A 69,643-nucleotide genomic window follows, 5' to 3' on the forward strand; every position below is an offset into this window, starting at 1 on the left:
GATTATGCATTAAAATGTACAACACTTACAGACTGAAGTCAGTGAGGAGCAACAGAATATAAGAAATAAAGGGGTGAGACTAAAAATGGTGCACGTAAAGAACATAAAGAAGTATCTAATAATGTAATATGAACTGTGTTGTGTACTTGAAACTTTGAGAAATTTGGAAAGTGTACATCTGAATGAGACAAACCACATTGGGCCCATGTTTTACAGTATTTTTATTTTGTTGGAATGAGAGCTTCTGTTATGTACAATAGTGGACAGAAACAAATGTTACAGACATTATAAATATATTCTCGCTCCAAACTGGTTGTTTTCTGCACCAGCTGTACTGTGTCCAATAGATGATTATTTAATATTCAAGTCCGCCCTGTCTCCCCTCCCCTCTCCAGAACAGTACCAGGTGAAGAGGACCTCTGTAGTACAATCAAGAGGTAACTGATACATAATTACAACACTCACAATGTGCAGACTTGCTGCCCCTCTTGGTGTAAAACAGAGTGATCAGTGAGTGAATAAGAGAGAGGCAGGGAGAGGAGAGAGGGTGGATGGCTGCCTGCGTTGTCAAGCCACAGGTGGTCAACGCTCAGGTGTTCACTCTCGCAGTGATGACGAGAAGAAAGCTGTGAGGCTGATGAAGATGAGGAGCAAACATAGGACACTCGGAGCAATAGAACAACTTATCTTAAAACCTCAGCCAGTACATGGCACTGCGCATTCTGTTGTAGTCTGGTAGCTGCTCAATAGGACCTGGTGGACAGAAGCAGGAGGGACAGATTAGAGGACATTTTCACAGCGTGAGCCCTGATGTTTCCGCAAAAGGACAGACAAAGAACTCACCGACAGCTGCCACAGCAGGACACTTATCATAGATGTATTTGGAGCAGATGTCACGCACCATCCTGGGGGTCACGGCCTGAGAGGGAAGTCAGAACTCTTATCATGGAGACAGACGAAGGCCTTGACCACAGGTGCAGATGGACATTTTTAAATTCACCCTTAGTTTTAGGGGGAAAATTTTGGGTATGCCTACTGAGCTTATTTTCCTTTGACAGTAGTAACTTAAAAATACAAACAATAATAACTAATTATTTACTTATTTGTAGCTATTGCACACCTTTCTGGCAGAGAGCGTGGCAGTGCTAACCAAACATAACCTAACCAGTAGTCTGCTATTGTTTCAGATGCATGCTCATTACACAAAGCAATAATATGCATGCATGAACTGAGATGACCATTTCCCAAAAGTTCCATTTTACACGTACACACAGGTACACAGAAACCAGACATCTGCACTTCATTAGCCATTTAAAAAACCTCTGTGTGTGAATGGAACGGCCTAGAACGCTGAACTAGTTTAGTGAATACTGAAGAAGTAGAATTTTGTCTTTCAATAGTACAAATAGTGCAGGGCAGAAGTCCAGTTTAAAGTGTCAACTCACGTCGATCCGAGCGTCCCACTCTGCCAGAGGAATACGCCGCCCGTAGCTCAGGATGTGTCTGCCAATGTCGTCACAAATTGGTGTTGTTCCTAAAAGAAAAACATACATGTTGACTGGTGATTCTGAGGAGTTTCTGCATGTGTGTTTGTGGAAATGCATGACAGGCAAGTTATGTACCATTGAGCTGTCCAATCAGGCTGGCCTTCAGAGCGTTCTTGCCCCTGGCTACATCACTTTCTGTCACTGTGGTACACAGGTTCATCCTGCCAGGAGCACAAAGTGAAGGAAATATGATGAAATATGTGCATCGTGGCGTAGTTAAAAATGACACGCTGCAGTTATGGTGTGTGTGTGTGTTCTGGAGTCAATACTGACCAAGCATTCTGGGACCAGTGCATCATGTCTTCGATGTAGTGCTTGTCAGCCACAAAGTGGATTCCCAGCAGGCCGGTGTCACTGTAGGAGGAGTGGAAGGCCTGGAAGCTGTGACACAGGTTTTCCTCCACTGCCAGGCGAGCCAGACGACTGCTCAGATGCTAAAGGTGAGAAGAAGAAACAGATGTTGATGTTCACAGTCACACCAGCACCAGGTATTTGGTTTAATATCAGCAAGAGTTTTAACAGAAAAATATGAATATGATTAAATAAAAACTGATTTTTACTAGGGCTGTCAGTTTAATGCGTTAATTAGATTAATTAATTACGCTGCAAATTAACACGCTATAAAAATTAACGCAATTAATCATGAGTGGCAAGTCAATGCGCAAGCATTTTAAATTTGGCCCTTTGAGTGACCCGTAGGCTGCAGTGGCAGGTCGCATATTACCTGCGCCACTAGTCAAAAGCAGGGTGACAACAGACATGGATGCGACACCGGAGAGCGAGGCAAGCCTACTTGGACCTTTGAACGGCAAGTTTATTTATAAAAAGAACAAAGACGGGACTATTAACAAGAACGCAGTGATTTGTACCTTGTGTAAAAAAGAATTTTCCTATCACCGTAGCAGCTCCAGCCTGAATTACCATTTAAACGTTAACATGTAGTTGCTGCTAGTGCCGCTAGTGCTACCGTGAGCTCACTCCGCCAACACACACTTGCTGAGTTAGGAAAACGAATGAGCAAAGCCACGACAGAAAAACTGACAAACTCAATCGCAAAGTGGGTTGCTGCTGATTGCAGGCCGATTTCAATCGTGGAAGACGAGGGCCTAAAAGAGGCGTTTCAGATAGCGTCATCTGACTCTAATTTCCAGCTACCGTCGAGAACTACAGTGATGAAAAGAATTCACCAGCTGTAATGTGAATGTCAGTGAATTGTAATGTCCTAGAATTCAAATTCTTTATTTGGGGACCTTTAGCAGATATGAGATTAAAATGCGATTAATTAGATAAATTAATTACAAATCCTGTAATTAATTAGATTAATTTTTTTAATCGCCTGACAGCACTAATTTTTACAGTTCTGTGTATTTTCCAGTAAATTAAACTGAAAAATATCTAAAATTGTCATTTTATCCAGGGATGGGCAACACATGACAAAATCAATTTCTTAGCATCTGCAATTAATTTCAGGTCTTGATTCTCCCAACAGGTCCAGAGGCAGGGGTGAGACCCCTGATCCAGGTTTTCAGAGAGGATCATAGTCTACCCCTCAATAATGGCCACTCAAGACATTAACAACCTCAAGTGGGCAAGGCTTAAAGGGGACACTGCTGAGCCAATAAGATGAATTCACAGCTCATTTCACATACCTTTCCACCACCATAGGTGAGGTCAAAGCTGCCGATGATAGAGTTGGCCACCATGAGTGGCACAATGTCTGGGCTGGTAGCACTGGCCCCCTCCACGGCAATGGCAATGTGTGCCAGAGGATAACCATCATCACGCATACGGACCTGAGGAGAGGCAGGAAGTAGGAACAGATCAACAAAACAATTCACCTTGACAGTGGAAATAACATCCCTGCTCAAGCTCTCTGCTCCGTCACACGCCAGAACCACATGGAATGCATCAATCTCAAATAGAAGTGAATTAACTTGAAAAGAGTCTGTAACTGCTGCACTCCTCTGTTATAGATGCAAGGTCAAATTCAGTGAATTTCTGCAACTTGTCTTGATAATGTATTAAAAAACTAATGGTTATGCAGAGGAATAAAACAAAACAAAGAAGAATACTCATGCAAAACACTCTAAACAAATCTCACTTCACTGCCTGTAAATCTGCAGGGTGCCAACACGGGGATGGCATCTTCCTCATATTCAAAAGGTACACCGCTGAAGTGAGATTTGGCCAAACCGACCAGCTCCTCGTGGTTCACACCTGTAGAGGAAACACATCAAATGAACACAGTCATTCCAGGAAAAGCAGAAATTCACAGGCGGCCAGCGAAACTCCTCAGAGTGTGTGTTCAGAAGAAGAGGACATACCTCCAGCAGCAGCCAGCACCATGCGAGGGGCTTTGTAGTGGCTGTTGACATAATCCACCAGGTCCTGGCGGGTCAGAATCCTGGAGGAATTGAACAGAATATTAATGGTGACTTAACGGTGCAAATTTTATATAGTATGCTAGAGACATACCAAAGTGCAAAATGTTACATAATGACAATTTAAGTCATAATCAGTGCATCACTACTTTTGATGCCATAATTAACATCCTAATTAAACATCCTTCCAACACTACATTGTTTAACTTTGAGCTCTGAGATCTGAAATCTGAGACTGTGACTAATATAAAAGGATGTGAGTGATGTGTGTTCTGCCTGCCTGGCATTGCTGGAGGGTCCCAGCACACTCTGTGCTAGAGGTGTGCCCTGGAAGGCTGTGGCATGCAGCAGGTCCAGGCAGACATCTTGGAGGTTACTCTCGACTTCCTCTAGCTCACGCAGCACCACACCCCTCTGCTGCTCGATGTCTGCCTCATTCAGTGAGCAGCTCTGCACCACCTCTGACAGCAGCTCCACGGCTGGGAAAACACAGAGAAACAATGACTGTTCACAACTGAGACAGGATATGTTCACACTTACTCTTCATGTCTTGATCTTGCAAATAAGAATGGGTGATATTCTAATACAATGTTCTGAAATCAGAAACTTTATTCTCTACTTATAAGCAGGTCATCTTACCTTTGGGCAGGTCTTTGGCCAGGGTCTTCATGTAGTATGCAGTGTGCTCCCTGGAGGTGTAGGCGCTCAGGTGAGCTCCCATAGACTCCACCTGCTGCTCTAGGGCTGTCTGAGGGTGCTTCTTGGTTCCCTGGGAAGCGAAAACCAAGGTGAATGGAGGGAACTGTGTAATGGCATTGTGTTGGCTAACAGGTAGATATAAAAGTTCCAAATGAGACTTAAAGGTTCCCTGCAGAGTGGAAAACTGGAAAACTCCACAGGGCACCTTCAAGGTCATAAAGACTGCTAAAGTCTACCTTGAAAGCCATGTGCTCCAGGTAGAAGCCCGCCCCATTGCTCTTCTCACTCTCATAGCGACTGCCAGCACTGATCCACAATCCAACCTATGACAGGGAAGAAACATGTTAAGGAATGGAAAAAAAGTTAAACTACACCTCTCATTTATCACACACAATTTGATGGCAGTGAAAGGATGAGTCTATAAAGCGCTATGAAGACCTGCTACATGGTTATAAATAGACTCCCTGTTATTGAGTTCTTACAGTGCATGTGGCATGTCCAGTCTCCTCAGACGCAACCCTGAAACCATTGTCCAGAGTAGTTAGGCGAGTTTCTGGGGCTCCCACCAGGCTCTGGGCATAGCTAACTGAGGCTTGTCCACGCCTCAGAGACAGCAGGATGGGCTAGACAGGTAGAGACACAAGGAGTCATTTAAAAATTCTGATAGACTTTCTGTTCCCATGAAGCACACTGGAAACCACTTCAACATATTTCCATCCTCCGTATTATGAAAGCTTAAGAGATGTTTTTGGGAAATATCTTGCACATTACAAATTACCTCCATTGTGCACATTTGAAAGTATTCTAACATTAGTTGTGATGTGCTGCCTGGTTCAGTTGCTTGCTATTATTCTTATGTAGCAAAGCACACTATATTTCAGGTCCCATTTGTTTGTTTGTTGGCAGAATATCTCAAAATACTACAAAACAGTACACTTTCGAAAGTCTTGCCATTTTGTACTGCACATATTCGGCTGCACATAATATGGCATATGCCTTGACTGCTTAATACTATTAAATACATGTGAACTACTGAACATCTGCAGCCATCTCATGCTGATCTATTTACATGCAAAGCAAAAGCAGAAATGTTTGGCGTAGGACAACATCTAAACTTAAGCCTGGCAGCTGACATTGACACCACTACCACATTCTGCAAACCACCAACTAAATGACTAAAAATAGACACAACCAGAAGACAATATCAGTATATATTAAGTCAATTGTCTACTTAACATATCCATTACACTGCACTGTAAGGTTATAGTTGGGGTGGATGGTACAGGTGCCAATGCTCTGCCACGACATGGATTTTTGCAATACTGTCACACCATGATAAAAGTTTTAGCATACTGAAATGCACGTATTTGTAGGACTTGAGTCACATCCACTCACGACCATTTTCCTAGGCAACGCAGAGGTAACACTAAGATGTGAAAGGTAACATTATGAGCAATGCATGCTAATTTCTCTGTTGTCTGTTGCAAGAACCAACACAAAAGTTTTCATCTACTCCCAATATCCAAAGAAGTGAAGAGACATTTGTTGTTGAAAATGTCCCAACAACAATGGGAAAACTCTGGCATCAGTGGGGGCTCTAATCAATTTACTTCGTACAGCTTTGAGGGCCAATAACAAAGCAAAAGTTTATTATAGTGAAACTTTTATTATGGCAATGACAGTATTGCAAAATCCATGTTGTAGCAGAGTGTGACACGACTGAGTCTATTAAGTCTACTACTTAGCCTACCTAAAAAGGTATCTTCAATAGTTTTAAGTTATTTCTGAGATCAACCGCAAATGACAATGTTTATTATAAATGTATACAGAAACGGCTGTGCAATGATTCGGATTTACTACAAAAACTAGAAACACAGCTAAAGGTAATGTGAAAGTAGACACTGCTCACCGCTATTTCAAATAATCTAACCGTGTCACGATGCAGTTTACACGTCATTGTTCGACAGGGTACAAACACACACACACACACACACACACACACACACACACACACACACACACACAGATATATATATATATATAGAAATAACGATGAAATGTTTTGAAGATGGTCAAAGGTTAAGGATTGCCACTACCAGCATTTCCCTTTCCAAAGTCACCGTGCTAACGATGCTAGCGGAGAACCTTAGTTGCGATATGAGGGCAAGTGAGGGCAAGTGATAACTTTACAGCTGCTGACCTTGTGAGCGGCCAAAGACGACTGAAAGGATGACCAGCTAATCTAAATAACGCGCATGTAAAGTGGACGTTACATGCTAAGTGGTTGTTACAAGACGTACTTCTTCATTTGACAGGTGACCTTGTATTCACTGCTAGCTCTCTTATGCTAACCGGTTAGCTAAATCCCCCCGTCTCTGTACAGCGGCCAGCCCGGTTAGCCAGTTAGCATGTTAATTTAGCAAGCAGGCTAACCCCTTCGATTACTTCCAGCGTTACACCAGAACAAGAAACGAGCCCATAATGATATCCCACTTATTACAATCAGCATATCTGTTTGGCCTACAAATCTGTACTTACACTGCGGTTTTTGGCAAGGGCTCGACCCACGGTGCTCCCGACTCGGCACACGGACGCCGCCATTTCTGAGGACGGTTACAGAAGGTAGGAGTTTCGGCTGTTGTCGTGAATCGCTTCTTCTTCGCCGTCACATGAACATGCGTATTACCCCTGCAAGTGGGTACTACCGCCACCAGCTGCTGGTTTTGTGGTGTTGAGGGTAAGGTCAGTGGGTGAGAGTTCCTATTTCCATTCTGTTATATGTGGATTTTTTTTTGTGTCATTTTGGCAATACATTCTTTCCTGCAGGTGTGAAAGATTCATGCTTCATCAACTTTAATTCCTCTCAACTCCAGCATCAGCTGTGACCTATAATAAACAATCAGTTCCAATACTCTTCTTGTGGAATACAAAAGCAACTTGTCGTAATTTTATCCAAACTTATCATGCCACATCATCACCTGCTGGTCTAAGATGTGTGTTTCTGTTTTTCCTGCTATATTAAAGAAAAATCTCTGTGTCCCTTAGGTGTGGGATATTTGCTTTGAGCACTGTCATTTAGTCAGTGCAAATTCTTGCATTCTTTGCCTGATATAGCCTTGCTCATCATTTCTCCTTGTGCATTTACTACCGAGTATAATTATTAAAAAGTAGAGTTCTGCTGTATTTAAATAAAATGTTGACTATTTCCCTTTTTCTTAGCACAAGATGTAAAATCATGAGTTCAGCATCATGGGTGCATTCAGCAATTTACTGTAATGAAGAGTTGGTCCATCCAATCACAATATGGTATCAAGGTGAGGGGGCGCTGTGGTGTTAAATCAAATTATTCAATCAAAATCATTTAAAAGAACTTATTGAATTACAGACAAGACATTGGAATCTATTAAATTCTGAGTTTATTATGAGGTAGGCCAAAAAACCCTGAAAAAAAAGAGTTCAAACTGAAGAAGCCTGTGAGTAATTTGGTCAGCATACCTTCTTTTAAAAAGTCTTTTAGGACCTGGTGCTGGTGGCTGCTGGTTTGGACTGTTTTGGATCAGTATTCTCCAGAGGAAAAGGAGGACTTTGTTGCTTCTCTTTGTTACATGGTTGAACTTTCTCTGAGCAGACTTCTGATATTTCTCTCCTCTTTCACAAAAACAGAGAGTGAGACTTTGCACTGAAGGGCAGGTGGATGGACTTCACGGTTCTTGGCAGATGAAGAGTGAAGGTTTCAGTCGGGACCGGCACAGGTGGCTGAGGAGGAAGAGGAGGAGTGGGCAGAACCCCTCTGCTGGCATTTATCAGCTGCATCTCTGCACTCTTCAACAACAGCTTCGGCAGAGGTTTTACTTTATCTGCAGCGGGTTCCTTCTTCTTGATGTAGCCCCGGTGTTTTGGTGCTGAATGGTTGTAGGCCCTCAGTGGAGGAAGTGGGCAGGGGCATTTGATCATGAAGCCCTCAACAAGCAGGTGGACTCCTACATACTGTGGCACCTCTACTGCTGTCTAGAGACCAAAGGTAACATTGAAAGCACTGTATATCACCCTCACAAATTGGGTCACTTAGATGCACAGTATAACCCAAAGAGGAGACAAAAAAACTTGTCCTTACCTGCCTATATATGAGCTTAAAGTCTCCAGTGTTCGCAGTGCGGTCTGCTTTACGGTCCAGGACAACTCGTAATGTGTCTTCCTGCACAGCAGTGCAGAGGCGGGCTGTCACAGGGGTGGAGGGAGCCATAGTGGGACTGGCATTGATTTCTATCAGCCATGGACGCAGGTTACAACCTAAAAAACACAAAAGAACATAACAAAGTGGTGGTGAACTTCCTTTTGCTGTCATAGTAAAGGTACATAGACATGTTAAATTAAACACAGAGAAAAGGAAGGAATAACAACCAATGTGATTTTACAGCTCCTGAAAAAGCTGTTTTAAAATATAAGATGATGTGTATTGACACAGGCAATTGAACATATCCCATGAACTTTAGAGAGATCAAATCCTACCTAACATGAAGTCGGCACCATAGAGCTCAAATGTGTTTTTGCGTGACTCCATCAGATCTTGAGTTGTCTGTAATGCGTGGATCACAGCCTTCTTCATCCCCGGGACCACCACAGTCTGCCACTGAGCTTCCCGGCCCTGCTTGGACAGAAAGGTCTTGAACTGGTCATCAGACCACATGTTGTCTGCTGGGATATCTCGATGACGTTGTTGGGAGGGCCTCAAGTGCTTCTGGATGGAGTTATTGCACAGATGTACAGAGCTGAAAGGATGGGGAGGCCAAGATGAGAAGGAGAAATGAGTGACAGGGAACAGAAGCATAATGAGACACAATGAGAGAAATGACACAACTCGGTCGCTACTTTTACTCCCCAGTTTGCCTTTAAATGACTTCTAAACTATCTTCTCTTTGGCTATGGTAATAATTAGCATTTGAACATACCAAAGCATGTGTAGTTCCAAGGATGATAAGAAATTAACTGGAAGAAAGCATGGAGCTGAGTGGATTGTTTATAGAGAGTATTAATGTTATTCTTACAGTATTTGTTTGGCATATTTCTCATTTGTTGCTTAAAGCACTCTTGGATAAACTGTAAGTGTACAGGTGTTGTAGAGGCAGTTTGGGGGTAGATTTGAATATTACTAATGTCAAGAACAGCAAATACACGTAAATTTGAATATACCCTGATGCCATACACTGATGCAAAATCAAATCTCCCACCAAAACAACAAGCATAACCATTCCTTACTTTGTATCTCTCTCTCACTTCCTCTTTTTCAAATTTAACGTTCATCAGGTTTCACATCTGCTTCTGTGTATAATTTTTCTCCTATCTCTTTATCAGTATCACTCTCTTACCTGTCCAGTGTATCTAGTGAGTAGGGCTGCGTAGAAAAGCGCAAGTAGCACTTCTTATAGAACCACACAGTCAAGGGGTTCCAGTCAGTGACCAGGAACCACTGGCGGACATCAAACTTGGTGCCATGGACCAGCAAGGGTCGCTCAAGGTATTTCTGCACCACCCACTTGCTCTCCTTGATCAGAGCTGGATCACGGTCCACAAGCCTGAGGATCTGATCCAGACGCTTGGCACATTTGATACCTAGAAGGCAGATGTAGCAGGTCAGCCAGGACTATGGCAGACATTATGTGAACTGTCTGACAGTGTCTGACTCCTCACCTCTGCCCCTGGACATAGCTCCAGGTTTGATGATCCAGATGTTGTGTATACCATCTATGTCCAGCTGTGGACTGATCTCCTCTAGTCTCTGTAGCATGGCTTCACAGCAGGTCACAAAGTGATCACAGTTCTCAATCTCTGCTCCGCCACTGAGCGAGGAAACAGAGGGAGGGAGGGGCCATAGTGAGACACTGAAGGATGCTTTGGTTTACCAGTTCACCAGTTTACCTCTCACACGCACACACACCCTGTACTCACTGAACAACAAGGTAATAACTGTCAATGAATTCCACCCATTCCTCCTTTGTGAGTGTTTGTGGTGTTTCCAAGCTTATGTCTATGTCACGATGCTCTCGACTCTCCAGGAACTCCCGGCATACTTTGAGTGCGTTGTCAATCATTTGGGAACGGACCACTGGGCTCGATCGCTGTTTGCTTCCTCTCATCCTCTGATCTGACGGTGGAGCAAGAAAGTGATGTCTCTTTATTTAGCTACACTGGGTAAGTACACAGTGATGTGAGAGATGCTCATACTCTGAATGCCGTGGCCCATTGCCTGTCCCTGAACGCCCCGCTCCCTCTCCACAATGTACTTCAGAAGACTGGCGCAGGCTGTCCTCCTGTAGTCCTCTACACAAAGCAGAGACAGAGTGATGTGAACTTACTTTAGTAATTACTGGATACAATTTTAATCCAACCTGATGGGCCATAAAACCAGATCTGACCAATGAAAGCATGCTTCTCATCCTGTGCTCCTAGTCTGTAACAGCGGGGGAAGAAGGTATCTGGGTCAGCTGAATCAAACCAGTGCAGGTTCCTCAGGTTCACACACAACCCCACCTGACAAACAGAGAAACACTGACAGTGGGTGTGACAGGAGACCACAGTAACCGTAGAAGAATGATAGAAGCAAATATGTGTACCTTGGTAGTGAAGCTGCCCGCTTTGGCGAAATGATTGGTAATTTGTTCTTTTTGCAAGCTGTTGGTGTTGATGGCATCTCTACGATTCGTCCAGTAGAAATAAACCATTTCATTTCGCACTAGGCGAGACTGTAAGAGCGGGGGGAAGGAAGAGAGCTGAATCCGGGAATCTGTTGAGTTTTGCCATTACAAACCTCACATTTCCAGAATGGTTGTTGAGGTAAGCAACAGTCTTTCACTTGCTGTACACCTTAGCCTCATGTTAGTCCACAACATTAAATGTCATCTTTACCATGAGATCATGCAGTCCATCTGGGTCCCGCTCTTTTCTGACATTGTCTGAGAAGAACGAGCAATGTTACAGACAGAATCCACAGCCAGTGTAATATCAAATGATATCTGAACAGTCACACTTTCATCTAACTCACCATCATCGTCATCACTGTCATCAGCATCATTGGAGCTGGTTCTGCCCTCGTCGCTCTGACACCTGTGAGCATGGTGGTTTGGGCGGTGCACACGCTGCTCAACCCAGCCTCTGGCCCTCAATGCTGTCCTGATGACAGGGTAAGGGCCCTGGACAGAGAATATCTTATGCATCTGTGAAGACAGACAGGAGACACAGAAATGATGGACAACTTCTTGGACCAATAAGAAATGAATGTAACCATGGACATACATGTTAACACACGAAACTCACCTTGACAGCTTGGTCTGCCAATGCTTTGGCTGTCCTGAGTCTCTCTGGGTTAAGAACAGGTAGGCTGACAAGACTGCGGTGAACTTTGCCCTCAGGAGGTGTAGCTGATGTACACATACGCACACACACACACACTTACAAACTGCTGCTGTAAGAGTTAATGTTGCAAGAGTATCAGTTGTTTACTTGCAGGGTATACCTACTTGCTTGTGGGCTTTTGCCTAGGTTGCATTGCTGGACCACAGGTGTGACCTTCTGATCCTTAGACCGGCCCTCTGTTTCTCCTGCTGTAACATCACGAGCATTGTGTCAAACATCTTATGTCAGTACAATGGGCCATTCCACATCCAAAAAGTTCCTAACCTACCAAAAGCATGTTTACACCCAATGGAAGAAAGAACATGTCACACGTAAACTTGGCATATCATAAATGGCCCAGCCTTCTTCAGTGGCACAACATGCCAACACAGGGCATTTCATTTCATGAAGAACAAGAGGCAGGAGAATATTCATGAATGCATGGATACAGCCTCTTGCAATGTGCAACAAAGCATTTACAACTATCATATATATAAAATAAAAAATGTCCGCACATTGGCTGATGAAAAAGATACGCACCTAAATGCACAAGACATAAATGAATTATGACTGATATTATATATGCACATATATGTAAGAATTATACAAGGTAGGTATACCACTGCAAAGGCAAAGACAAGGTAACCAAAGCTTAAGGCATGGCATCTTCAGCTTGGACATAAAAAGAGCAATGTCATGAAACTTTAATACATGGAGTTGAAACATTTGGCCATCTGTCCTGACTGTGACCTCATGATTAATTCAGCTTTCCTGATCTATAAGCCAACTCTATGACTGCAAAGTCTAAGTCCTCCGGAGGTGTGAAGTGATACAGTAGGAAACTTTCATATTTCAGTGTAGACATGGGTCCCTCAGCAGCAAGTTATAACCTATTAAAGGCCCAATCTGTACTTTTTGACAACGTGAAGTCATAAAATGACAAACAAATAAGTAACAATGAGAAATAAGCATTTGGTGTGTTTCTCATCTGGTTAAAATGCAAATATAGTCACATGTTATTGATACAAGAATTGTCAACCAATTTGGGGTCAGTACACGTTTCCAGTCCTGGTGGGCCACCCTTCGACTGACACTTAAAGAAAATACACCCTTGTGAATTCCAGTGTTATTTCTCTGGTCTTTGGGATGCTCAGATAGGGACAGTGTTTCCTGTGTTGCTTCCTGTCTCTCACCACTGTCTGGGCATGGTGCACAGCCTCTACCAGTAGCCTGGTGTCCCTCCTGGTCCAGATGGACAGACAGTCTGGACCTGGTTGCCTCCATACCAACAACAGGTCTCATTCTTCAGGGGAACCTTTTCTCTTGCTCCGCTTCATGGCTCGGTCAGGCACAGACTTCTGCAGAGGACAGTCTAACTTTTATGGGACAACAATCAGAAATGTATGCACAAATGTCACACAACTAATGTGTACATATACAAAGGTTACAACTCTGTAAATAACTGCAGGTGTTATACATCTCTGGAGACTTGTAGATCAGGCTACCTCTGAGAGCAGTGGACTATGAAGTGGGTCAAATTGCTGTGCAGAAGACAGCTTGGCTACACCTGTCAGGTTTGTACACCAGGCAGGGTGTGATACTCAGTCTGATTTCCTTCAGTCACCTGTTGGACAGAAGCCCAAAACTGGACACATGTCCCAACAACAGTAATGCTCATTCAAATCCTATTAACTTTATACACTGAAATCACATCAGCCACAAAATATTTCTAAATATTTGCTGTAAAGCCACCACAGGTTACAAGACTTTTTATTTTTTGATAGTTTAACTAACATCACACACTTTGTGAAATGAACCACAGCTTTCTCTTGCTAAACTCACTGGCAGCTAACTTCAGGTTAAAACCTAATTCTGCTCTGCTGGAATAAGCTGCTGTATGTTACAGTACGTCTGTCCTGTTGTAAGCACACCTTCCCCCTCTTGGTTTAGTGTTTGTTCCTCTTACCTGCTGAGGTCTACAGGTGTATTGGCTCTGCTGTCCGCTGAGTTTCACTGGAAGACCTCAAGGTGCGCCCGACTCTCGACCTGTTGATTGTTACCATGGCTACGTCAGGATAGCGCCTGATGCTAACCGGATGGTGAGTCTTCTGTAGACGCCAAGGTCACAAAACTTTAAAACACACTCACAACCATGGCGTTGTGTCTTTTGACGTGTTAATACCGCATCACACAGTGTCAATAGACGACATTCCGTTTGTTTATCCTGCACGTCAGTGAAAATATTCGACTCTCTATTATCGAGATCAAGCTAACATTAATTAAGGCGGTGGAACTCATTAACCTATAAATTCTGCTTTTTAACTTTTGACACTTGCTGTTTAATTTTTGAATACGGGGATTTAATTGCACATGGTAGTACTGCTACTTTCACGGGTGTATGCAATTTCGAAGTAACCACTTCTCATTAACTGAACTCTTATAATACATTTGAGTATGTTCTTTTAGGTAGTATTTCGAATATTTCTCTTCGTTTCGTCGCCATCTTGGATCTGGCAAACGGGGGAGGAGGCCAGCAGTGCTGTACGTCAAGTGTCACGTGCGCGCTCGCGCCTCAGTCTTTGCCCAGACAAATCCCCGGTCTGCATTCAGACCAGCACAGCTGCACGGAAACACACATTCATTACATAACACACACACACCGAGTGCAACGGCACATTACACATAGCTATATCGTTACAGTCGAAGACAGGTAAGCCGTGTTTTCAGCCAGTATAAAAGCAAAGTTTTGTTTCCTGAAGTTAACGTAAGTTAGCATGCTAACATGGAAGAAGTATTTACGTAACGTTACTTAGCTTAACGTTGACCTGCTTTTAAATTGTGTCTCAGGTGTCTGAAAAGTTTCACTTGAGCCATAAAATGTGTGGAAGAACTGCGTGTACTCTTGCTCCGGACGAGCTGAGGCGAGCCTGCACCTACAGAACACGAGGAGGGCGGCGGAGACAGCCCGGCTGGAGGGATGGAGACGCGGACAAATACCGACCCTCGTACAACAAGAGCCCCCAGTCTATGAGTCCCGTCCTGCTGTCCCAGAGGCATTTTGATAAGGTTCGAACAACTCTATCTGTACAGCTGTGTTTGCATAGTACGATTCAGTGCAACACCACAACCCGAGCGCCACAGGAATGATCCACACGTCTGTCACTCTCTCAACATTATGGACGTCTCGTTAAGGTTGTCCTGCAAGGTTATTGCGTTGGACAGCACTACATGGTGTAGGTGCTCATGTTTTTATGTTCACTTCTTGTACATCTACAGAATGCTCCTGTGGATGAACGTGTGCTGGCATCCATGCGTTGGGGCCTAGTACCTTCCTGGTTCAAGCAGAGTAGCCCAAGCAAGATGCATTACAGCACCAGCAACTGTCGCAGTGAGAATATGCTGGAGAAGAAATCTTACAAGGTGCGTATATTTTTAGGAACTTCTGATCTTTCCTGTGTCTTATGTCTTGGTCTGGGTGCTGGGTGTATGCACACAGTGTCTGATTACTTATTGTCTATCCAAAGGATGCCTTTCTTAAAGGACAGCGCTGTGTCATCCTGGCTGATGGTTTCTATGAGTGGAAGAAGCAGGAAACAAACAAGCAACCTTTCTTCATATACTTCCCTCAAACACTGAGACCCAGCCAGAAAACAGAGCATCAGGATGACCCAGTGACCTTAGCTTGCGGGACCTCCCCCGGCTGCACAGAGGTTCGTTTTGAATTTTCAATAGCAATATAAGCACCACAAACATGCGCTTTCATCCAAGACAGAAGCAGAGAGAGTGCAGCTGTGGCGGAAATTACCGCTGCAGAGAATATCCTGTGTGGGAGGAGTGTGCATGTGTCCACCAGGTGGTTCTAGAGCACTCAAAATTTCATGCTGCATACAAACTTGCTTTATGCTTTGATGTTAGTGCCAGGCTAGGCAGTGTAAAAAGTTATATCTGTACCAACAAAATCTGTCACATTTTTTCATAACATCTGCCAATATTAACTATTTAAAAATGCCGCTCTGCTCTGTGCTGTGTGTTGGCCAGAAAGGAGAAACCTCAGGTGAGTGGACTGGATGGAAGCTGCTGACTATGGCTGGATTGTTTGACTGCTGGACACCACCAGGTGGTGGAGAACCCCTTTACACATACAGTGTAATCACTGTGAATGCTTCCCCTAACCTGCAAAGCATCCATGAGAGGTAAGGATAGTTAACTGAAAAACATGCTCCTTTTTTATTCGTGTGAAATCCTAAATTATTGTGTGGTTGTGTTTAAGGATGCCAGCAATCCTGGATGGAGAGGAAGAAGTGAGAAGATGGCTTGATTTCGGAGAGGTGAAGCATCTAGATGCCATGAAACTGCTCCAGTCTAAAGACATTTTGACTTTCCATCCAGTCTCTTCACTTGTTAACAACTCACGCAACAACTCTCCAGAGTGCCTTCAGCCAGTGGATCTGAACAGGAAAAAGGTAACCAATATACTGTGCTAATATACTCACTGTGGATGGAAATTTTTAGTGGTACAGCTTCAGTTGTTGGGCAAGTAGAGATGCTTAAGATGACAAATCTGACACTTCACCCATAGGAGCCCAAGCCCACAGCCAGCAGTAAGAGGATGATGAGCTGGCTGACGAGCAGTACGCCATCCAAGAGAAAGAAGCCCAACACATGTGAGAGTAAGGAAGATCAAGAGAGCAAGGCGCAGTGCAAGTCTCCTGGAGCACTTCCCCTGTGGCTTCAGGGAGCCAGTAAGAAACCAAGAACCAACTGAAGATATGAACTAGGACTGAAAAGTTTGCTGTGTTCAAAAGACCGTTTAGGTCTACTTTATTGCACTTGATTATTTGGACAGTTATGAGAAAGATTCATGTTTAGGGTTTCTCTTGTATTAATAACAGTTTTTTTGTTGTAATAAAATATGTAACACAGATACTATTTCATTTCTCAATGTTATCAATAAATGTCAGAAATAAACACAGAATGATTTATTCAAGATTTTTATTACCCTTATTACTTGAAACGCAAAGACATTTTGAAACAATGTAGATGCTATGCATTTATCATATTAATAATATAATAATGATGAATGCCAATACTTCCCCCCACATTTTTTTCTTCTTTTAAAGTTACAGTATGTATGCTATCTTGTAATCTATAATGCATTTCAGAGTTTTAACAGAGTACGAACAGACAGTTAAAGATCTGATCGGTTAAAAGAAATGTCAAGCACTTAAATTGTTTGCCAACACGAGCAACTGGCAGAGTCAGATATGGAGATATACAACACAACTTTTTGCCTTCCTCCCAATGACTGTGAGGTTTGCAAATATACAAAGTCTTGCAATAATTGACAGTAAAAAGAAATGTACTAGCTAATAGTACACAGTTATGAATGATATTTATACTTGAGAAAAGTCTCCTCTGCAGGACTATCAGGTAGAATGACATGCTGTCTTGATTTGGTTCATTCCCACGTCAAATGTTGTACCAAGAATAACTGATTACTACAAGACAAACCTTGTTTTCCCCGATAGAGGAACAGCAAATACATCAAGGAGCCGAGTCTGGATTCACACGATGTCATCAACCTGAGCTACAATTGCATTTATTGTGGCTCCAAAATGAGATGTCTGAACAAGTGTTTCATTATTGTGGATGACAGAAAAAAAAAAAAAAAAAAATCTGTACACATTAGCCTGACAGGCTTGTCATCAAACTGGATTTTCGATTCGGCACCAATTAGCGAGAATCAGCATATGATTCAGCATATTAACGTGATCCACACATGCACCTTCACACACTCTGATCCTTCACTTCTGACCCCGTCTTAGCATCACACTTTTTTTAAGGTTGCATGAGGTAAAGTGAAACCATGGTAACAAGTGTTTTCGAGAGTGAAACAAAATTAAGCCACAAAACAAATGAGTAAAATGGGGGGAGCAGTGTTTCCTCTATTCATGCAGCAGTGGCGGGCCATTAGAGTAAGAAAACAACCACCACTGCTAAAGAAACTGATTTAAAAAAAAGCAAACAAACAAAAAACTTCTAACTTTACTCATTAACAAAAACAAGTATAGAGATGATGATAAAGATAATACTTCAATTTACCACTTAAAGTATCCAAATAAAAGCAGTTAGAACCAAAACTGGATATGAAAGGAACAATATACATGGAACCAAAACTGAGATCACCACCGCCATGAAACAGCACATGGGGAAACACTGGGAAGTAATAAGCATCATACATGTAAATTCCAGAATGTTTCCTTAAGGTGTTCTTTGGGCTAGGAGACTCATTTTATAGAAAATGTGTTTTGTATACATAAGGAGGTGAGTGCAGCATGTTTGTGTGTCGTAGTATACTCTATGAGTGGGATGCTGCTCGTATGTTGGGCATTGGGGATTAACACAGTGGGCCATGGGAAAGGGGATATATCGACAAGGCAAGACAGGGTAGTGAGGGCGACGGCAACCCCCCGAAGGTCTTCAGCGTCCTCAGCAGCTGCAGGTCTCCGCTGACGGCTTGGCTCGCTCGTTCCTGTCCAGCTTTATCGGCTCAGGGAACTCATTGTACAACTCCACTTCGGTCTCCTGAAATCAGACGACATAAACGAGTGAGAGCTCGGCTCTGTGACTGTCTGCTTTACAGAAACAGATGTTCAAAAATTACCTGTTTTAGGGCGTTGCGTGCAATAGTCTGGAAGGCCTGCTCCACGTTGATTGCCTCCTTGGCGCTGGTTTCAAAATACGGGATGTTGTTCTTGCTCTGACACCAAGCCTGTGCTCGCTTGGTTGTTACCTGAAAGACAAAGGAGCTGATGTTATATTTGGAAACATCAGATAGAAGAGAACGACTGTTTAATCGCAGCTATTTTTGAAAATGCTCCATTACTCTGAAGTTTAAACAAAACATTTAGACCCCAAAAACGAATGACCCACAGCTGTACTGTTGCACTTAATATAGTGTGATCATCTGGACTCACCTGTCTGTTCTCCAAGTCGATCTTGTTGCCCAGCACCACAAAGGGGAAATTCTCTGGGTCTCGAGGACTGGCCTGGATCAAGAACTCGTCCCTCCAGCTGTCTAGAGTCTTGAAGGTGTTGGGTGCTGTCACGTCAAACACCAGGACGCAGCAGTCTGCTCCGCGGTAGAACGCTACGCCTAAGGACTGGAACCTTTCTTGACCTGCTGTGTCCCAAATCTGAGACGCAGAACACAGAACACACAGTGTGTTTACACGCACATGGCTGTGGTGATGAAGATAACGTCATTTAACACAGCACTATGTCGATGTTATTTCACATTACAACATCACAAACCCCCCGTTTGCACCACTGCCTTATTTATGTCTGATATTTGCTAATATCCATTACATCCATGCAAATATCTTGTGCGATATTACAGATTTTCTTTTACTGTGCTTTTTCATTTTTTCCCCCATCGGCTTTTTAATTATGTGATTGATTTAGATGTGTTCAATGAGAAATAAGTCAGTGTGACATTCTTGTAAGTCTTCTGTCCTCCGTACCTGCATTGTGACAAGTCTGTCATCCACCATGACTTCTTTCGTCAGGAAATCAGCACCTATTGTTGCTTTGTACTGGTTACTGAACTTCTTATTCACATACTGGTTCATCAGTGAGGTCTTGCCAACTCTAGAGAAAAAAAAGGACAACATTCAGAGTTACGATGGGCAGAAACAAGTGAAACACAAAGTCACTGTGACGATTTGATTGGTGAAACACAAAAAGGTCCCTTGCTTGCTACATTACAATGAGTGTATTATCATCAGACTGGATTCAATACCCTAGTTAAGTGTTTTCTTTTCAATAAAACATCAGCATCGCTCCTACAGCTCAACATCACTCACCCGGAGTCTCCGAGAATGATGACTTTGAGTAGCACTTTCTTCCTTGACGTCATTGTCCCACAACTGTGAATACAGCACATTAGAGGGGAGAAGAAAAGAAGCACATTAACACTGAAATTGCTCTAACAAGATGGATTCAGCCATGCCTGAGTGACGACCTGTTTGATATGGGCCAAACGATGATCGAGTCTGTGTGTGTCTTGAAATACACACTCCAAAGAAATGGACCCGATCTAGAAATGACACCAAGTGCAATGTCTCTGATATTTGAGCTTACTTTACTTTCCAAACAAAGAAAAGCAATAGTTGTAAAACAATGTGCTGCACCGCACCGTACCATGAAGCCCTAAATACAATTCATGAAACAAACAATTGACTATGGTTTTGTTATTTTTCCAAAATATGTTGAACAATGCAGTGCTGGGGTTGTTGAGCTGAGATGACATTTGCTATTTTTGTCACCACAGCTGCCTGTTTTTATTTCACTGTAAAGTGGTGATTTTGTGATATTTATGCTGCTCACAAAGCATTCAATAGAAAAAAAACATCATTGTTTCAGTCCCAACATTACAATAAGCTGAAAACAATAATGGAAGACGCCCAGTTACTCCAAAACAGAGAGAATGAAAGCATGAATCGTATCAATCATTACATTACATGCATGATCATTTTCACTGGCGGTTAATCTGTTAATAATTTTCTAAATTAGCTGATTAGCTGTTTGGTCTATAAAATGTCAGAAAATGGTGTTTCCCAAAGCCAAAGATAATGTCCTCAGATGTCTTGTTTTGTCCACAACCCAAAGATATTCAGTTTACTGTCTCGGATGAGCGAAGAAACCAGAAAATATTCACTTTTAAGAAGCTGGAATCAGAGAAATTTGATTTCGTTTTTAAATAGCTGGCTTTGCATTTAATGGCTGACAACTAATCACTAAACCGTTGCTGCTCTATTATACTGTAGTGCATCATGATAACTTCCCAACTGAAAACTGAGTGAGACTGAAAGCATATTTCGGTTAGATTCATTCATTCTCATCTTTGTGCCTGCTCAAGACACCACCACGCATTTCTGACCTTGGCTGAGTCTGCTTTGTAATAGTAAACCACCTCATTCAAGTGTAATGACCAAAGTCCAAAGTCCATTTACGATGGGCTTTAAATCCATCTTTCCATTCGAGTCAGACCTTGATCGGAGCATTATGACAAAAAGAGATTAGTCCCAGGTTTTATCCACACATCATTTCACTTTTACAGCCCCTTAAGTGACTGAAAAGCTATGACTTGAATCCATATCAGCTCTACTCTGAGGCAAAACTAGCGTAGGGCTCATAATCTGCACCCCATGACACTGTGTCAGGGACTGATCACATGGTTTGAAACACAGGACTAACGGAACCATGACTTGGCAAGCATGATTAGCACAGCGAATGCGGTAGCTGGATTCAGTACACATACCGGTATAATCCATAGTTATGATCATCCCGTCGACCTATGTTGGTGTGAATATTTCCACTTTACAAACTGTAGCTGAGAGTGCTTTCCCAACACTTTACCTCACGACTGTACAGACATCAAACACACTTGAAAAGGATTAGCAAGGTAGAATAAACATAACATTAGGTGATTTAATGAAACAGAGCGAGGTAAGCAAATGCAAGAAAGCGGTGTAAGATGGCCTGGGGAACAGTATCATCTTCAAATAGTGAACCTTTTCAAAACAAGTAAAGCCAGACGTTTTACGTACCGTGTCGACTTAGAAATATAACAGTGACACTTGTAATTTTAAGCTAACGTTTAGTTAGCTGAGCAAGGTCTATTATGTAAAACTTAGTAAACGACAGCTATATCTTTCACATATATCGGTGGCAAAAACAGTAACTAAAATCAACACAAACCAACCTGAGCGCTGATGATGCGGTAAAAAAGATCAAAAGTGGACTTTTCCTCCGCCTCGGTTGGAAGCGTTAGCTAACGCGTAGGCTAGCTAACGGGCTAACAGCTCCTATAAATGTCTGCCGTAAGAAAACAACACGTTTAGAGCGTCGACAGCTAAACAATCTCCGATAGCTAGCCTCGCAGCTAACGCTACTTATCAAATTCAGAACTGCCACCGCCGACGTATATCTCTCTTCGTGTAACAGCAGCGATTTGGTACAATGGTCTGTTTCGTCCCGTTCCCGTTGACGCTTGCTTTTCCTGTCAAGCTAACGTGCTAACTGCTAACCGTGGCGAGCTCACTTCCTCCAAAACAAGCTCTGTCGTTGAGGGCTGACGTCACGCGCTGGTCACACCTTGTTCCACTGGACCCGAGAAGTCACACGAACACAAATGTCAGAAATTTTAATTTAGATTTGATAACATCCATCTGACAGATTATGTACATGTTCATACAGCTTTTAGTGCGTAATCCATACATAACAATCCCGACGGCTGAATGAGTCATGGTCTCAAATTAACAATAATACTGCGACAAGTTCCAAATAAAAAGCTGGAAATGTAATCTAATAACTCAAGACCCAGTTCCTTTGCAGTCACTGTACAGTATCAGGGTGCTGGACATATGAGTGTAATAATGAGTTTCGCCAGCAAGTCCATCAGCCGCTTCCATGTCCTCTGTTGGACAGCTTAATATACCATCTGAGTATTTGATGATGACGTTGTTTTGTTAACATTTTCTTTACATTTAACTGACACTAGACTATTTTTCTTATTTTATGTAAGTAATTTCATGCCTTTCACACCTTCTTGCTAAGGTTTCTATGGAACTCAATTCCCAGTTACATTTAAGGTTTTTAAGGCAAACTTCTTCTTTATAGCTACATTACCTAGCCAATTATGTTTGTCTCCTGTGTCTAGATTGTGCTGTAATACTGAGTTTTTAAATCAACTTTCAATTACACCTTTTATTATGATTATTTCTGTTTTATACTCCCTTTTACATAAATTGTCATTACCACTCATTATTTCAGTGGTGATGTGATGTGATGCCAGCTGCTCCGTTCAAGATCACTATGTCTGACTAATACCTTAAACACCTACGTGCTATTTCATATGGGACTGAAGATTAACTTCGTTATCTATCAAAACCATTATTTGTTTAGGAAGGTTACATATAATTGATATATTCACAATATATATTGACAGACTCAAAACAGAGGTCACACCCGACTGCCGAAACCCGGGATCGAACCAGGGACCTTTAGATCTTCAGTCTAACGCTCTCCCAACTGAGCTATTTCGGCGTGATTTTCAAAAACAAAAAAACGAATACCACGTGTGTATAGTAGGCCTACATCGTATGGCCTTCACGGTGAGTCTTGATTAAGGTATTAAACAGAGACTGGGACCAGGGACCTTTAGATCTTCAACTAACCTCAAAGTGACACGGGTGCAATCAGCAAGGCAGAAAAGGTCACAGACATTTCATAGTCAGACAGTCTCACAAGGCCCTAAATTCAGCGGTAAAACGTTTCACCGTTTGAAAACCACCATACATGATTGTTTTTCTGTGTCAGATTTCAGTCACATACGACGCACAGCGCGTTGTAAAAAGCGCGCCGTGACGTCATGACGTCGGACTGAATGAAGCGTCATCCTTTCTGATGTAGAGCGGCACGGCGGCCTTTCTTTGCTGCTCTACATTTCCCCCAAATCTTTCATCTATTATCCCGGTATTAGTGTTCTTTAATTAATTTAGCCATGACTCTGAAGTCGCCACTGCTGGCCGCTTGCTTGCTGCTTTGGGTTGCTCTGAGCTCAAAGGTTTCAGCGGACGGTTTAGTAAACGAGGAGGTGAAGAGGACAGTGGACTTGAGCACTCATTTAGCCAAGATCACCGCGGAGATCGTGCTATCCAACCAGGGACACTCTGCCGTCCAGAGCTTCATGTTAGCGGTAGAGGCTGACCTGGCCCCGCACCTGGCGTACATCGGAGCTTCGGTGAGACGAACTTGAGTGAATGAAACAACGCCTGCACCTCTGCATGGAACCGGCTCGCTAGCTTTAGCTTGTTAGCTACTGGATAGTAAACTTAGGCGACACATACGTCGGCTGTGCGTGGATGTGTGCTGCTTTCAAATGTTGCATTTTTCTGTGAAATTGACGGGGGTAATAGTGCACGGGTTGATAGCATGCTACTATACAATTCTACAGTGTGTTCATTGAATGCATGGGCTGACAGCTATTAGCTAGGGTTACGTGATATCGTTCAGTGTGGTCCTGCGGGGAGTAAGCTCTGCAAGCTCCAAAGTCAAACAGCCACAGATAACCAAGAGTAGCTACTATTTCAGGATGTACATTGCTCAGTGCAAGGTGTTGGTCTCAGCTGAGACGCCGTGAGCTGAAATGTACCGAACAGTTCGACCACGGTTAGATAAATTCTTTTGGAATTGCTAAGGATGTCGGTAACAGGACGTTAACTTCCGCAGCGGCGCACGCTCTGTCAGTGGCTGAATGACACGTATGCGCTGGGCAGCTCACTTCCGCGTGTGACTGCGCAGGCCTGCCCCTTCTACTGCCAATGAGCCGGGTTCAGTAGTCTGTTTATGGACTGTAACAAGTTGAACATAGTTACTTCAAGGAACTATTATCCATTGCATTCTAAACCCTCCACTCAGCCAGCTGTTTGCTTGCAAGCATGTTAATGCTTAAACGAGAGAGAGAGAGAGAGAGAGAGAGAGAGAGAGAGAGAGAGAGAAAATGCCTAAACCACCGTGTTTCCTCAGGTGAAAGGTGATGAAGAGGAAGATGGCACACTTGAACTCCAACAGACATTGATTCCAGGCCAAAGGTGAGAGATCAGATTCTAACACTGTCATCTAACAGGATTCTCACGCCTGTATTAACAGCTAAACTGATGGAAACCCACCGCATAATTGTTGCATTTGAACAATTACTTGTGTCTGAGTTGCATTCATGATTGGACTTTTAAAATTAGTTTTACCTTAAGCACAGGACACACAAGATCAGGGCTGTTGTCCCACAGCAGCAGCATTAACATCATCATGCAAATGTGTCTTACCCATGCCCCCCTCTGTCATGTCTCCTCTGTTCCCATACAGTGGTCAGTTTTACAAAGTGCAGCTGCCCTCAGGTCTGGCAGCTGGTGCTCAGCTGAAAGCGAAGGTGGAGATGACATTTAGCCACGTGCTGAAGCCTTTCCCCACGCATGTCACCCAGGCCGAGCGCCAGCTGGTGGTCTTTCAGGGGAACCACTACCTGTACTCCCCTTACCCCACCCGCAGCCAGACTACACGTGTCCGTCTGGCCTCCAAGACTGTGGAGAGCTACACCAAGCTGGGCAACCCCAGCAAGAATGATGAGATCATCGAGTACGGACCCTTCCGTGACGTGGCTCCGTTCAGTGAGGTACAGCCCTGACCTGATCTGAACAGCTTTGATCGAAGCTGCTAGAAAGTTGCTAAAGCATCCTGTGTTTTGCTTGTTCTCTGCTGTCCAGGATACGATGAAGATCCATTATGAAAACAACACACCCTTCCTCACCATCAGCAGCATCACTCGCACCATTGAAGTCTCTCACTGGGGTAACATTGCTGTGGAAGAAACCATCGACTTGAGGCACACAGGAGCCGTCCTGAAGGGGCCTTTTTCACGTTACGATTATCAGCGTCAGTCAGACAGCGGCATCTCATCTGTCAAATCCTTCAAGGTGTTGCTTCGTACACAAACCAGTGTTGCCTGACTTGTTTTTTCTTTTAAGGTGATGGTGATGATAATGACTACATATGCCTTCTCCTCAACAGACTATCCTTCCTGCCTCGGCCCAGGATGTCTACTACAGAGATGAGATCGGCAACATCTCCACCTCCCATCTGCAGGTTCTGGATGACTCCGTGGAGGTGGAGATCAGGCCTCGCTTCCCCTTGTTCGGAGGATGGAAGACGCACTACATCATTGGCTACAATCTGCCCAGCTATGAGTATCTTTATACCCTGGGTGAGTTGATTTCTGATAACACTAAAGCTTCCTTCCCATCAAGCTGTCCAGTTCAGTTTGTTGCATCCAGTTTTTTCATTATCCCTCTGCTGAGGTTCCAAGCGAGCTGAGATGATACTAAATGGCAGAGTTAAAACACTGCTCTGATTGGTCAGAGTCCATGCTTGTGTTTTTTTTTGCATGCAGACATTTCTTAAACAAAGCTTGTCTCCCTGTTGTAGTAAACAACCACATATCGAGAAGAGAGAACATTAGATGCTCTCCATTGTGCTCTTTTTATACGAGTAGTGTAGCTCAGTGTCTAATGTGTGTGCATAGCAAGTGTGTGAGTGAGTAGCAGCTAAACTCACGCAAACACTGGAGAAAACTTGGATTCCTACCCATGTTCTGACAGACCACTCCAAGCTGAGAGGAAGGGGAAAGGCAAATAACTGAGAACAAACCAGTGTGTTGTTCAGGGCGTCATGATGTGAACCCAGGCTTCTCATTTAGACACATCCTTCCTAATCACTGAGTCCTATTATGTGTTGCTAACATGTCACATGTTTTTATCGTCTAGGTGACCAGTATGCACTGAAAATGAGACTAGTTGACCATGTGTATGACGACCAGGTCATTGACTCACTCACTGTGAAAATCATCCTGCCAGAGGGAGCCAGGTCAGTGTTTGCAAGGAAATCTATACTTTGTTGTGATGAGAAGAGATTTTTGCAGTGCTTGATGCTGATTTCTCATATTTTCCCTGTCATGTCCCATCAGAAACATCCACGTGGACACGCCATACAAAATTGATCGCATGCCAAACCAGCTGCACTACACATATCTGGATACATTTGGCCGACCAGTGCTGGTTGCCACCAAGAGCAACCTGGTGGAGCATCACATTCAGGATGTTGTGGTAAGTTTTTTTTTCCCCTCGCTTTCACAAATGTGACAAACAAACTGTTCTAAGAAGCAGCTTTACTGAGTTCTCTGGAGTCTGCTGAATAAAAGCATGAATATATATATATTTTTTAACATTAGTTCTTATTCCAGACTTGAGGTTTTTCAGCAAAGATATTTAAATAAATTGGTAAACTTGCTTTGTGGAACAAGGCTCAGGAAAGCCTCATTGTAGCTAAATTACCAGTATGTGTACATTTGTGGGATATTGTGAATATAACGGTGCTGTTAATGTTATGTATACATGGCTATACTTACTTAAGATTCAAAGAAAAACATGCAATATCTTTATCTGAGAAGCTTTAAGGTTTTGTGTTTTTTCTTCATAATTTATTAATATTTAGTCTTGAAACTTACTAATGAATCCAGTAATTGCTTCAGCATCAGAAATGGGGTTATTTAGCTCTCTGAAGGTCATGTTTCAGTTTAGAGACAGAGCATCTCTTCCAGGGCGCCCCCATGGCTTATAGGTTAAGACACAGACCAGTGACCCCCGCATTCCTGACTCTAGCATGGCTGGGGACCTTTGTTCTGTCTCGTTCACCATTTCTCTCCCCTCATTTCCTCTCATCTCTCTGCCATAAAGGCATAAAATACCAAAGGAAAGAAAACATTGAAAAAAGCCTTTCAGTCAGATACGTGCTTTTGCGCCGACCTTTTATGTTTATATTCAAACACGCCGCCGACATCTCCGGGCCCGAGCTCATCTGAGATGGACTAACACAAAGTGGAAAAGTGGTCTGTGGTCTGACAAGTCCACATTTGAAGCTGTTTGGAAATCATGGGCGTCGTGTCCTCCGGGCTAAAGATGAAAAGGACCGTCCAGATTGTTACCAGCACCGAGTTGAAAAGCCAGCATCTGTAATTGTATGGGGGGGGTGTTAGTGCCCATGGTTGGGTAACTTGCATGTCTGTGGAGGGACCATTAGTGCTGGAAGGTACATACAGATTTTGGAACAACATATGCTGCTATCCAAATGACGTCTTTTTCAGGGACGTCCCTGCTTGTTTCAAGGCAATGTCAAGCCACACTGTGCATGTGTTACAGCAGTGTGCAGGTACTGTGCATTAAAAGTGATCTGAGTGTTGGTAAAAGAAAAGGTGATGCAACACAGTTAGAATGAGAGTATATTTACAAAACAAGGCTTCAAAACATCTTGCCTTTGTACTGTTTTCAACTGAATGTAGATGGAAGAGGATGGGCTGAGATGGGGGAAAGACTTCAGCCTCACTAGATTTACCTCACAGTTGTGTGAATTTGAGCTGTACTGTCTTCAGATCTGAACTGATAAACCTCTTTGTGATTACCAGGTTCATTATAACTTCAATAAGATCCTGATGCTGCAGGAGCCTCTCTTGGTCGTAGGAGCCTTCTACATCCTCTTCTTCACTGTCATCATCTATGTCCGCCTGGACTTTGCTATCACAAAGGTATGACAGCATTCATGTTTCTATAAAGGGAGCCTGGTTCCTGTTTGCCTCATTTGCCCTTCCTTCCTTCCTTTGGCAGACATTCTGCATACTTCTCTCTTTTTTCAGGTCTTGCCACTTCATGTGTGTTTTAAATCAGTTTTCATGTTGTTCTTCTTCAGGATCCCGCGGCTGAGGTGCGTATGAAGGTGGCCTCCATCACGGAGCAGGTGCTGACTCTGGTCAACAAGCGTCTGGGTCTGTACCGACACATGGACGAGGTGGTCAACCGCTACAAGCAGTCCCGCGACACCGGGGCGCTCAACAGTGGGCGAAAGACTCTGGAGGCCGACCACCGCGCTCTCACCAACGAGATCAGCTCGCTGCAGGCTCGCCTCAAAGCCGAGGGCTCCGACTTGGCCGATAAGGTGAGTTACGCGTGATTGAATTGTCACCGATTAACCTGCACGCGCAGGTGAGGCTCACTCCCCTCTCTGCGCTCTCAGGTCGGGGAGGTGCAGAAGCTGGACGGCCAGGTGAAGGAGCTGGTGTGCCGCTCCTGCCAGGAGGCGGAGCGGCTGGTGGCGGGCAAGGTCAAGAAGGAGGCTTACATCGAGAGCGAGAAGACTCTGACCAGCAAGAGACAGGAGCTCGTCAGCCGCATCGACAGTCTGCTGGATGCCCTCTAAACTACTCCTGCCACACGAGCACACAGACACAGACGCACCCCCCCCCCCCCCCCGCAGCCGACTATTTGTATGTATGAGAATGACATAAAATGTGACTCAGATGCTTCCACTTTTTTTTTTTTTTAACCATCCCTGAACCCAGACATGGACTGTTTGCGTCTCATCTTATGCTAGTGATGGGTTCATCTCGTGCCTCTGTGCCTTGGGATGAACTCGAGGTCACTGTGCTCAGCTCTCATGACTTTTGGCTTTTTTTGTTGGTCTGTTTTTGAGTTTGTTGAGCTCCATTCAAACTTTGTCACACCTTGTGCAGACTTGACACTTAATTCTCATTTTCACATCTGGACTTTGTATCCCCCTCCCTTTGAGTATGTATGGTTGTGGGATTTTTTTTTTTAAACGAGTAGCTGAAGGGCCCAAGTGTTTTCGGTCTCATGTCTTTACTCACATACGCCATGTTCTAAGGTTGAATCTTCTCATTCTGAAGTACGAAGTCTTTTCCAATCTGATCTCTTTTGCACTTGCAACTTTTTTCTACTCACCCCTCACTTACATTTATGTTTGAATGAATTTGAAGCTCTGATTCTGTGTCATCCCAAATGCTTGTTTTTGATGTTCATCAGTCATATTTTCTACATTTTGTATGATTTTTTTTTTGATTTTTTTTTTTTTTAAGTGGTGTTTTTTGACCATGAGATTAGTGAATACATGAGATTAGATTGTATGTGAGAAAAGACGGGAGATGGGACACGGATGTTTGTGAAATGGGCAATGATACGAAAAGCTGTCAAATTTGAAATAAAGTTTTGAGAAACTGATCATTTAGTATGTTTTTTTTTTTTTAGATGATGAAGATGGATCATATGAGTATTTCTGACTGGTGTATTAATTCATTAGGGGAAGCAGTTCCCATAGTTCGGCAAAAGAGGGTGCAATTTTGTCAAGAATCACCACTTCACCATATTGGAGGGTTTTTTTTTCCTCTTTAGCGAACCTCACTGCATTTTGACCCAGTCAGCGCCATCATACTGACATACAGATAAAATTATGGCATCCAAACATCCCAAAATAAAAATCAGCTACATTTGCACTGTGACTGGTGCCTCTTGTAAAAACTGGCACCTCAGAGGGACTTTCCAGCACATTGTTGCATTCCTTGTTTCACAGTAACCCCACCTATCACCCTCTCCTCCCCAGTCGGCAGAGCAGCCGACCTGCCTCCATCACAGTCGGAGCCCAGGACAAACACAAGGGTCAGACTGAGGTCATCGCTTTCCCTCTGAGGTCACCAGGGGTCCTGGCAGGTCATTTCCTGCTCCATAATAACAGGCCCCGCTGCCCTCACAATGATAATGTTAACATATTGTATGTGCCATACAATAATCATTCTGAAAATACACAGCAGGGGGAAAGCAAAGACAATGTCTGTTAGCGCTGATGCTCGGTCCTGGTGAAAGGCCACACAATGGCAGTTTTGTTAGAGTGTTTGGGCTTGAGTGGAGATTTGGAGCAGCGAGAGTTCGGAGAGCCGCCGAGTCTCATTGTCACAGCAGAGCACAGCAGGCGGACTGCTGCCGCTCACACACGTCCACCTCGACACCAAACCACTGAGCTCACGTCTGCTTGCCACTCTGTAACGATGCTATCAGCTCAGTCTGTGAGTTTGAATGTTGGACTGACGTGACTGAGGGATTCCTCTGGGGACTGAAAACTCATTTAAAATTTGTGGATTTGGGAGATTTTCTAGAATGAATCATTGGCCTTGAGCATATGTTCTTTAAAATAATAGAGAAGCTACATTAATCAGTACTCTTAAGCTCTCTGGCCTGTTCCCCATCCTGAGATCAACTCTGTGATGGAGAGTCAAAGTGACACTGCAGCAGTCGGAACATGAATGTCACCAGGATTTCTGGAACAGGTCTGACTGTATCAAATGACTAAAAATGAAATTTCCGACTTCTGTGAAAGATAACGTAAAATTTATGTCCCTAATCACAGTCTAGACACATTAAGTTTGTATTTAAGCCATTTTTCAAATGTCTTTTGAAATGAAACTTAAGAGAGCATCCTAAGTGTTGAGTTGGTTGAGAGTGGGTGGCTGCTTTCCAGAAACGGAGCTGAGCATACGGCCTCTGAGACATGCTTTGGACTGACTGTACAATATAACACTGGTCATGATGACCAATATGTAATCTGAAGCAATATGCAAAATTAAGAACAGGTTAGGAGAGCTACACCTTTTGCATGCTAAGCCACCACCTCTACCAGCAGCATCCCCCCTTGTGTTAATTGTCACTGGAGATATTAAGCAACAATATCACGCAGATAAAATTACTTTAAAATATTCAATTACTAAGATCTTGGAGCATCAAAACTGATTACTGACTGATATATTTAATCACAGGTTATCTTCAGCTCAGGCTGTCTGAGCAGCTCGCCTCGACTCGCTGCAGTGCACTCAAAATGATTTGATTGTTTTTTCCTCTCTTCTTACAAAATCTGCACGCTTGTTTTTTAAACTCCACACTTCTCTGGCATGAGGATTTATTGTTTCTGACGGCATAATTTGTGGTAAAACAGATGTCAAAAAGCTTGATTCTGGTTTTAAATTTAACTGAATATGTTTGGCTTTTCATTCTCAGAGCACTCATGATAAATCATGTGATGATCATCGGTGGATAAGCAGCAGTGGAGTACATCACTTCATTCCTTCAGTGAAGACTTTTTCCTCCCCTTAGGGTAGCCTATTCTTAAGGTAAAGAGGCTGAGGAGGATTTAAAGTCATAACTTCCAAAAAAAAAAAAAAAAATCCAAAATAGGCTACATTTGAGCCCTTCGGTTTCATGAAGCCTTTGGAAAGTCTTTGAATTCATTGTTAGAGCGACGCTGTTCAGGGGCATCACACTGCTGGACCTCCAGCACTGAACATGGCTGGACCTGAAGGCTGATGTCATCACGCATCGGTTTGTTGATGCATTTGCTTCCCCAGTTGGCTGTTATGTCACTGACAGGGCATCGCCTTGTGTGGCACTGGGGTTTGCTTGACTGGCCCTACAGTCTTTTCAGTTCGAGACCTGTCCCCTGGCCCAGGATGTGATTACTGGTCGCAGAAGAACTGCGGTTTATCTGTTGGCGTAAGCCGAGCAGAATACTGTTAAACCGGAATTCATGTGCAGCACTGTATCCTGATGTGGCAAACCGTGTGTGTGAGTTTGTGAGTGTGTGTGTTTGAGGTGGATGAGGGGGGTTTGTGCAGGGTGCTGGACTGGTTGGGCCATGTGGTTGAGCTGTCATGGTCCCCCCTCAGGCATGAAGTTGATTATTATCTTCCTTTCCTGAAGTATAGTAAAGATACAGAGTGTGTTCTTTCTTTATCTGCCAGAAAAAAAATGAATATGTAGGAAAAAAAAGTGCAGTCAAACTAGGTATCAGTTGAATCCACAAGCCCTGGGTCTTGTGACGTGGTGGTGATTGATTACATTGAGGGCTCACCTGCAGTACTCTCCCTCTTAATCTTTCTCGCTCTAAAATACACACACACACACACACACTCGCAGAGGCAGAAGTCACCAGTCAGGGAACAATATCCTGCTCAGAAGACCCTTCACAGCACACTCTCATAAATCACTGAGACAGAGCCACCACCCTCACTGTCAGCATGTTATTATGCACGCACACGCACTCAGGTCCACGTTCTTCTCAACAGACGTTCACTCAATTCGGTCAATCCTGCTAGCCGGCCATAAAAGGATGTCATTGAAAAGAAGAAATATGACTCGAATCTAAACTCAGAGCTTGCCCTCAAACACACCTCACCTGCGCTGATTCCCTCTGGCTCTGCTTAAAACACACATCCTCACAACAGCCGCTCTGTGTCTCGCTCTGCCCTGGCCCTCTGCACCGGCCATTCCTCAGTGACAGGCTGCCGGGATGAGAGGCTCTGAAGGGCGAGGTGAGGGATGGATGAAAGCCCCCGCGGCTAAGGTCCCGGGGCCCTGCGTCCTGTGCAGGTGGCAGGTGTGATCTGGCCGGGTGCAGAAGCGTGAGGGTGAGGAAGAGGAGGACAATGAAGGCGTCTGTGGCCCTCGATGCAGCTGCAGGAGGCGGGGAGGAGCGGGCTGACAGATGAGACGGTCTGACAGACGGAGGAAGCGAAGGACAGCATAGGTAGCGCAAAAGACGGAGATGGGACTTCAAACAGAGGATTGGGCCCCGGGTGCAGAGAGACACATTCTTGTCTGGCATGGAGGAGGTGGGGACAGAGGAAGAGCAGGAAAGATGGATGGCACAGAAAAGGCGAGCATCAAAGTCCTCGGTCGGGCTCCTCTCATGCAGATGTTTACATCACGTGCACTTTCGCTCAAAGCCTCTGCGCTCTGCTTATATCTGTGTGCATATTGATGTCAGCCTCCCTCTCTGTATGGATTTGTATCGATGAGACAGTAATCCTCTTCCCTTGCCGCCCTTGTGTGCAACTGTCCACAGCTCCCACTAAGACCCAGTGATCTCTGCCACATGGCGCTCCATCAAAGCACTGATGGTCACGCCTCTCAGGGCAAGTTTTGCCAAAATATGCGCCCACATGGCTCATATATGTCCCTCAGTACAGAGGATAAGCGGCAGATGAAGGTCTAACGCCACTTCAGACTTTGTATCATCTTGGATCACATGAAGGCGAGTGAAACAAAGCTGCGTTTTGTTAAAAAGCACTCCCGTCTGAGCGTGTGCACGGACACACACACACATTTCCTACTTTCTCTATCGGACCTGATTAGAGTGACAGGGGCACTTCCCATTGGCTGTGAGAGTGGCCCTCTCCTTCCCAGGGCAGCCAATTTCCCCTACTCCAGAGCTGATAGGAAACTTTGATTGTCCACTGAGCTCAGGAGAGACAAAGAGATTTTTCCTCTTGCAATCCACATATCGCTCCATCACATCTCCACCTACAATCTCCCTAGCCACTTGCTCTCTCCTCCTCTCCTCTGCCATCTCTCCCTCTTGAATTTTTTTCCCTTATTTCCACTTGTGTGTTGTGGGCTGCTGAAAGTGAGTCCATTAAACTGGCACTGACTGCTTTGATGGGCAGGAAGTCTCACTTCATGTGGTGACATCTGCATCCTGTGACACAATCCTAGCCTGCACGCAGGATCTACTGTCTCTGCTTACGACTGTCCTCTAATAGTATTCCTAGAATTAACACTACTCGCACAAACAGATGCTGCTAAAAGCATTTGCATAATGGTATGTGCTCATGTTGAGTGTGAAGTGAAGTGTGTGTGTGTGTGTGGGGGGGGGGGCAACAGAATAAGCGAGGCGTCTAAACATTTGGAGGGAGCCAACAGGAAACATCACCCTCTTTCTCTCTCCACCCGATGCCGGCCCTCCCTGAGAACACGCTTCCTGTCAGAGCTCCTCTAACTTCCTGTCCAGCCACCGGGAATCCCAGCTGGAACATTCCAGCTGTGCAACATTCTCCCTCCCTCTCTGGCCTGCTAGATTATGACAATCTCTTACTTGCTCAATCCCTCAGAGTCACTCATGCAAATGTATGTGGCACACTCACAGAGGACTGCTCTTCTGGTGCTACTGCAGCCTCTCCTCGCCAGGGGTCGCTATATAACAGCGCATTTCCTCCAGCGCGACTTGGCTGCGTCTGTCCTGCAGTGTGAAGCCTCTGTGCTGAGGACGCTGGGCTCTTCCATCTCCTCAGCAGGCTCTCATTGATATTACTAGTTTTCCTTAGCGCAGGGAAATGCGCAGTGCCATTAGTATAATGGCACCAAATGAAATCGCGCATGCATGTTTATGAGTGCACCTTGACGCGGGGGCCACACGGGCTGGAAAAAAGCAGGTTTGGTGACTTTGTGTATGACCTTTTCGGAAAGAGAGCTAATCCCGAGCTATAATAGACTCCGGGACCGATATGGAAAACTGCTGCACCGTTATCTCGGTTGTCTAGGAGACCATCAGAGCACCGGGGCCGGTGGAGATGCCGCGGTATTAAAAGGGGAGTGTGTGTGTCTGTTGTGTGTATTGGAAAATGTTCTCTTTTTTGTCACAAGTGTCACTCATAAATACTGCATTATGGACATACTGCCATTTTTTTTTCACACTTTTGACCTACAGCATTATTTTTTCCAGCGCGTTGAAATTACTGATTCAATTTTAGAGACATAAGGAAAAAGGTCAGTCATGCAAGTGAATGAGGGGGGGTGGGTGTGGGGGCATGCTCGGCTCGTTATTCGTTCAATTAAACCGCTCTCGCCGGACATCAATTAAAAAATGTGGGTCTTCTGTGTCCTAAATTAGAGCAAACACACTGTTAAGCAGTTGCCACAGCAATTTCTTTAGCTGTGATAACACAGGCCTAATGTGAGGCCCGCGTGCTCTGGAGAGGAGTGGGCCCACTGACCAGACAAAAGCGAATCAGAGAAAACTTGCGGGGCGTGTTAAGCGGCTTAGCCTGTTGTGAAACTGAAGATAATGCTTATCATGTTTAGATGTGTTTATTAGGAGGGAATCATTCTCACAAGTACAATTATAGCTGGAAACCGAGCTTATCGCGTTATCTGTATTTTCTGTTGTTATCCAGGCGAGGGATAGCCTAAAAATATAAAAATCAGAGGCTACTTAAAAATGTTTGTCTTCACCTGCTGCACGTTTTTAGTGTGTGGCAGCGTTGTCGTATTTTGTAAAAACTCAAAATGAGCTGCATCACTCAATATATGGGATTTTCCAAAGGGTGGTGTAAATTTAGCTTAAAAGAGGCTATACATCCTGGAACAGCAATGGGACTAATCACCTCAGTGATGTAGCCTACGTTTAATATTGCTGGTATTGATATGTAAAGTGTGTGCACCAATAGTCTGGCCAATAAACTCCCTCCATGGCCAAACAGAGCTCATATTGGCAGAAGCGCTGCAGCGCGTAAAACGTGTAAATATTTCTCATTCCCTGCGCCTATCTGTCTCTATCAACCTGCGGGATCCCCCCTCCCTCCCTAAATGATGCATTAGATGCATTGAATGTATTTGTTGTGCAAGTTTGAAAAGGCGGCGATAATCTGGGAGTGAGAGATAAGGAACACCAATTTATTCAGCAGCACTTTGGACCCCGCTTCCAGCCTCGGTCGGTGCTGACACCCCCAGCAGTTTGCTGATAACGATTAGGCCATTTATTATCTTCACAGAGAACAAAGATTGCGTGGTGCCGATGAAATATTACCCCTGGTAATAATCAGAAGGAGAAGGGCCCTGGCATCTAATGCAGTGTGCATTTAATATCGTTCCTGACGAAATCTGTGCACGGACGCACGCACGCGCGCGCGCGGAGTCTCGTGCAGAACATGCAGAAAATTGATTAACAACACAAGTGCAAGTACAAACAAATATAAAATTCGGCTATAATGTTGTGAATTTGATTTATTGATAGAGATTATCTGTCTCTGTAATAATAATAATAATAATAATAATAATAATAATAATAATAATACATTTGTGGTTGTCAGTTCAACAAATTGTTTCCTGACAGTGAAATTGTAATTGTAACATTTGTAAACTTTTTTTTTTTGGGGTTAAGTTACTGGACCTTCTGCTTTCAACCTGACTGATAGCTGGCGAATCTGGGTCCCACAGGATCACACAGACCCCAGTCATAATTCTCAACTAATAATATTCTAAGGAACAACTAATTTCAAAAGTCATAGATGTTGAGTGAAATGTATTGTTTGCATACCTTAATTATTTTAAGAGTGAGTAGAAAGTAGCCGACATGTTTCAGCTAAAATATAAACCTCATATGAATCGACCAGATAATCAAGTCAAACTAATAATGCTGCTTGTCAAAGAACCAGACGATAACTGTGCTGAGCAAACTTTAAAAAGCGAGATTTGTCGTTCTACTTGCAGGCTTCATGAGTCAAATATCTTGAGGTTATTCGTTATTCATACTGAACCAAGTTGTTATTTCCGTGGACGTCCATTCGGTACCAAACGTGAATATTTCGAGCCCTCACATCTTTGCTCTGCTGATTTTAAACACTGAAACAAATGTTATTAATTCAGTCAGACTGCGACTTCACATTTCGGCTTTTTTCCTTTTTTTTTTTCTTTCTTTTTTTTTTTCCTTTCTCTTCTTTTTGTGTGCGTGTGCACTCTAGGGAGCACGAGCCCCGAGTTGCAGAGGTCCTCGCGCCCCTTGCACCTGCCTGGCTCCAGCGCCGCGCACGAGCCCAGGTCGCGTGCAGGAGATTTTAGGGGCTTTGCATGTTTTACAAAGTTCTTGTTATTGTGTGAGATATAAAGCACAGAAAAGGAGGGAGGGGACGGGGGGGACGGGGGGGACGGGGGGGACGGGGGGGGGGGCACGGCGCGGGGAGGTAAGAGGGAGTCATCAAGTGAAATCTCCGTAAGTCAATTAGGACCGAGGCTGACAGTCTTACACACAATTTTAGTGAAAACAAAAATGAGTCACAGATAAACAAGGTGTCGCCTGGTGTGTCGACTGACTGACAGCCTCGGTTTGCTTTCTGCTGCCTACAAGCTGCACAATGCAGTTCCAACTACATCCAAACTACAAACAATGATTGTGCATGCGTTATTTTGCGCATGGGACAAGTGTGGACCAGGGGCATCCTCTGCCTCTTGAAAGACCCCAGGGAGTCCTCAACCAAATGCACATATTTAGTTGCTTTGCTATTTTGTTACTGACAATTTCTAAAGACGTGAAAGACATTCGTTAAAATGTCCTGATGTCACCAGCTTTAACTTGCAGGTCTGCACATTTCTGCTTTCACTTGCAGCCCAAACCAAAAGCTCTGAAGGCTTTTCCAGCTGAGTGTACACCTGGGGTCCTAACACGATCGGAGCCTCTATAAGGGCCACGCTATTGATCACCTGTTAGGAACAGGTATTGCTGCCAGTTTCTGTCCATTTAACCGGGACCCGGAAGACGGGCTGCTGGCTGACGTGCCATTACGTTGCTGCAGCCTCTCCTATGGCCGCTGAAGTTTTAGCTCATATTCAGAGAGCGAGAGAGGAAGGAGACACTGAGAGCGCACACACACGCAAACACACACACTCTGCTCTCTGCCGGTCGATGAGACAGAGACCACCGGTTGTTCGTGTTTTCTCGACGGCATCTTTAAAGCAGGGCTGGCCCGGACACCTTCCCCGCATCGGTCGTTTGTTTTGCGCCGATATTTTGCAGAGAGGAGCCGGAGCGGTGAATCCGATGGAGCCGCTTTCTCTGGCTTGACTCGGAGAGCGCAGTCACTCTGCTCGAGGCTACAGCAGGTAGGTAAATTATTATTATTATTCTTATTTTTGACTATCTGCCTTTTTAAATCTTCTGTGAAACGTTTTAAAATTCAAATAACGCGCATCCAAACCTACGCCCTTGGCTATGAAACTTGGTTTTTAAAAATCTGCTCATCAGTCGTCATTAATATTATTGTAGCAAAAAAATAAAAGCTTATTTTTCTGCAACAATGCTTGAGCTATATCGACCAACTGTTCAGAGAAGATGTTTACTGATTTTAGGCTTTCTTCATAATTACAGCTCGTATTTACCTTCATATTCAGCCTCAGTTTGACACGGCTATTCGATGGTAACTGTCCACACCTCGATAACACCTGACAAGCGGCACAATATTCATTTAAACGTCTTATATATTATAAAGATGCACTATTAGCTATTTTCTTATATTCACTAGTATATTCTGCTTTTCTCTTTTCCCTTCTTAGACCAGGCTAACCTAGGCTGTTCTTTCTCTAAATGAGCGAACAATAAATATTCGTCCAAAATGAACAATCAGCGCACCGTTATAACACCGCGCCTGGCGATTTCAAAGAATTCAAGAGGTCACGAAAATGTTGTCAGTAATCAGCATGAATGTAGTCCACTTCATGCTGCCGTGGGCACGGAAAAAAAGACTCGATCATGAAATGGATTAGTGTATCATCAGCATGGTAGAGACGACAGGGGTTTTCAATTGTCACGCTTTAAAATGCATAAAGACATAAACAGAAAAAAAGATCAGTCGTATCAGCAGAGGAAGAGACAGGGGTGGGCTGGGGTCTCCGCAGGCATGCAGGAGCTGGGGGGGGGGGGCACACCTTTTACACCAACCTCTCTCTTACCTGTGCTGTTGTGCAGGATGGTCTGTTTGTGCGTGGTTCAAATAACATGAGGTGACTGTGGAGCTCTGTGTGTGTGTGTGTGTGTGTGTGTGTGTGTGTGTGTGTGTGTGAGAGAGAGAGAGAGAGAGAGAGAGAGAGAGAGCTACATTTATATCTTAAGGAGAGTAAGAGAGAAACCTGAAGTTATTTTTAATGAGCAGTGCCTGAATGAATGAACAGATTTCAACGCTGCTGTAGAGGAGCTGCCTCTCTGACACTTTTCTCCATGTAGAACAAACAACATTGTTCTAGAGAGAACTTTTCCAAAATGGTTCTGTATCTATAGCGAATGGGTTTTTTTTGGCTGCAAACCTAAGACTCGTCTTCTGCTCCATGATCCCTTTTGTTCAGTGTGCAGTTTGGGTGTTATGTCCAGCCCTATTCTGAAATGTCATTATTCTGAGCTCAAACTGCATAAATGGGAGTGAGTGCTGCTCTCATAGCAGCGTCCAGGCCCCTCTCCCAGCAGTTATATGGTCTTGTGTCTGGGTGCTTGTGTCTATAAAGCCCCCCAGTGCCCTGGCTCGATCTAATTAGCCGTGAGTAAAGGGGACAATAATGCTTCAGCTGGTTTGTGTCATTCTCTTCTCTCTGGCTCTGCTTATCTTCACAAGCCCCACTGTGGCTCTTCAGCCCCCAGTACTCCCCCCAACACACACACACACACATTCGCACAGTCACACACCTCCACTCTGGATAATGATGGATGACCGTGCCCAATGGGAACAAACAGGTAGATAAAGCCAATCCCATTTAATAACAGCGTGGATCGGAATGATAATCTTGTTGTTCATTAGCCGCTGTGGCTCCGCGGCGATACAGTTGTTGCACACAGTTCTCACCCAGCACAGGAGGTGTTGTGAGAGGGGTAGTGTTCTCCAGTCATCCCCGGGTGAAACAATACTGCTGTGTCCTTGAGAAAGACACAGGGAAAGAAAAGCACCCACCCTCTCCACTAACCCTCCGTCACCCTCTCCCATCTTTTGTTCCAGCGCAGATACAAATGGGATTAATGAAGGTATAAATTACAGAGGGCTAAATCCTGCTGAGTAATCCATTTGGCAAACATGCAAACAACAATGGGCATGCTGCAGCAGCCAGCCCGGGCCTGACCCACTCTCCAAGGCCCAGTGGTTAGCACAGACCGAATGCAGCACAGAGACACGGGCTGACCACTGCAGGCTATAGAGACATGTTACACTGGGCAGACAAAAAAAAAAGTCCTTGCTGCTCAGCTCAAGAACAAGAGCATCACTGGTCATCCATTCATGCTCGAACAGAGGGAGTCGTTGTTTTAGGTTCAAGCAGTGCAATTATTCTGTGGCATAAAACAGCCTCTTTTTATTAGACGCATCACTGGTGAGTTGTTGATGATTGGTCCATCGTGCATTATAATACAATATTTATAAAAGGCCACGGGCGGCCATATTTAGGTAAGAGCTCACTTCACCTGCCAAGCTGTGGTGCTTCTTTTCACTGGAATGTCAGTTATTCAGGTGGCTGGTCCTCTACTGCCCCGCATGCACTAATTTGTTGATTTTAGGAGTTGACAAGCTCAAAGGGCTGAGCTCATCAACTCACTGCCCCTGGCAATGTGCCAGTGATTTAATGACTGATGACTGACACACACACACACACACACACACACATACACACACACACACACACACACACAGTTACACACTTACACAGTAGGTATAACATCAGATCAGAGTATTGTCGCCCTATTGTCGCCCTAATGACCTGCATTTTGGATACCAGGTCATCAGAGTTATGAGGGATCTTTACCTGACAGAAATTTATTCAGGTATGAGAAGTTTCGCGTGACACGCCCGTAAACTGCCCCCACTCCCCGTGAGATTCTGTGACGTCAGGTCCAGGCGTCAGCGTGGCGGCCAGTCTAGGGCTCTGAGCGACCCTCCAATTATTCCCTGTCAATCGCGCACGCACGCACGCGCACACACACACACACACACACACACACACACACACACACCAACGATGCACGTATGGCCATAGACATGGATTGTTGCGCACAGGCTAATCATATTACGCGCACACTGCTGCTAATTCCGCAATTATATATAGAACAAAATATAATAAAAATTGTGTTCACTATCTAATAAACTTTTTTTCTTCATCCACACTGCAGAAATATGCTTCATGCATCAGTCAAGGCAGCAAATAATATCATTGCTAACAACAACAACAATAATAATAATAAAATCAACACTACATATAATAATAATAAAAATAATATAGTACAGTATATTATTATATTAGATCAATACGCCTTTGTTTGGGGTTTGATTTGTATTGTCAGATGTGAATGAGGCGTTGAGAGACACTCTGATGATCACCAAATGGTTTTCATAGGTGAGGCCTTGCGCCCATCCCTGGTGCCACCAAGTGAGAAAGAGGCGCCATTTGCATGCAAACTGTGTTTGATTGCTCTGTCCGCGAGACAAACCCACTGTTTTCACAAGAAGAATGTCCTGCTACTAATTAAAGACAATTAGGCGGTCCCAACAATGGGGCCAATTTCGGGGTTATAAATCGACTCCTCCTCTGTTGGTTTTATAGGGGCTGGAAAGGCTGTTTATTTACATAACAGCAGTATGCGAAAAACAACACGATTATTATTAGTAATGTATAAAGCTGCAGCGGCGGCTTTAGCTGCCCAAAAAACATTTTGCAACTGGGTGCGACATTTACGCATCACTCAAAAGTCTTGAACGTGCTCAGTTAATTCATATTATTGAAATATTTTGCAGATGGGTTCAGAAAGGTTAAGGCGACTTACCATGCACTACTCTTTCCAAATCATTCTAATAGTAAGCCGTGCATTGTGCACAGTGAATTCCCCTTCATGTAAGATGTCTGTCTTTAGGCTTATAACCGCCGCTAAAAAAGCAGATTATCAAGGGCCGATTGCTCATTCAGTGCGAGCTTCATGGGAGAGAAAGACCCCCGAGAAATTACACTGCTGATTGATAAGTCTTTTAGTTTTTCGGTACGGAGAAATGGAAATTGAAAGAAGGAGAGCAGGGATGCAGCGAGCCAATTGTGGCAGGGCTGGCTGTGATTGGCTCAGGCCGAGGCCCCGCCCCACGTGGCTTGATATGGGAATTTACTGGCGCCAGGCACATCAGTCTGCGCCACATCTCATTAATGAGCCTGAGCACTGCATGGATCAGGAGGTTTACACATCCGAGCAGTGTCTGCCGTCAGCTGATCGAAACTGCAACAGGTATCCAGAGGGGACGTTTGTGTTTTTTTCTTTAGGCGGAGCAGGGACGCATTGCTTCGACACTGAAACAGCTGAGCGTGACTTTGTTATCGGCCTTTAATCATTAGGACTCTAAAGTGCGCGAAGTTTATTTCAACTGCTATGATTAGATAAAAAGCATGTACAGGATGCCTCTTCTTTGCATGGAGGGAGAGCTGGAGCGGCCACGGTGGTGATGAATTAACATTGTGTTTTCGTCTCATTGCAGGTAACTGAGGAGACAAGAGGAGACCGGCTTGTTTAAGGATTCTATTTCTGAAGTAAATAAACCCAGCCGAGACTTTCACAGCTCAGGAACTATACTGTAAGGAGGATTTAACTCCCTTTACCTTGGAGGTAACCGTAGCCTCGAAGTAGCCCAACACACAGAGCCGCCTTCAGGGGAAAGGAGACGACCGGCTCAGCCATGGAGGTCGCAGCAGCCGATCAGTCTCGGTGGATGGCGCACCATCACGCAGTGCTGAACGGCCAGCACCCGGACTCTCACCACCACAGTCTGAGCCACAACTACATGGAGCCGATGGCGCCTTTGCTGCCCCAGGATGAAGTTGACATGTTTCTGAACCACTTGGACTCTCAAGGGAACCCCTACTACACCAACTCCCGGGCAAGGGTCACATACAGCCAAGCACACGGTAAGATGCGCGCAGTACAGTCAGAGAGGTGTGATGACAAATGAGGAACTCTGTTAAAAATATTTTTTTATTAAGACCTTATTCATGTTTTTATATAATTCATCAACGACCAGTTAGAGCACGCATCGTGTGTTGAATTACGTAGAGACACTTTAAGCAGTGTGCAGCGGCCAAATCTGGACTTTTCTGGGACAATTCAGCAACATACAAGGAATTTCTAGCAAATGACAGCAAGAGGAAAGGGAAGTATGTCATTTAACCCCTCTGTGCTGGGGCAGGGGTTTCTGGAGGGAGAGAGAGAGAGAGAGAGAGAGAGAGAGGCACTTCCCGGATATAAAATAAAAACCGCAAATTTACTAATAACAATCTTTAGTCCGAGAGCTGCAGTCGATGAAAAGATACCGAGGAGAAGCTACTTTCAGTGTGTTTTATGCAGACCTTAAGCTTAACGTTGAATAGACGATAAAGACGAGAGAGATTTAATGGAAAGCATTTTGGATAATTAACCGGTTGTGAGAAAAATCTATTATTTAAATTTGTTAAATAATAGTAACTTAAATTACTACCTGGAACTAAATGTCGGACTCGATTAATTCAGAGTTTTTAACAGGTAAGGACTTTAAAGATAAAGATCTTTCTGTTTTGCAGACTGGTGTCTCACAAAAAGTTCAGATAAAGCATTTTATTAAATAGATGGTTTTGGATTTCAGCTCGCCTCACTGGGAACCAGGTTTGCCGACCACACCTCATCCACAGCCCCGGTATTCCCTGGCTGGACCCAGGGAAAGCAGCCCTGTCCGCTGCCCACCACCACAACGCATGGGCGGTCAGCCACTTCAGCAAACCCGGCCTGCACACCACCGGCTCCGGCTACCCCTGCAGCAGCAGCACCGGCACGGCTCCGGTGTCGTCGCTCACTCCGGCGTCCCACTCCAGCCCGCACCTCTATAGCTTCCCCCCTACCCCCCCGAAAGACGTGTCCCCGGACCCCGGCCCTACCTCTCCGACCTCCACCTCGACCAGGATGGACGAGAAGGAGTCGATCAAGTACCAAGTGCCGCTGACGGACGGGATGAAAATGGAGAGCTGCAGCCCGCTCCGCAGCGGCCTGGCCTCCATGAACAGCCAGGCCGCGGCCACCACGCATCACCCCATCCCGACCTACCCGGCCTACTCCCTGCCACCCCACGAGTACGGCGGCAGTCTCTTCCACCCCGGCAGCCTCCTAGGCGGCTCCTCCTCCAGCTTCACGCCCAAATGCAAAAGCAAAGCCAGGTCGAGCTCAGGTGAGTCTCACGTGTGTTTGAATTTCTCCCTCACATCAGATGGCAGATCGCGCTGATAAGGCCTAATTAAACAGTTCTGGTTTATTCAGATGAGCGGTAAAGCGGTGTGGTTTATCCAACCCTTCGTCGATAAATATTTCATTTGTCACCACGTACTAATATTACCATAACCTGCTGTTGTCACACATTTCGTTTACAGTGTTTGGTCGTGCGGGAATTTGCGCGAGTGTTTTTTTAATTCTTATTATTTTATTTGTTTTAAATCGTCAGCTCTGTGTTAACGCTGCTGTGTGCTTTCATAAGCATGACTTGTTGCTCTGCTGGGATCAGGCACCAAACGTGTGATCGTGTCCCTATCAGACCCTCCAAACCTGCCCTGACAACTCTTATCCGCGTCCCATCGCACTCCTGGCCTCTTGTGAGCTCCCGGCACTTCAGCCGGCTCACTTCAGAGAGATCAAACTCATCTCACTAATCGGGGTCAACTATGCACTAAATGTCCAATAGGGCAATTGTGCGCACAATTAAATGAAACTTAAAGAAAGTGGGATCAGACCTAATTAAAACTAATCATTTACTCATATAGATTTTTTGCTGGTTTGGCAAAAAATAAAATAAAATAAAAGGGATTTTAATTTGACCAGATATTAAACGCTAACATGACTTATTCAGTCCGTCACTCCAGCTCCATGTTCAGACACTCATCTTCGTGCCATTGGACTGTTTTCTTTTAAACGTGGCCTTTATTGCACTTAAAAATGAAGGAGTCACGACGCCCTGGCTCCTGCCATATCCTGTATACCTCAGAGTGAACAAATCACGACCTCCACCCCGCCCACAGCTCTCCCCAGTACTAACAAAGCGCAGGCGACAGAGCCCTGCTGTTTGTGTTTTTAAGCATGGCCTTGGCCCAGTGCGCTGACATGGAGTTGAAGCACACAGCAGATCTGCTTCTTTGTAGAGATGAAAGTGTATTTAATAACGCTGCTGCAACATGCACCATCTCAGTGCTTGGAGAGCAGTGCAGAGTAATCCTGATTAAAAGCACACATACTTGGTTTTACTCAAAATTCTCCAAGCCAGTCAATTTGTTTTTAATAAAACACAGTCTATTATCTGACTGTCTGGATAAGCACCTGATTCAATAGCCTGTATGTGTCAGGAGTAATATTTAGGCTTTATGTCTGACATTAATGTGCAGACATTCGAAAAACAACTCAGTCTGGTAATGGCTCTGTAATTTCCCTACATTGTTTCAGCTGTTGTGCTTTGAATTAATGAAAAAAAAAAAAAAAAAGACAGACTGTGAACAAGTTTGCTCCAAATGTAGCAGTGTAATTATCCTTATTGTCATCCACTGTCCCTGTGCTTTTTAATACACCTGGGGAATGTTCAGTGGCTGATAATCGGAGTGAATGTGAGCTGTTGTAGCAGAGAAATGTTATACTGTGACATTTAAAAGAAGCTGACCAGACTGTGCCTGAATCAGTAACACAAACATATCAGCTACGACATTAAAAAGGCTCTTATCTATCAAAGTCGGTGTCCAGTGCCAGTAATGGTGATTGATTGTTGTACAAAATGCCACAATGACATTTCAGCTGTCAGCACATATACCTTACAGTCATGGGGCTTCCTGCTGAACTAGCCTCAAACCAGAACTCCTCCTCCTCTCTAACCTACCTTTCACACCAAGCTTCCCATTCTTCTTCCCTTATTTCAACACGAAACATTGCGTAAGACGTAGTACATCAGTCATTGCTGGTGAATATTTTAAGTGTTAATGAAGCAGCTTTAATGTGGTCGCTGGATTGCGAAACCCGTAAGAGGAAGAGAAGGGAGGTACAAAAAAGCAGCAAGGTGCATTTCAAAAGGGACGTAGCTTTTTGCTCAGGTCAGATTCCATTGTGGAGTGAGGGTGGGACTGAGGGTGTCACTGGCATTATAACACGAATAATGAGATGATGCTCTAGGGAGAGAAGGATACTTGAATTAAATGAAGCGGTCGGTTTAGCAACAGGCTGTTTGAAGTCAGTCAAACCTGAATGGGCGAGGAGAGCGTGTGGGAATAACTAAAATAGCAGGTTTCAGTGTAGAGAAGCACAAGAATGCACAGGAAGAGCATTTCACAGCCGTGGTTTGAGGGTAACTTCATCAAAGCAATGTCGGACTGAACGCCATTTCTATATTATTAATTGCTGCCAAAAAAAAACTGGCATGCAAGCCTTTCATCAAAGGCTGCAACACTGTCCGGCACATTTAATACCACCACCACACACTTATGTTTCCTCTGATGGGTGCCCACTGAGTCGATGAATAATGTAGTCCTAATTTGATGGTGTGTCTCATTCTTCTTGTTGGACACCTCTGGACATGTTCTGGCTGTCTGTGACCTCCCCACTCTGGATCGGTTTACATAGAGGTGTCTGTGTCCATGACAGCCGTGCACACTTGGTACACCTGCACTCTGATATGAGAGAGATTTTCACTTCATATTACGTTGCCATATAGGGTCGTCCTGCACCGCGCGGTAGCCCGATTGGGCCGGACAGCTGCTATGTGTTGCTCCTGACAGAGGGTGAATTTTTTAATTATATAAATTTTCTTTTGGTCTCCTCCTCTTGAACTATATGCAGAGGGCCGTGAATGTGTAAACTGCGGTGCCACCTCCACCCCTCTGTGGCGACGGGATGGTACTGGCCACTACCTGTGCAACGCCTGCGGACTGTACCACAAGATGAACGGCCAGAACCGACCACTTATCAAGCCCAAACGGAGACTGGTGAGTCCCACTTCTTACTCCATCGCTCCACTCTGAGAGAAGGCACCCAAATATGAGCACAAAGCAGATGCCGGCAGCACAATTCCAGGAAAGTTATATTTTCCCTATGATCTTCCTGGAATTGTTTGTCCCCCTCACCCCCCGATGATCCGCCTTCATGGCCTGTTACAATACTGCTACTATTGCCATTGTTCCTGCTATCATTATTGCTGGTACTTCTGATACTGTTACTGATACCAATGCCCATGCTGCTTTAGTTAACACCATGCTTGAGTAAATGAAAAGCAGCGTGGACATATAACACTCCTGTCATGGATGTACCACTGCTCCAGAGTTGCACAGCCACTTCTGACATTAACCCTTCTGAAGCTAGACACATTTCTCTGTCATCATTTATTCATTTTAACAATTACAAATCTGTGTATTTTAAGGATCTAACTTTCTGTCTGTGTCTATTTTGCATTAGGTATTGTTGAACAAGAGCACACATAATTGTTTGAATCTTTTTACAGCCTTTTGTCCTTTTTCTGAGGTTTGGTATTTTACAGGATCTCCCTGTTCTGCATAAATAACACTTTTATTTTTATTTTGCACGCAAGTGTGTCAACAAAGGCCCAGATGCTCTGTTGTCTGCAAAATCAGACGTAATCACAAACAACAATACATTTGTGCAAATTAAGAGTTTTCTCCATGGATGGTTCATTGGTTAGTAGAAATAAAGATAAGCATGATAAACACAAGCCACTTATAAATTCTTAAAATATTAGTGATTGAAATAAATAAACAGCAACAAGACTACAATTAATAACAGTAATGCATGGCTAAATTATTACGAATTTATTATTGCCTTTAACTGCAACAATTAAATTAGGTTTTTAATTTCTGGAGTTTCGTGCTGGTATAACCTCTGCGCCTTAATAAAAAGGGGTCTGTTCTATCTCATTTACCCAGGCTAATTATGATTGCGCAGGCTGTAGCCTGGGTCTAATAGTCTTCATTAACATTAACTGGTCATTTGACGTGCAAATAATTTGTCCTCTATCAGACGATCGGTAATTATGGATGGGCTTAAAAATGACGCCCCACCAGATCCCACTATGATTCTGCCATATTTTAGCTATTTTTTTTTTTTTCGTGTTGTTCCTTCGCCACCTCCACGTCGTTCCTCCTCGCGAAAAGTCCCATTACTTTTTCCACTGGGTCGGCCCGTGTAGCTGCAGCTTTTGCATTTTCAGCTCAAGTGTTTTTCAGAGTTGTGTTCAAAGGGGCATCCAGTTGTTTCCTATCCGGATATCTGCCCGGCCCAGATAAGGAAGTCAGGCTCCCGGCTGTTTCCGCCTTCAACCAGCGCGCTGCATTCTCTATGGCCAGACTGACATATACTGTAAAGAGATTATCACAACACTGGAGGAGCCGCTATGTGTGAAGAGACAGACCGTGAGGGGCGGGGATTGGAAAATAAATGGATTTATGTTCGTCTCTTGTTTGTCGTCCTCGGTGGGCAGCGGTGGCCCGCAGCCCGAGCGCAGCAGCGGCTTCTTTCCTTTAAAAGATGTGTTTTATTGCGCATAGAAATGACCGAGCTTATTGTTGCTCTCCGGGTCAACAGCAACGAGTCCACCTGAAACTAATTAAAAGAAAAACCTGGATGCTGCCTGCAAAGCAAAGAGCCGGAGGGTTCTTGCATGTTAAGCTAATGTTTCTTATTATGTGTGAAGAATTGATCCGCAATGGACGCAGCAGCACGTTGCCAGGCGGGACACCGGGTCTTACATGACTTTGCCGGCCAGTCCTCCTGGATCAGGAAAAATTAAGGGTTTACACAAGGCCCGCTTTATGACCTGTTAATACCAACATACTTATTTTTAATTCATTAAATATGCTAAAATGCTAATTACCGGAATGCATGTACAGAATCAGGCATTCTCCAGAAAAATGTCCCCGCATCTTACAGCACAAATGAGAAAATCTGATCATGGTTGATCATGGTTGGTGATCATGCAATTGATTTAATAGAGGAGTCAAGCAAATTTTCCAGCCTGTGTCCAAGTAGAAAGATCACGGAGTCCACGTGCCGCCGTCTTGTTAAACAAACACCTTCGGTCTCTTTCTGACTTTGTGTTGACGCACCGATCGCAGACTTGAATGGAATGACACCTGTAGTGATATTTAACGGACTGTGTCTGCGCAGCTCGTTGCCCGCGCTGACCTCTCCGGCTTGTCAATGGCTCATTATTCATGATGTGTTTTCTCTGCTCCCTTCAGTCCGCCGCTCGACGCGCAGGCACCTGCTGTGCAAACTGCCAGACCACCACCACCACCCTGTGGAGGCGCAACGGGAACGGAGACCCGGTGTGTAACGCCTGCGGCCTTTACTTTAAACTGCACAATGTAAGTAGCCTGAAAAAAACAAAAAGAAAAAAAAAACACTCAAGTGCGGGGTTTTTTTGGGGGGGGGGGGGGGGGGGGGGTTGGGGTGGTCGTTAACTGGTCAAGTGGGCGGACAGCTCCTATCGATTTAGGAGCAGAGAAGCTGTGAGAGTGTGGAGGCAAAGCCTGCTCACCCTGTCGAGCAGAACCCACCGGTCGTCTTTTTTTATTAATCCATCGTTGTTTCAATGGGGGGCGTTACTCCCCGGAGAGGCTGCAGGGTGGGACTGTCATTCAGTGTAACGGCGTCGGTTACACTGATGAGGATTTGTCTGAGGCTGCGCCTTTTCAGCTCCAGCCAGCCCTCATCCCCATGTATTCATATTGACCAGGACGGTTCTGTTTGGTTTTAAATCAGACAAAAGCCCCAAAACGCCCCCGACTCGCCTTATAATAGAGCCATATATGCAAAACAGCTGCTCCTTATTTACTGCATTTGTTTCACACTGGTGTAACCCAAAATATCGGGCTGGCGTGGCAGACGTGCATGTAACTCCTAATTGGCGATGCGATAAGTGACATACTCCTGGTGACATTTGAAATGATGAGCTGGTAAACAAGCAGGCTGTGACGGCAAAACACACCCAAAGCACTACAACATAGTCTGTCAGAGATGCTTTTGTCTGGCCTGCCTTGAGCTAATGTGCTGTTCTCCACAGGTCAACAGACCCCTGACCATGAAAAAAGAAGGCATCCAGACACGCAACCGCAAGATGTCCAGCAAGTCCAAGAGGAACAAACGAGCAGGGGACGGCTTCGACGAGCTCTCCAAGTGCATGCAGGACAAGGCCTCTCCTTTCGGCAGCGCGCCCGGCCTCACCAGCCACATGGCCCACATGGGTCACCTGCCCCCCTTCAGCCACTCTGGACACATGCTGCCTACTCCCACGCCTATTCATCCCTCATTTGGCCACCCCCACCACTCCAATCGCTCGCCTGTCTGGGCTGAGCCTCACTGAGGCCCCTCCAGGCCCAGACCTGCTCCGCCTGTAGGAGCCACAACATCGCCATTAACACTAAATGGCCCTCCACATCGCGTCGAAAGCTGAGCAGACTTGTTGCGTCATGTACAGTGGTTGGAAGGGAGAGACCTTCGGCTGGACTTAATGACTGAAGGTCGCGTCATGCCTGACCTCACTGATGGGACGCTGCAGAGCAGGACTTTAGAGGACTCTGTCAAGAGCTAATGTGATGAGGGGTTTGTTAGTCCCTGGGTGACTGAGGCTTGCAGGAATGGAGTGAACGGAGACGCTTGTCATTCTTTTTGCTTATTTTTACTAAGTCACTTTGGTACCCACCTCTCCCTGATCCTGTAACAGGAGACTCACGAGAGGTCTTAAAAAGGACCGCTGTTTTCACCTCACAAGCATCTCGTTATATACTGAGATACCTGCACCCTGTCCATCCCCAGGCTGTCGTCCACAGCTGCTTTGGACAGAGAGACAGAGAAACTCTTCGGCGCTGGAAATCCCAAGACTGGCTCACAGCTACAGCACCCCGTACACCTCTGTTACCAACCAGACAGATGCAGACTACAGTACCCACAAGCCAGTGCTCTCCTCACATGCTGGATTGTACACCACCACAATGCTCACCCGTTTTTAATAATGGACTTTTATGGAAAAAAGACACAGTAAATAGAGTGTTTATAAATGCTTAATTGCTATTATTGTTGTTATATTTGATGTTATAATTATTGCTACGATAATTTATTTTCACTCTTTAAGCTTTCCTCAAAGACACATGGAAACTGTTATGATTTCAATTTCATGGTTATTACGTAAAGAAAAACACTGACCTATCTTAGATGAAAAGTCCCTGAGCTGTACGTTTTTATCATTTTTTCCATCTCACAAAAGTAAAGGAAATAAAGTTTAATACTAAAGTAAAATCTGTCACTGCCTTGTGAGTTTAGTCTGTCTTTCTTTGTCATCCCTGCATACACACACAGCATCTAGCGCTGGACTAAACTCTCCTTTTAATGAGGAGTGCATGATTATTAAAACCCTAAGTGATATCAGATGCATCATGGGAAGCTCTGTGATCCCTTAAGCGTGGTAATGCTTTGGTCAGGCTCCTCCTTTATCTGCGATGGCGCGTTGTTAAGAGAAGGCCTCTTTGTGGAGCTGGAACTGAGGCCCCAGGCTGGACCACTGTACCCAGACAGCAGGCTCCAGCAAAGGGCTCCAGAGTCACACACAGTCATACATATGAACACACCCACATGCTCACACAGACACTCGTGAAGAAAACCAAAAAAAAAAAGAACAACAACAACAACTACAAACCCGAATTCACACTCTTATTTAACAAGTAAGCCACACAAGGTCTGTTTTTTATAACCCTCTTGCAGATACATTTTTTTTCTAAATTTTTTTTTAGGAATTTGTATGTGGCAAATTCTGAGTCATGAGTGCAGTTCAGCGGGAGCCTTTCTCGCTCGCTGTGTCTGTCAGAGTGGCCCTCTCTCTTGGCTGCGGTGATTGGAGTGAGAGGAAGGACAGCGGGTCTTTAGTGGGAGAGCGGAGAGGAAGGAAAGGCAATCAGGCGACCTGAGCAAACACGTGGGGGTCTGCTCAGACCCTTTGCACACAGATGTGCGCGCAGCTGAGGCTGCCAGGAAGCAGGCGTCGACTCTGCTGCTCCCTCATCTCGCCCTCTTTCTCTTTCTCTTTGTTTTGTTTCTTTTTTCTCTCTCCCTCTTTCTGTTCTCACGTTTATTCTGTTTGTCTTTCATTCTCCTCCATTCTCTCTCTCTGTGTTGGTCTCTCCCTCCCCATTTGGACGATTACAGTAAAATAAAGGGGCTGAAAAGGAACTTTGAACAGAGCCAGCAGCTAATGAGTCTGCTCGATTAGGGCCAATTTGAGGTCATCATCACGGAGTTCAACATACCCTCACACACCCACAGCACAAACCACCCGATTAAACAGTCTAAGCTAAAAGTGGACCGCTACCCCTCCCTGAACCCTCCGCCCAGCTCACATCTGCTGGACGTCTGTGGAGGTTGATCTGCTGGGGTTTCCCAGAGGCTTGATCAGTCCAAATTGGAAATAATATTTATCCCAGGGATTTATATAGGTGCTGTTTTGTTATCCAGTGTAGCTGGAGCATCGTGTTGTCAGCTTATGCTACATCATAGCACCCACAATACTGACTCTGCTGTACACATATGGATACAGGACTGCAGCACCGCCTGAGTGTTTGTTTTCAGAGAGGGGGTGGGATCCCCCGATCCACTTGCTGAACACCAGTGAAAATGTAACGCTCGACTGCCAATAAGCAGTCCGGCCATCTGTGTGTAGCGCAGTGCTGTGGGTGCTGGGCCGTGTACAGGCCACAGCTCCAGCGGGCTGTGTGCTGCTGCTGCAGCCAGTGAGCCTGCTCGGCCGGGCTTGGCCGGACTCCCGGAGCCTGAGAGGGGGAGACGGAGAGAGCCAGCGCTCTTCAATGAGGCCCTCCAGAGGGAAGGGGCAGCCCTCCCAAAAATAATACAGCAGTCTGCCAGGCCAGCGACTCCCAGAGCTGCCCTTGCCTGCGCGCACACACACACACACACACACACACACACACACACACACACACACACACACACGAACATACACACATACATACATACACGGATGGTGTGTGACAAAGCTTCTCATGTCTGATGCAGGGGCAGTGTTTGTGTTCATGGGATGCAGGGCAGCCTGAAAAGACATAAGGCAGCAGGCACATGACATGCACACTTGCTCTTGAAATGAATGCTTGGCTGAGTGATTTGGTCGTCAGCATGCGCCACCGTTGCTGCTGCTATTAAACTCATATACAGACTCTGTAAAGAGAGAGTGTTCCATACTTTTTACCCACAGAGCCTCACTAGACCGGCCACGATGTCGAACAAGACATCCTCTCCTAACTCACATCATGAATTATGTGACACGAAAAGAGCCATAAAATAGGATGTTACTTATCTTCACTATCAAAGTGGAGTTCCAGAAGTGATGAAGAGGAGAGATCTCGGATGCGTCGGCGGGGTGAACATGGTGGCCACCTAGATCAGAGCACAGAGAGGTTTACGACTTCAACCTGGAACTGGATGTTTCAACTCATCTCGACTCCCCACCTCCTTTTCTGCCTCCCCTCTGCTCTTCCGTTTGTCCTCACCAACCTCCCCCTCACCACCACCACCACCACCTCCAGCGACGCTCATTCCCTCTCTGAGCTCCATGGAGCTCTCCATCCCTTCATTTCCCCCCTCTCCAACCCCCCTACTACTCCCACTCTTTTCTTGTCTCCCACTCCCCCAGTGTATTTGTTTTTCCATCAAATTGAATTAGCGGAATCAAAAGGTATCCCGACCATCCCCTCACAAAGTTGAGTTAGGGAGAGAGAGACACAGAAGATGAAAGGAAGCGGAGCGCAGTTCAGATGCAGGTCTCTTAGTGTGTGTGTTGCAATGGGGGTTGACCTTTGCCTGGGCCCAACTAAAAAAGAATCCCTCCTTCCTCAGACCCCTAGAAGGATATTAAGGCAGCAAAATGGGACAATATTTAGATAATGATATTTAGATAATAAAAAGCATGAAACATGTACGTTTGTCATTATTTGCCACGAAGTTCAGCCACTCAGTAAGTTGCTGGTTTGCTGACCTTCAGCAAAAAGAGAACTTAGGCTTTACTACACCATGATGAAGCTTTAAGCACTGAACGGAATTGTGATGGCTCGAGTCATAGTGAGTGTGCTATTAAGACCCACACGTGAACTTCCTCTTTTCATGGATCAAGAGAAATTCATAGAAATACCCCTCTGACAGGAAAAGGTGGGTACATTCAGTAAAACACCTGGTGAGCACTATTCATAGAAACCACTTGACACTAAAATTAATCAACCATAACATGTAACGATGATGTGTTCGGCAAAGCTTTGACACTCATAAGTGTCGCTCAGAGAGAAGCGGGGCTGACAGCAGATAATCACTGATGACCTCTGTTGACAGGAAACAACCGCATCCTGACCTGCCAGAACACCAAATCTCACTGATGATCTCTTTGAGTGTCAGAAAATAGCAAAAAAAAAGTCCAAAATGTTCTGATCTGGCGTTGTTTTTGTCTCCCGCACTTTAGGCCTTACATCACCGCACTTGTTACAGCTGCATACCAAGCTTGACTGAGGACATGGATTTTCAAAGCAGCAAAAAAAAAAAAGAAAAAAGAAAAACAGGAAGTGAGAAGTTCAAACAGGAAATACTTATGTTCTACTATTAGGACCAATTAAGACCATAGAGGTTTGAAAAGGACAGAAAGAAGAGATTGATGAGGAGGGGTAGTAGCTTTGTACGGTGTTCAAGTGTAATCCTCTGCGAGGGTTCATCCTGCAGGCTGACATCCTGTGTGCACTAAGCACACCCACTACTAAAATCAGGCTACCACTGACTTTGTTAATATATGTTTGAGCATTTTATGAAACCTGCAGACGATATTATACGAAAGCTGTCTGGGTCTAATATGTCTTTAGATTTACTTTAGATGATGTTTGTGCTTACAACCATCATATATTTTAAGCGGGATGCATGCTAAAAAACAATATTCCTATTTAGTAGTCAAATTTAAAAAAAGTCAATGTAAAATTAAATGGCCGCATTCAGAAAGACTGCTCAATCAATCAATCAATCAATCAATCAAACTTTATTTATAGAGCACTTTTCATACACAATGAAATGCAACACAAAGTGCTTTACTAGAGTTAAAAACAATATAAATAAAAACAGAACAAGATTAAAAACCCATCCCTCCCACCCTCCATATGTACACCCTCAACCACACGCGCGCACGCATTCACACACACGCATACACACACGCATACACACACACACACACACACACACACACACACACACACACACACACACACACACACACACACACACACACACACACACACACACTCTCACCACAGATAGTAGGAAGAGTAACGAGACATGGCAGGGCACTGAGGATTGAGGAGAACGCCACCTTTGCTCTGAATATCTGACCAGCTTCGATGGGATAGCTGGCTAATATGAAAGCAGAGAAGTGAAAGGGGGAAAGAAACGGGGAGAGTGTTTCGTATCAGTCATTGGTGGCTGGAGATAGAGCGTATTGCCACAGTTTGTGGTTTTAAAAAGGTTTCTGGGTAGAGTGTAGTAATAGTGAAAGAGGTCTATGACTGCATTGAGTTACAGGTCTTTGTGGCTGCTATGTTGTACTCCCAGACGATTATCCCCTCTATAACTTGGTATCCACTTGCCTCACTCTGCTGCCAGGGACGTTGCTGCCATGCTAACGTGTCTGGACTCTTCTGTTTACACACAGTCCCAACTGAAACGAGGCAGATACAAAATCCTGACACCATTCAGCTCCCCTAATCACATGGACTTGATGCAATTCAAACTAAGACCACTATGAATTAGCATCAGTCATGTGACTGTTTTTCGATTCTGGTCAGATCACACATTCTTTTCTACGGCAGTCAAGGGCGTAACCTGCTAACACGGTAGCTGTCAGAAGCAGGGTGTGGACATGCAGAGCACTCCTGCCTCGACTCACCCTGAAAATGAGGTCAGTCTCCTCTCACCTGGGACAGGGAGCATTCAGGATGTTCACCTGGGACAGGTAGTGTTCAGCTCTCATTCATGCCGTGCTCTGCTGTGCTGAGGCCCTCCTGCTCACCTGTTCCGGCAAATTCATCCCCACTGTCTGAGGACAAATGAGTCCATTCATCTGGAGGCTCCCATTGACAAACTGGGGGGCAAGTACAGTACTAATGCCTGGGAGGGCTCAGGGGAGTGGGCGTCTGGACCTGCCATCCTCTTCCGCGCCCATATAATGTCCCTCGCCATTCCCAGCCCCCGCCCCACTCCACTCGCTTTCACTGGCAGGTAACTGGAGAAAGGCATGAGTGGGGGAGTTGAGGGCACCCTGGCCCATGGCCAGGATGGAGAGGATGGGACCCAGGTGCTTACCCCTGGATGCATCCTCTGGACACTCCCACAGGGACTGATGACCAGACAGAGAACGGGAGGACTGTGGAGGACAGTAGAAGCCCACAGAGACCTGCCATGCCCTGCTCAGAATCCCAAGCTGTTCAGCTCGCTATTGTAGACGAACGATGGCTGCTTGTGTGGTGGATTAAGTGACAGAGCTGCTCTGTGGCTGCCCTGAATTCACTTTGAAGCCTACTTCATTCTCATGGACCAAGTTGTCCTCACAACAAAGCATAGCTGCTCTTAATGCATTGAGGCATTCAGGTATTTCTAGGTCGCTTGCATGCAGAGCACACTTCTGCTTATAACATGTTTGCCTGTATGCAGAGGTGCACCACAGAAATGCGGACATGGCTGCAAAAGCGCACAGAAGGAGCCAGCCGGCCAGGCCTCATTTGAGTCCTGCACATCTTGTCACTCATGCGGAAACGCTGCATGAGGTGAGGGCATTCCTAGACGACTTTTCTCAGCATTTATCTTCAGTATGAGATTTTGTTGTGTCTATGACTTTGCTCACCCAATACTTGCCAGGTTAATACACACAGGAGGACACAAACACACAGAGACACACACACGCACACAGGCTACTTTTAAGAAAATGGAATAATCAATGAGACACTGTGTGCTTCATTTGAAAAAAGCATAATGTGATTAAACGGTGAGAGGACCACAGGAATATTTTGGCGACAGATGAGAAAGATTAAAGCATTATTTCTAAGGGGCAAAACTGTGGATGTGAGGACCTTTGTTATGAGCCATGCAGCAGAAAAAACAGGAAGACAGTTTTTGATATCTCTTACTGTATCAATATTTTGTTCTTGTAAACAGACATTTAGCCCTTTGCAATTAAGCAAGGCCAGAGAGATGTGCGGCATGCATTACCTCGACTACCTTTGCATGCACGAACTGGACAGACAGCCTGATCTTCAACTGTCTCTCCTTATTTAACTTTTTTGTTTTACTTCAGAACAGTTTCAGGTCGGGAGACGTGTGCAAACCTGCAACCATTACACAGCAGATACCAGAATTCAGTGGAGACAGAAATAATCAGGGCCATCACACATGCATACGCTCACACATGCACTGCAGGCCTATCTGTTGAGGATCAGTATAAAAAAAGGCGTTGTGCTCACTCATTGGCTCAGTGGGATGTTGCAACCCCAGCGCCTAACTGGTCCTTATCTCCCCTGAGCAGACTGCACAGCTTGATATGCATCTGTCATATTTGTCGGAAAGAAAAGACACCGCGGTGAAAGCACGATGAGTCAAAAAAAACGGGCCAGCAACATAAACTCACTTCCCTGCAGTTTCTGCATGACCGTGATCATTTACTCGTCTGTGTTCCCTGGTCTCGACGATGCTCGGGACAAACACAGCTGCGGACGCACGATATTACACCCTTGCAGTTTCCTTGCATATGGATATTGCAGTACACCTGATCATGCTTACATGCCGGAGCAGGTGGACAGCTTGGCAGTCACGCCGTCCTGTAAGAAAATACGAACAGCAGATTGTCATCATTCCATCATGGCCATTACCATGACGACAGATAAGGCCCTGTCCTCTTGTCATCATAGCGGCCTTGCATCGGCTCCATCAGATGCTGTGGCTAGCTGAGCCGCTACCTGTGCGGGCAGGAGTGTCTATCTGAGGGCTATCTGGCCTGATAAGAGCTGAGAATGAGACAGCAGAGCGACACGTTTACCACAGAGCTGCTCACAGCACTACAGGTTGCAAAGAATGTAGACAGAGTGGATGGTGCCAGAGTTTAAGTGCCATAGACAGCTTCTCCACACGTGTGATCACAAAATGATCCTCGTCTGTTTCTTCCAGTGGCTGTTAAAGAGGTCAAAGGTCATGTGGACAGGTATAATCTCTGCTCTCTTGCTCTGGTTACATCGAGTCTCTTTCTCTGCGCTACATTTATGCCTCTGATTGACTTTTAGCCTGCCAAACCATCATTAATTGGCATCACACACACACACACACACACACATACGCACACACACACACACACACACACACTCACACGCACACACACTCATACAAACACCTTATACACATATGCACTGATGCATGCACACACACACAAACACAGAGCATCTAATCCAGCTAATCCACCCTGCCAGTTGAACAACTGGTAACATGGTTAATCACCCATGTAAAAATAAAGACAAGACCAAATTGACTGATAGAATTATTCCATTTACTCTTCTGATTAAAACATTTCACCACTGCCATGGTTCACTGGAGATCATCTCGAAAAAAAGAAAACAACACATGAAAATTAATTAAAAGTCAGCGATGTAAACGGCTTCATTCAATTATTGGTGCAAATAACAAGCTCTGTAGCATGATAACTGGCATGTACAGACACATCGAATTAGCTTAGAGGAAAAATAGGGAATCAGGGAGCCTCTTTGAAACTCTCTAAAAGGGCAGGACAGACTTCTTGAAACAGGAGACACTTTCTCCAAACAAGGGAAGCTCTCTCCTGAAATGGAAGAATGAGCGGTTTACGACAGCCAGAAATGCTTGCTGGACACGAGCTCGTTCGACCTCCAGCCACTTCCCAACAGCCCTTGGTCTGAGTGTGACATCACAGGCCACGGCGGGTGTGTGTGTGTGTGTGTGTGTGTGTGTGTGTGTGTGTGCGTGTGTGTTGCAGGGGGGTCAAAGTGAAGTGTGCTGAGACAGTAGGGTGCAGGCCGAACTACAAGAGGACAGAGGCAGAGAAAGGCAGTGAGACAAAGGAAAAGTGTGGTGGCTGAGAGAGGGCTCTCTGATTCGTTTCCTTGGCAGGATGACAAAACTGTGCGGAATGCAGCGGAGAGGGGAAAGAGAAGTGATCAAGAGCTCAAGAACGAAAAGAGGGGGAAAAAATAGACGACAGACGAGAAGAGAGAGGCCTGCTGAATAAGCCAGGATGGCAGGGCCTTCCATTGATTCATTTCCCCTTTCCCACCCTATTACCATTCTCCGTTCCTCTCTCCCCCTCTTCTGTAACCATACGGCCGTTAGTAAAATGCACACTGTTCCCTTCAGCACTAAAACAAAAATCATCTTTCTGATATGGCAAAGGGAATAAAATCAAGGTGAGTCAAGGTGAGTCTGTGTACAGTGACACATAGAGATCTGTACATTGAAGACAGAGGCAATGTGTACGCCAACTATGCAGTGAAGTCAACACAACCTACAATAATTTAGACACATACAAGTGTGCACAGACACGGCAGGCTGTGTACTCACACACAGGATACACACAAAATTACAGCGGAGAGGGCAACAGGCTGCCTCTGTCAGCCACATTTCACAGTGGCCTATCATGGCCAGCCGTACCAGGCCTGCGGCCAACCACTGCTTATGCTCTGGGTAAACACTACCACCTCGGCTACATGGAGTCGTGCACACACACTCCTAGAGTGCCATCCAATGTGCGAGTCCAGTCACACATACAGGCTGTGTGATTAATGGAGTGTGAGCATTAGACATGACAGCATTACTAAGCCTCTGTGATAAAGAGCCACACACAGCCACTCTGTTTCCTTTCGGCTGTTTTTGTGCCCATCGCCTGTGTCCATCCTTTGTCCACTCACTCTGGACTCCTGTCAAGTCACCTCAGCATTTTGCTCAGAAATACCCCTCTGGCATAATGTTTCATTTTTAATTTGACAGTGATGAAATGCTCTGCCTTGGTAAAGTATTTTTAATACCTCCATTATACTTTACAGGGTCTATACTGAATACTGGCAGCAGATCCAAGTTTTGTGCGTGCACACACACGCACGCGCACACACAGAATCAAAGGACAGTGAGAATATTAGCAATTCCAAAATGTGTGCCCAAGGTTCTCAGTGTGTGTTAGACTTTTAGCCGATGTAAATGTTAAGCTCTCAACAACATGCTCTCAGTGCTGACAGAAGTGCATCCTCTGATAGTTTATTCAGAAGCCTGAACAGCAGCCCCATGTTTACACAGTGCTAAGTCAGGTCATGAGTCATTTGCGCAGTTATTCAACAGTTTGAATGTAGTTTGGTTTCATTATATGCCCACCATGTGACAGCAGTCAGCCAGAGCACCCCCCCCTCCACGGCTCCATAACCCCTCTTCCCTCCTCTGCATCTTCTCATGCCCGTCTCACCCTCCCCCACCCCCACACCCCCACCTTCCACTGGCGCCTGTACGGTTAGTTAAGGATTGCCACAGGACATCATGTGACAAACAAGCAAACACACACAAACACACAGCTGAGAGTGCGCGCTCAGACACGCACGCAGACACATCAGCAGATGTACAACCATGTAAACTACAAGCGCCAACACATCCATTCGTCATTCTCCCTTCCATTGACTTTCATGTGGGCTAAGCTGAAGGAGCAGTTCAGCGCTCCAACAATAGAACCCATTCTGCTGGCCGTGCCAAGGCTGTGTGTCCGTGTGTGTTAGTCTCAGCAGCGGCCAGACACACCTTGAGGCAAAATGTTATCGCTTGCTTACTGTAGTTACGGCCCTAGTAAATCAAAGATTTGTTGCTTGTTTTTGTATGTGACAAGTTCAATTCTGCTGATTACGAATCAGTGTTTCCAAAGTCTTTATATGGTTTGTCCTTTGACAACTGCATTGCCATTAATGTTTCTCAAAAAGAAAGGCTTCAAGCACGCATGATTTATTGGGGGGATTTCTTCATTTTGTGGCATATGGATGTTGGAAGAACAGGAAATATTAATATCATGAAAGGAAGCCATTAAGAGGATAACACCCTGTTGATCCCCATACTCATTACTTGACCTCCTTAACTACAGTATCCAACCCAGCCTCAGCTCACTTGAACCCCCCCTCACCCCCTGTCCCAACGCTCCTCACTTTCCCTCCTTGTCTGGCAGACCTCCAACGTCTGAAACTCTAGACAGCGCTGGTTCTGCCCTTTCTACAAAATTTAGGAAGCCATTAGCAACATCAAATCATTACTTCAGGAAAAGGGAGAGAGAGTGATGCGTAGGGGTGGGGGTGGTGGAGCGACGACGAAAGAAAGAGAAAGAACAAGGCGCACACAGGAACGGGGAGAGATATCAGATGTCTCCTTTTCTCAGTCACTCCATTCCGATTATGTGCGCAGACTTGTTTTACCGATACAAAATGAAACGATAGCCGTAATAAACTGAACCAAATCACTGACCGAAAGGGTTACAGCACTGGATGCAACCACACACGCTCCCTGCTCCCTATCTCAAAAAAGTTGTTTTTACAAGAACTGAAGCTCGGACTAACTGCAGAGACGTCACCTACGTGTGTCTGCATTATGAACACGAGACAGTTTCGATGAAAAGACGCCGAAAATGCAAATGAAACATAGTAGTACTACCACCTGTTGGATTTACGATAAAGGCCATCGATTCCTCTTTTCATGCCCTCCTCCCAATACTTCTGCTTTCCCCAACTCTCACTCTCACTTTCTCTCGTTGCTGCACTGTCACCCCGACACTAATCCAGTTCAAATGTAAACAGGCTTAGGTCTTCATTCCTTACTTAAACCGTATCAAATGTATCAAAGCAGAGGCTCAGTGGTGTCCTTGGCTACAGAGGGGTCAGACTGGGGCCACACGGGGCAACACACTCTACTCAATTAGCCCAAGAGCCAGTTGGTCTGACTGACCAACAGCGTGTTCTTGTGTGTGCGGCAGAAGGACACAGTGCGTGCACATGCATGGCCAAGTCTACACAGTGCAATATATCAGTGTGTAATCACATGTGAGCGTGTGTGACTGAATGTAAATGGTGCTGTGTACTGGGTTAATAGGTCAGCTCACAGTTATAAGGGGCATGAGTATATGTATATAATCTTGCGTGTCAGTGCGTGCGTGTGTGTGCCTAGCAGAGACATGGAGTCTCAAAGCTGCATCAACCAAAAGGGAAAATATGTGGAAGGTTGTCTGCAGGCTGAGAACAATGATGCAGTTTATGTTTGCAGCGAGATTATTTCTCTGGTGAAGTCAGCAGCCCCGGAGGAGTCCTCCGCGGCCCCGACAGCTTCTTCTCTTTTTCCATGTTAAATATAACACGCAGTACAATCCGCTCTCAGCTGAGACACACGTGACTTCTTCAGTCTCACCGAAGCTTCCTCCAGCATTAAATTACCATCAAAGACGAGTATCTTCAACAAGAGCAAATGACCAAATATAGCCAGTTAATCACATCACAACTTACGAGACGGTACGAGAAAGTTTACTTAAGACACTGAACTAAAGCAGTAAACTTGTCAATTCTGATGCTGATTGAAATCTGCCTTTAGTGTCTAATTGTACAAGATTATTTGGCCATTTCTTTCGTCCTGAGGAAACTCTCGCTTCTCACGTGGAACAGTTTTTCTAAGATGATATCCTTGCATCTACCCTTTGACCCTCGCTATGACAAGCTGGTACATTCTTGGTTGATACATATGTGGGAAAGCTCTCATTATCTTGTTCTATCACGGAACAGTAGGAGGAGAGGATGGCTCCCAGGAGACCTTAATTACAATCAGTTTTCTTGTCAAGCTCCGATCTCATTGGCCACAAACATATTGTTACTCACGTTCAAAAGCTTGAGTCAATTGGATACAATAAAACTAATTAGCAGAAGTGAAACCACAGTTGAGCTCAACAATTGAATCCAGACTCACTGAATAAATTTGTATCGAATAATGTCTAGTTTTTTATTGAATCATCACCAGAGGGGTTTCTCCCCTGAAGAATCATTCAGGTCAACATATTTTGTGGGCTCTGGAGGTCCCTTAGGGGCCCTCTGGTATAAGGGACCCTCCTTTCAATCTCAATCCCAAACCCATCACTCTTCCTGAGGCACTCAACTGTCAATGTGACCCTGATCTGGGAACCCAGTCTTATCTGATCCCCCAGGGCTCCCTGGGGGGTGCAGGGGTAGAGGTGGGGCGTCCCAGCCAAGCCAAGCCAAGCCAAGCCATGTCTACATACCTCCCCACAAACAGCGACAGCAAAACTTTCACCCTGAGAGGTGAGACCCAACTGTGAGAATATATGCTTTAATAGATAGGTATAAGGCTAAACAGAGATTGGACACCAGGTCCAGAATGCAGGATAAAGGTCATAAGGTGGGTTTCAATTACGTTTCAAATCTATTAGATAGTTATGTCTAATATCATATAGCAAATATCATGATTAATCTGTTTTAAAACCGGGAAGGAGGAAAAATCACAAATTGCCAGTGGTGGAAGAAATATTTGGATCCTTTACTCAAGTGAAAATAGTTAAAGTTAATAATACTCTTTTTTTTTTTTTTTAACAAATCCTAGTGTGTGTGTGTGTGTGTGTGTGTGTGTCTGTGTGAGTGTGAGTGAGAGAGAGGGCGAGAGAGAGAGAGAGAGAGAGTGTGTGTGTGTGTGTGTGTGTGTGTGTGTGTGTGTGTGTGTGTGTGTCACGTTCATTGTATAAGAGGATGAGACTGTGCTTTCTATGTAAATGTTAATCTTCAAAATAAATTCAAAGTACAGCTGTCAGATTAATGCAGTGCTCAACTATAGTGCAGTACAAATGGAAAGTGGCACAAAAAGCAGATACTCAATAAAGGACAAGTACCTCAAAGTTCTACTTTTGTCCAGTACTTGACTAAATGTACTTTGTTACACTGCATGTGGCTTTCTGATAATATCAAATATGACTCTGCAGTGACTCTCGACATGCTTCCTTGGTGTACTGAGAACATTATGATACATCATACATATCGGAGGACGGCAGCTTTCTGCTGCTTCAACAGTACAAACACACATTCAAATAAAGAAAAACATTTTCTTTTTGAATGGGTTTTTCTTTTTTCTCTTTTCAACGAAATAACACTGATAAACGACAAACATTCAATAAGATTGTGAAACAGGTACTGATACTTCAATGCATCAGTGACTTCAGAATGGAGACGTGACTGCTTGGGTTTAACGTGGGAAGTTACATACTTTTAGTGACTTGCCAGCAGCTACTAGGTCCGATTTAGAAAAAACAATCCAGCCACAAGGTCCATTCATGAGCTGGTCTGGAGCAGCTGAAGGCAAAAAAAATAATCTTAAAAAGCTGTGCCATTGTGTAAGCGGCGCTGACCTCAGAGGTGACGACTGAAAACAGAAACTCTCCTATTTTACGTCAAGCCTCATGTGATGCTGATATTTGTGCCCTCATGTATCACACAGAGCACTAGTATGCTCCGTCAGTGTGTTTGTAGAAGACATTGTATCCGTGTGTTGACTTGTCTCTCCTTCCCTTTATCGACAGACTCCATCATGCAGGCATAAACTCTGTCGGGTCTTGCAGCTAATCGTCCCGAGGCTCGTCCATCAGACACAGATTCAATTGGAGCCTTTTAATTAATAATGCCGTTTATCAGGGCGGGCGGGGGTGGCGGGTAATTGGGATGCCTGATTAGGCTCCGGAGGAAGCTTTTAAGCCAGCAAGGTTATCAGTGCTCCTCCCTCCGCCTGTCATCATCTGCTCAAAGTGGGCTCCGGCTTCCCTTCGCTCTTGTCTGATCACTTTTATTTTATCATCTTCCCCTGCTGGTTCCTCTGTCTTTTCCTATTCTAATCTACGCTTCGCTGCCACCAACACGTACCTGACATGAAATTCCTTCAGCGGATCATATATCTCAACGTGTAAACCGTCACATTTTCATACATCATTTTCCCACTTCGCTGCGGTCTCAGCCTGAGTCAGACTTCATGCTGCATGAAGTGAGGCTCAGCACTCGCAGAGCTGGACAGCTCCTGTCCAACCTGATGTGAATGGAGACTTATTGATCCCAGCAGGCTGTGGCTGGGGGGCCCTAATGCATTTACACCCTGCCATACTCCCTCCACATATTCTGTTTGTCCCTCTTAATTACAGCTACACCACAACAGATCCATGACACTCCCCTGATGCTCAATGACTTTCTCTAGGTTCTCCTTTTTTTTTTTCACTCATCCTATTCTCCCCTTTTCTCCCCCACCCTGACTTCTCTGGGCTCCCTGGGGTATTCTCTCTAACGGTAGTGTTTGTGAGGCCAGTCTGGTGTTGGCATAGCTGATGTATTTTGGTGTGCAGCGATGTGTTCTTTCAAATTGATTCAAATTGACCAATAGTGCATGGCAACAATGAGGAAACACCCACAACTGTCAACTGAGGCTCCACGTTGTTGTTAGCTGACGTGCTTTCAACGTCAGACAATATCACTTATTTAACACAATCTGATTCAGTCTACGTCTCATCGCGCCAGCATACCGCACAAGCTGTCTTTAGCCAGTTTGGACTGGTAAAAAGCTGTGATGTAACTGCAAGATCAGCGAGTTCAATAATCAGTGACATAAATTAAATGATTTTGAGAGTGAATTTCACCACAAGGACCCCAACTGCATAAACTCACAGGCTGCTGACCTCGAAGAGAACGCCGGCAGGAAAACGGGGAGATTGATTTAGGTATCCAAGTAAAAAGAAAGCGAGGGGAAGGGCGATGAAACAGTTTATTGTTGTGAATTACTGCTTCTGACAGATCAAACAACAGTTTTGTTAGTGTAGGACTAAAACGTGTCTTCCTCTCTGCCTCCCTCCCTCCCTCCATCTCTGTCTTCCTCTCTCTTGGTATGCTGTGATCTCTGAGGAACGTCCCACCCTGTCTCTGTCTCAAACTTTTAACCCCACCTTTACCTCCTCAAAACTTTGTCTTAAAAAAAACGACATTCTTCCATTGCCGTGCTGCCCTGTCCTCGTTTTCACTCCTCCCCCCCGTCCCCGTCCCCCGGTCACTCAAAGAGAGGAGCACCGAAGTGCTTTTACTGGGAACATCAGCCACACTTTGTGGACCAAAAAAAGCCCAAAGTTAGTTCTTCTTATGAAACCAACAGCACACGTTCAGACGAACAGTAATAACAGATGAATCATTGTGGATAAAAACAAACCAAGTTTCTTTCCATGGAATAAAACACTTTAATGTCCCATGTGACTAATATCTAACAGGGAGATAATAGTGTTAGGGGTTATGCTGGGGAGATCTGTGATCTCTGTCTGCCTGTTTGGAGAAGACACGTAAATCATCGGAGAATAGTCTTAAAATGTGACACAAGAGAGAGCCAGATAAGAGAGGCTGGGAGGGAGGGCTGGGACAATGAGAAGACAGCTTACATACCAGTCTGTTTATGACAGTGATCATTCAAACACTTAACCTGACACGTTCAAATGGCTTTATTCCTCTGTGACACCCATCCGGCCCTCCATGTGAAATGTATGATTCTGCTCCTCGCGATTATTAAAAGTCCTTGTCAGTACGTTATGTATGACCATGATTTTCATTACACGCTAACACAGAATCATTTCGCACACACACCTTTTAAGTGAGGAGCAACAGCGACTGCTCAGACATTCTGCTGCGCAAAGCAAACTTCAGCGTTTTATCTACAAATGCTATCAGCGAAAAGAGAAAGCCTTATTTGAGCTGACTATAAATTTTGATAGTTATATTTTGTCATTGTTTTGTCTACAAGGAAGAAAAAAAGCTTGCAAATCTTGGGGCGGCGGGGGCTCGGGGGCTGCTCCAGGTGCTCATTTGTGTGGTGTTGTGCCGCGCTTCCCAGAAATCATATGCCATTAAATCAGTTGGTCCAGTAATACCACAACTTTTGTTTTTGTGTCTTACTTTCTTTATTTGCTCAGTCAGTAGATCACACTCACTGAACAAAAATAGAAAGCAATGAAAATCTTTAAAGACCCTGAAGCTTCTTTTCTCAGTCTGACTCTGGAGTGGGGGTGACATTTCTGTATTTGTGTTTTTCTCTGTGCTCCTCTCACTGCTTTCAAGTGGGCGGGGAACAGTGGGAAGGACGTCACATACCTCTGTGCACCAATCAGGATTCAGCAACATTTGAATGAGAATCTCATGACAGTTGCGGGGTCATTGGTGCCGGGCCACTGTCAATCAAATTCAACCAAACCACACCCACACAGTCCTCATAAAGCTGATAAGATGAGTGATAAACGTCTTTTTTTAACTTAAACTTTGATTGTAGTCTATTTAGTCATTAATGATGTCATGGTTAACTAGTATGTGTCAGTATTTATTTATACTATTTATACACACTATTATTATTTATACACACACACACACACACACACACACACACACACACACACACACACCTACAATAAAAGGATATAAAAGAAGGAAGAAAATGAATGTTTGCAGGGGAATTAGTCCTGAGAGCTGGTGGTGACTTACAGTACAATACTAACTCACTTAATATTATGGACATTAGTTGTCATTCCATCCCACTGCTGCCTGCTGGTCTCCTCACATCCCACTTCTCTGTTTTGGTGTGATGTGGTCTTAAATGGTTGGACCAGGGAGTTCTGTCCCGTGGCCCATCCGTTGGCTGACTCTTAATCCAGTTAGGGCTGAGGGGGTCTGGCGTTTCCCGTCTTGGCTGAGCAGGCTGCGCTAAATGAGGTTTTTACTTGCCTTAGGGGAGCCCAACTTTAATGGACCCTGGTAAATGAATACACGAGGAAGAGAGGCAGACCAGTGCAGGGAAGGCTGCTCGGACCAGAGGAGAAGGAAGGACAGTGACAGTAATTAACAGGTAAAGCGATCAGTCAATCCACTGATCAATCAAATGTGAATCAGTCTCTCAGGTAATCAATGACAAAGCTGCATCCTAAGGACATAAGGGAAGCACACACGTGTACAGATGTCTGCCAGCAAATAGGGTTATTAAATAAATCAAAAGAGGCTAAGGTAATGCCGTAAAGCTGAGTGAACAAACATGGAGGCAGTAGGGGTCTACACACTGCTCAGTGCACTTCCTCTCTCCCACTACTGGAAAAGAAACTATTGTGTGTATGGATGTATTTATAAGCTGTAGCCACGGCTGCGGCTGCTCGGAGCCCTTTGGTACGGTTACAAAATAGCTCCATCTATACTCCTGCACTCTTTCTGCCTCACACACACACAGACTCACAAACAAACAGCCCTCCACCCTTTCCCACTGGGTCCATGGGATGGGCAGTGGACTCGGGGGAAATGAGGTAACACATACACACCCACCCACACACACACACACACACACACACACACACACACACACACACACACACACACACACACACACACACACACACACACACACACGCATAGAAAACATAGTGGCAGTGTAGAGCCATTCAGGCCTCTGTTCTACTCTGTCCATCAAAGCTGTCAATCCACCCCCCCCATCTCCCCAACCAGACCTCGACCCACCTTTTAAGGCCCAGAATATTTGGTCCTGTCGGTTGCCATGGCAACCACCCAGATGTTGGCCTCTGATTAGCTGGCGACGGTCAAATGAAATCAGAAGAGGTGTGATAAGATCACGGGGCGACAGAGACTGGGAGAGTGGTGGCCGCAAGCGGGGGCGGCGGGGGGGGGGGGGGGGGCATAGGAAGTCATATAAAAGGGGGTGGAGGGGGGCATTATTGAGGGGTTTGCACACACATTCACACACTTTAATGCAATTCCCTGCGGAGTTCTATTTTGTCCACCAAACACTTCATTTTCAGTCCGTGCGGTCTCGGCAGCATGTACAAAAGGCACCAATTTTCACTCGCCAAACAATCCGCTCTGTGTTTGTTTTCTGAATGACAATGTGTCAAAAACATTTGCACTGAGTGACAACACAGCACCTCTGACTCTTCCCTTTTCTCCGGAGACAGTCAAAATAGAAACAAACGTCCTAATCCTGAGAGGTTGATGCTGAGTGACCTATATGACTTTGAATTCGCAGTCAACGCCGTGCTTTCTGTCCAGTGAGGCCGATTCCACGATTGATACGAGGGACACAAGCTGCACGATCAAATGGCTTTTACACAAACTCCAAACAGCACTTCTCCTCTCCCCTACCTGTCCCGCAAGTACCTAATTGCATCCAAAGTCCCATTTCCTGTCAATGAAATTACATTAAACATCTCCCTTTAGGTCCTTGTCCAAAGTGACCCCAAACTCGCTGAGGCTGATAAGGGTGCTAACTAGGTAATGGCTGAAGCACTTCCCAGCGCTCGGTCAGTGAAGAGAGCTACAGTGCAGGGAGCACGGGGGGAGCTGGGCCCTGCCCCTGCTCGCTCCATTTTCCAATAAACTCCAGCAATCAGATCAGCGCTGC

At 44.9% G+C, this 69,643-nt stretch overlaps 6 protein-coding genes and 1 non-coding gene across 10 annotated transcripts; 3 read left to right on the forward strand and 4 right to left on the reverse strand.

The window, feature by feature from the left end:
- Positions 1–203: 203 nt before the first annotated feature.
- Positions 204–7,292, reverse strand: uqcrc1 (ubiquinol-cytochrome c reductase core protein 1). The gene is made up of 13 exons (XM_070959372.1): positions 7,166–7,292; positions 5,110–5,250; positions 4,864–4,950; positions 4,568–4,697; positions 4,209–4,407; positions 3,872–3,951; positions 3,649–3,764; positions 3,197–3,340; positions 1,821–1,981; positions 1,623–1,708; positions 1,446–1,534; positions 844–919; positions 204–753 (listed from the first exon to the last, which is right to left on the reverse strand). The coding sequence occupies exons 1-13, from the start codon at positions 7,226–7,228 to the stop codon at positions 689–691; spliced, it is 1,437 nt and encodes a 478-aa protein (XP_070815473.1). The 5' UTR covers positions 7,229–7,292; the 3' UTR covers positions 204–688.
- A 930-nt stretch (positions 7,293–8,222) lies between these two features.
- Positions 8,223–13,428, reverse strand: LOC139328607 (tubulin monoglycylase TTLL3-like). The gene is given in 15 exon segments (XM_070958437.1): positions 8,223–8,367; positions 8,369–8,635; positions 8,742–8,917; positions 9,137–9,396; positions 9,994–10,237; positions 10,316–10,464; positions 10,574–10,769; positions 10,850–10,945; positions 11,041–11,155; positions 11,239–11,367; positions 11,531–11,577; positions 11,667–11,838; positions 11,939–12,042; positions 12,142–12,225; positions 13,210–13,428. Coding segments are annotated over 15 exon segments (2,187 nt in total). The 5' UTR covers positions 13,319–13,428; the 3' UTR covers positions 8,223–8,328.
- Positions 13,429–14,030: 602 nt separating this feature from the next.
- Positions 14,031–17,001, forward strand: hmces (5-hydroxymethylcytosine binding, ES cell specific). Of its 3 annotated transcripts, none has more exons than XM_070958440.1 (7): positions 14,031–14,115; positions 14,864–15,082; positions 15,293–15,436; positions 15,541–15,726; positions 16,055–16,209; positions 16,287–16,479; positions 16,596–17,001. In XM_070958440.1, the coding sequence occupies exons 1-7, from the start codon at positions 14,113–14,115 to the stop codon at positions 16,779–16,781; spliced, it is 1,086 nt and encodes a 361-aa protein (XP_070814541.1). In that variant the 5' UTR covers positions 14,031–14,112; the 3' UTR covers positions 16,782–17,001. The 3 variants fall into 3 exon arrangements, with proteins under 3 accessions (XP_070814541.1, XP_070814539.1, XP_070814540.1); XM_070958438.1 differs by lacking the exon at positions 14,031–14,115 and adding an exon at positions 14,584–14,726; XM_070958439.1 differs by lacking the exon at positions 14,031–14,115 and adding an exon at positions 14,591–14,726 and having other exon boundaries at positions 14,876–15,082.
- Positions 16,992–22,319, reverse strand: rab7a (RAB7a, member RAS oncogene family). Its single transcript, XM_070958441.1, has 6 exons — positions 21,783–22,319; positions 19,882–19,944; positions 19,540–19,666; positions 18,994–19,212; positions 18,681–18,809; positions 16,992–18,601 (listed from the first exon to the last, which is right to left on the reverse strand). The coding sequence occupies exons 2-6, from the start codon at positions 19,932–19,934 to the stop codon at positions 18,506–18,508; spliced, it is 624 nt and encodes a 207-aa protein (XP_070814542.1). The 5' UTR covers positions 19,935–19,944; positions 21,783–22,319; the 3' UTR covers positions 16,992–18,505.
- A 733-nt stretch (positions 22,320–23,052) lies between these two features.
- Positions 23,053–23,125, reverse strand: trnaf-gaa (transfer RNA phenylalanine (anticodon GAA)). Its single transcript has one exon. It is a non-coding gene; the product is annotated as a tRNA-Phe (tRNA).
- Positions 23,126–23,472: 347 nt separating this feature from the next.
- On the forward strand, positions 23,473–29,697 carry rpn1 (ribophorin I). The gene is made up of 10 exons (XM_070959737.1): positions 23,473–23,822; positions 24,608–24,672; positions 24,944–25,250; positions 25,342–25,551; positions 25,646–25,838; positions 26,398–26,497; positions 26,598–26,736; positions 28,092–28,211; positions 28,373–28,618; positions 28,697–29,697. Exons 1-10 carry the CDS (start codon positions 23,583–23,585, stop codon positions 28,877–28,879), a joined length of 1,803 nt encoding a protein of 600 aa, XP_070815838.1. The 5' UTR covers positions 23,473–23,582; the 3' UTR covers positions 28,880–29,697.
- A 12,374-nt stretch (positions 29,698–42,071) lies between these two features.
- Positions 42,072–51,375, forward strand: gata2a (GATA binding protein 2a). Of its 2 annotated transcripts, XM_070959519.1 has the most exons (6): positions 42,072–42,307; positions 42,555–42,981; positions 43,692–44,267; positions 46,904–47,049; positions 49,315–49,440; positions 50,139–51,375. In XM_070959519.1, exons 2-6 carry the CDS (start codon positions 42,753–42,755, stop codon positions 50,436–50,438), a joined length of 1,377 nt encoding a protein of 458 aa, XP_070815620.1. In that variant the 5' UTR covers positions 42,072–42,307; positions 42,555–42,752; the 3' UTR covers positions 50,439–51,375. The 2 variants fall into 2 exon arrangements, with proteins under 2 accessions (XP_070815620.1, XP_070815619.1); XM_070959518.1 differs by lacking the exon at positions 42,072–42,307 and having other exon boundaries at positions 42,452–42,981; positions 43,692–44,266; positions 46,891–47,049; positions 50,139–51,360.
- Positions 51,376–69,643: the final 18,268 nt, after the last annotated feature.

This window comes from Chaetodon trifascialis, chromosome 3, assembly GCF_039877785.1.
Source record: "Chaetodon trifascialis isolate fChaTrf1 chromosome 3, fChaTrf1.hap1, whole genome shotgun sequence".
Taxonomy (NCBI): domain Eukaryota; kingdom Metazoa; phylum Chordata; class Actinopteri; order Chaetodontiformes; family Chaetodontidae; genus Chaetodon; species Chaetodon trifascialis.

What these genes read in the sequence shown, in the direction of transcription:
- gata2a (XM_070959518.1), top strand. Translation starts at nt 42,753, where the DNA reads ATGGAGGTCGCAGCAGCCGATCAGTCTCGGTGGATGGCGCACCATCAC. An exon ending in GCAAAGCCAGGTCGAGCTCA is followed by an intron (nt 44,267 to 46,890) that starts GGTGAGTCTCAC and finishes TCTCCTCCTCTT; the next exon opens with GAACTATATGCAGAGGGCCG. An exon ending in TTTACTTTAAACTGCACAAT is followed by an intron (nt 49,441 to 50,138) that starts GTAAGTAGCCTG and finishes TGTTCTCCACAG; the next exon opens with GTCAACAGACCCCTGACCAT.
- hmces (XM_070958440.1), top strand. An exon ending in CCCAGAGGCATTTTGATAAG is followed by an intron (nt 15,083 to 15,292) that starts GTTCGAACAACT and finishes GTACATCTACAG; the next exon opens with AATGCTCCTGTGGATGAACG. An exon ending in TGGAGAAGAAATCTTACAAG is followed by an intron (nt 15,437 to 15,540) that starts GTGCGTATATTT and finishes GTCTATCCAAAG; the next exon opens with GATGCCTTTCTTAAAGGACA.
- rab7a (XM_070958441.1), bottom strand. Translation starts at nt 19,934, where the DNA reads ATGACGTCAAGGAAGAAAGTGCTACTCAAAGTCATCATTCTCGGAGAC. An exon ending in ATCATTCTCGGAGACTCCGG is followed by an intron (nt 19,667 to 19,881) that starts GTGAGTGATGTT and finishes TTTTTTCTCTAG; the next exon opens with AGTTGGCAAGACCTCACTGA. An exon ending in ACAGACTTGTCACAATGCAG is followed by an intron (nt 19,213 to 19,539) that starts GTACGGAGGACA and finishes TCTGCGTCTCAG; the next exon opens with ATTTGGGACACAGCAGGTCA.
- rpn1 (XM_070959737.1), top strand. Translation starts at nt 23,583, where the DNA reads ATGACTCTGAAGTCGCCACTGCTGGCCGCTTGCTTGCTGCTTTGGGTT. An exon ending in ACGTGGCTCCGTTCAGTGAG is followed by an intron (nt 25,251 to 25,341) that starts GTACAGCCCTGA and finishes TCTGCTGTCCAG; the next exon opens with GATACGATGAAGATCCATTA. An exon ending in ATCCTGCCAGAGGGAGCCAG is followed by an intron (nt 26,498 to 26,597) that starts GTCAGTGTTTGC and finishes ATGTCCCATCAG; the next exon opens with AAACATCCACGTGGACACGC.
- uqcrc1 (XM_070959372.1), bottom strand. Translation starts at nt 7,228, where the DNA reads ATGGCGGCGTCCGTGTGCCGAGTCGGGAGCACCGTGGGTCGAGCCCTT. An exon ending in TGGAGCACATGGCTTTCAAG is followed by an intron (nt 4,698 to 4,863) that starts GTAGACTTTAGC and finishes TTCGCTTCCCAG; the next exon opens with GGAACCAAGAAGCACCCTCA. An exon ending in GGTGCTGGCTGCTGCTGGAG is followed by an intron (nt 3,765 to 3,871) that starts GTATGTCCTCTT and finishes TTTCCTCTACAG; the next exon opens with GTGTGAACCACGAGGAGCTG.